The 58,660-nt window shown below is 53.0% G+C and overlaps 4 protein-coding genes across 11 annotated transcripts; 2 read left to right on the top strand and 2 right to left on the bottom strand.

Annotated features, from left to right (window-relative positions):
- The first annotated feature begins 1,125 nt into the window (after window positions 1-1,125).
- Window positions 1,126-6,466, top strand: PARD6A (par-6 family cell polarity regulator alpha). The gene is made up of 3 exons (XM_087739721.1): window positions 1,126-1,211; window positions 2,509-2,731; window positions 5,406-6,466. The coding sequence occupies exons 1-3, from the start codon at window positions 1,149-1,151 to the stop codon at window positions 6,191-6,193; spliced, it is 1,074 nt and encodes a 357-aa protein (XP_087595847.1). The 5' UTR covers window positions 1,126-1,148; the 3' UTR covers window positions 6,194-6,466.
- Window positions 6,467-8,295: 1,829 nt separating this feature from the next.
- Window positions 8,296-23,859, bottom strand: ENKD1 (enkurin domain containing 1). 3 transcript variants are annotated; one of them, XM_087740692.1, is made up of 10 exons: window positions 23,595-23,859; window positions 22,976-23,107; window positions 19,030-19,137; window positions 18,794-18,918; window positions 17,688-17,912; window positions 16,244-16,416; window positions 12,594-12,755; window positions 11,222-11,391; window positions 10,183-10,319; window positions 8,296-9,672 (listed from the first exon to the last, which is right to left on the bottom strand). In XM_087740692.1, exons 4-10 carry the CDS (start codon window positions 18,876-18,878, stop codon window positions 9,512-9,514), a joined length of 1,113 nt encoding a protein of 370 aa, XP_087596818.1. In that variant the 5' UTR covers window positions 18,879-18,918; window positions 19,030-19,137; window positions 22,976-23,107; window positions 23,595-23,859; the 3' UTR covers window positions 8,296-9,511. The 3 variants fall into 3 exon arrangements, with proteins under 3 accessions (XP_087596818.1, XP_087596820.1, XP_087596819.1); XM_087740694.1 differs by having other exon boundaries at window positions 22,976-23,102; XM_087740693.1 differs by lacking the exon at window positions 19,030-19,137.
- Window positions 23,860-30,533: 6,674 nt separating this feature from the next.
- Window positions 30,534-46,966, bottom strand: GFOD2 (Gfo/Idh/MocA-like oxidoreductase domain containing 2). Of its 4 annotated transcripts, XM_087740526.1 has the most exons (4): window positions 46,818-46,917; window positions 46,209-46,349; window positions 40,755-41,098; window positions 30,534-32,856 (listed from the first exon to the last, which is right to left on the bottom strand). In XM_087740526.1, exons 3-4 carry the CDS (start codon window positions 41,011-41,013, stop codon window positions 31,958-31,960), a joined length of 1,158 nt encoding a protein of 385 aa, XP_087596652.1. In that variant the 5' UTR covers window positions 41,014-41,098; window positions 46,209-46,349; window positions 46,818-46,917; the 3' UTR covers window positions 30,534-31,957. The 4 variants fall into 4 exon arrangements, with proteins under 4 accessions (XP_087596652.1, XP_087596651.1, XP_087596653.1 ...); XM_087740525.1 differs by lacking the exon at window positions 46,209-46,349 and having other exon boundaries at window positions 46,818-46,966; XM_087740527.1 differs by lacking the exons at window positions 46,209-46,349; window positions 46,818-46,917 and adding an exon at window positions 43,769-44,094.
- Window positions 46,967-47,036: 70 nt separating this feature from the next.
- Window positions 47,037-55,945, top strand: LOC148050962 (uncharacterized). 3 transcript variants are annotated; one of them, XM_087740538.1, is made up of 9 exons: window positions 47,037-47,340; window positions 47,641-47,877; window positions 48,066-48,492; window positions 51,462-51,781; window positions 52,178-52,393; window positions 53,736-53,789; window positions 54,180-54,284; window positions 54,789-54,835; window positions 55,134-55,945. In XM_087740538.1, the coding sequence occupies exons 4-9, from the start codon at window positions 51,721-51,723 to the stop codon at window positions 55,320-55,322; spliced, it is 672 nt and encodes a 223-aa protein (XP_087596664.1). In that variant the 5' UTR covers window positions 47,037-47,340; window positions 47,641-47,877; window positions 48,066-48,492; window positions 51,462-51,720; the 3' UTR covers window positions 55,323-55,945. The 3 variants fall into 3 exon arrangements, with proteins under 3 accessions (XP_087596664.1, XP_087596663.1, XP_087596665.1); XM_087740537.1 differs by having other exon boundaries at window positions 47,037-47,877; window positions 48,066-48,212; window positions 48,352-48,492; XM_087740539.1 differs by lacking the exons at window positions 47,641-47,877; window positions 48,066-48,492.
- The last annotated feature ends 2,715 nt before the right edge of the window (window positions 55,946-58,660 follow it).

Genomic DNA, 58,660 nt, shown 5'->3' with positions numbered 1-58,660 from the left:
TTTGGCTGGTGTGGCAGCTTCCTTGGAGCCCATGGACAAGACTTTAGCCTTGTTTAGGCGCCGGGGTTGGTGACCCTGGTGCCGGCAGCCCGGGAGCAGGCAGGGAGCCCGCAGCGTGCTCCGGCATCAGGCAGGCAGAGCTGCACCGCGGCGGGGTCCGTGGGGAAGGGGCAGCCTGCGTGCCTCTGTGCGTTTCTGTGCCTGAACAGAGCCAGTTCTGCCCGAGACGCACCGAGGGCATCGCCTGCGGACACAGCCCGGCAGCACCCGAGGGGATGTGCTCTGGCAGCACGTCCTGGCAGCCTGCTGCCGCGACGGGCACGGTGACGCCAGCGCTTCGCCAGTGAACGCGAGCAGCTCCCCTCCTTGCGCTTGGTTCTTCCTCTGCTTGGTACAGCGATTCATCCCCGAAATGACTGACCCTCCCTGGCCCGCGCCGCTCCCGAGCGGTAACGAAACTTTCCTACCGGACAGGGGAGAAAACCCGGGGGGAACCAAGCGGCGCGGCAGCGCGTGGCGTGGCCAGGCTGAAAATCGCCCCCCGCTGCCCCGGGCGCCCGGCGGCCTGCCAGCCGCTGCCAACAGGCCCGGACCGCGGGCGGCGCGGAGCAGGCAGCCCCGGGCCGGCGGGAGGGACAGGACCCTCTGCCAGCGTGGGGTCGAGCCACGCTGACATATCCCGCGCGTGACGCGGGGCTCCCACCGGTGACACGCGTGGGGCTGCCAGCCCCGCGTCAGAGCCCGGCGTCCCCGAAGAGGCGCAGGCGCCCGCCCCTGTGGGTTTTAATTGTGCCGCTAATGAGGTTCCTGACAGCGACGGGATGGCCGGGGCCGCCGGCGCGGGGCGGGCGGTGCCCGGTCAGGCCGCGCCCGGTGCCGGCCCCTCCAGGCCGCCCCGCCGGGGGAGCGGGGCCGACCCCGGCCCGGGCGGGGGGAGCGGCGGGGGCGGGTCCCTCCTGGGCCCGGCCCCGCCCCCGTTGCCACGGCGACGTTGTCAGCAACCCTCCGGCAACGCCCCCTCGCCCCGCCTGGGCCAATGGCGCGGCGGCGCCCGGCCTGCTCGCCGGTGACGTCATGGCCGGTGAAAATCCCCCGTGGCCGCGGGAGCGGCGGTGGCGGCGGCGCGGCCCCGTGGCCCGGCCCGCAGCATGGCCAAGCACCACCGCACGCCGGCGCGCTCCGCCGAGCCCGTCATCGAGGTCAAGAGCAAGGTAAGCGCCCGCCGGGGCCGGGGCGGGGGCCGGGGCCGGTGATGCCGGTGCCGGTTCCGCCGGGTCACGGCCGGGCGCGCCGCCGCCGCCGCGCCGGGCAGCACACGTGGGGCGGCACCGCGCACCGGGGAGCGGCGCGGGAGCCAGGCCGTGCGGGCGCTCCGCTCCGCTCCCCCGCGCTGCGGCGGCGCTGCCCGGGGCCTCCCCGAGCCCGGCCCGGCCCGGCGGCCGCGGCGTCCCGCCAGCCTGGGCTCTGCCGGGCCGCGGGCCCGCTCGGCGCGGCCGGCACCGGCCATGGGAGCGTCGCCGGGGAGCGCTCGACAAACGCGTGCCCGCCCCGGTGCGCGGTGCTGGCAGCCCCGGTGTGCGGCGTGGCCCCGCCGCTGCGGGCGCGCTGGGTGCGCGGTCACCCCGGGCGCACGCCTCGCCCAGATGTGCTCTCGCCCAGATGTGCCCGCTAAGCAGGGCACGCACGTCCCCGGCTATGCCATCACCCGGCCGGGCACCCCCACCAAGGGATGAGCCCCCTGCTGTGCACCCAGATGCGTGCACTCGCACGGCTGTGTGGGCTGTGTGCTCACCCAGACGTGGTCTCCCCCAGATGTGTGTGCTCATCCAGATGTGTGCTTACCCGGCGCACTCTTGCCCAGATGTGTGCCCTCACCCAGCTGTGCCCACCCGCCCAGCCCTGTGCTCGCCCGTACGTGTGTGCTCCCCCGCTGCACCCTTGTCCAGCTGTGCGTTCACCCAGCTGTGCCCTTGCCTGCCTGGGGCCCCTGGTGGGGTGCACAGTGCCCTCCTTCCCGGGGTGCGCCGGCTGCCACCTGCCCCAGGAACAGACCGATCCCCCTTGGGCAGCATGATCCTTGCAGCGTTCCTCAGCCTGTTCTTAATTGGCTTCCCCTTTGTCGTGACTGAAGGAGGCAATAATTAATGCTGTTGCTCATCAGGTGCTACAGCAGCACCCGTGTCGCAGGGAAGGGCCTCCCAGCAGCATGGTGCCCACCGTGGCTGGCGGTACGGCCAGAAGGGCCTTCCTCCGCCACAAGGGCACCTCTCTGCCTCGTCACTTTGGTGTTGGGGCAGGAAAATGGCTCTGCTCCTTTTATTTTGCGTTTGGGACAGGTGCTGCCTGGGTTTTTGCCTTGGTGCTGCCGGGGCTCTGGAGCCGGCGGTGCCCGGCTCTGCCTGCCCCGGGGCAGCTCTGCGCAGCACCCTGCCTGCATCAGTCCTGCCGGCCAGAGCCAGCCCTGCCCAGCCTCACCCTCTTCCTCCTCCTCCTCCTCCTCCTCTGCAGTTTGACGCCGAATTTCGCCGGTTCGCCATGAAGCGCTCTGGTGCGGGCAGCTTCCAGGACTTCTACCGCCTGCTGCAGACGGTGCACCAGATCCCACGGGTGGATGTGCTCCTGGGCTACACGGACGTCCACGGCGACCTCCTGCCCATCAACAATGATGACAACTACCACAAAGCCCTGTCCTCTGCCAACCCCCTCCTCAGGGTCATCATCCAGAAGAAGGGTAAGCGGAGCTGGAGAAGTGCACTGGATCCAGAGAAGGGCACCGGATAAGTCCTCCCCATCAAGGGAAATGAGCCACGTCCCGCGGTACCACTGGTTCCACGTTTGGGCTGTGCCGGTAGTGGTGGCGGCCAGTCACACACGTGCCAGCCACCACTATAGTGGACCGATCCAGAGGTGGCGGCACCAGGAGGCTCCCAGAGCCCCGCTGGGGCTGTGGCACCCACGTGGGCTCTCCCTGGCAGCCCTTCCCCATGGCAAAGACACCCACGCCAGCCCAGCCCCGCGTACCCTGGCGAGCAAAGGCAAATCCTTGCGATTCACCCCTTTGAAGTCGCATTTTCCAGCAGGGCTTGTGTGGGCTCCCGGAAAACACTGTGTTACTCGCGTGAGCATTGTGCAGGGAGCCCCGTCTGGCTCCCTGCCCCAAGGCAGCAACAGCCATCATTTTGGCAGAGCTCTCGGGGTGCCATGGAGTTTTTGGTGGTGGGAAGAGGCTCATCTCCTCCCTGGCTGCCTGGGGCTCACCCTGACCTTAGTGGTGCATTCCCAGAGTGCAGCTTCCTCACACAGGAGCGTGAAATCAGTGTGATAGCAGCATCCCAACAAGGATGAAAGCCTCCTGGTGACAAACAGTCTGGGTATGTCTCCTCTTCACCGGGGAGACGAGCCCATCCCCGTTTAGTAGCACCGAGGCTTTCTCTTTAGTAGCACCATAAAGCAACAGTGCGCAAAGCTGGAGCCTGATCTAAAAGCCTCACTTTCCCCAGCATGGTGCCCAGAGCGACTCCCTATTTCCAGCTCATGTTAGTGGTACAAAGTCCCTGGGCGAGGGGTGATGCCAGTGGCCGGCCCCAGCTGCTGTGCCGGTTTTCCTGGGCCAGTTTTCCTGTGGCAGGATGGCGCCAGCGCCTGTGGTGTGCTCTGGGCCTGTGGCTGCCAGCGCTGAACGGCTGGACCCAGGCTGCGGCACGGAGAGCCGGCGTGGGGCTGGTTGTGCTGGGGCTTCCACAGGAGCATCGCTCCTGCTCCCAGAGCCACCTTGTCTGCTGCTGGGAAAAGCCTGTGAGGGCCTGTGGGTGACTGTGCTCAGCTGGCAGGGTGCAGAGAGTGGGCAGCTGTGGCCCCAGCACCGTGGGCAGCGCGATAAGGAGCATGAGGAGGCAGAGCCAGCACCCAGCTGTGCCTGTGGGAGAGGGGCCGTGGGGCCGGCAGCGCTGCAGGAGGCATGCGGAGAGGCCAGGAGCGAGCCTGGGGTGAGTCACAGCTGATTTAAAATGGATCCAGGTCATCCTGGGGCTGGGCTGTGGTCAAACCAGTCCAGGTCGGCGAGGAATGCGGCTGCAGTGCCTCTCTCACACACCAGGTGTGGGGAGCCACACACGCACGTGTGTACCTAGGTGTGCACCCATCGGTGGGCTCTGCGGCAGCTGGTCCTGATGCAGGGGGTCAAAAAGCAAAGGCCACAGCTTGGTTCCTCTCTGTGCCGTCACCCCATCGGGTGAAGCCATCCCCACAGGGCAGCCTGGCTGGGGACAGTGGCACTGGCCATCCTTAGCTGGGCTTGGCTCATGGGAAGGGCAGGGGAAAGCCCATCACATTGCCTGGGCCACCGGTGGGCTCGTCCACGGGGTGCTGGACCTGCCTGGCCCAGCTGCTCCATGCCCCTTTGAGAGGAGCTGTGCACTGAAATAGCTGTGGGAAAGCCTCTGCCGCCCTTCCCCGAGCTAAAAATACGCCAGGCTGTGTGTGCAGGGAGATATTTATAAGCCACAAGCCCTGGCAGGCTAGCTTAGCTAGGGAGAAACCCTGCATCCCCCAGGCTTGGGGGCATCCCCCATGCCCCTGCGGCTGGAGCAGGGTCTGGGTGCTGGTGGGGGACACCGTGGGGAATGCACCAGCAATGCAGCATCCAGATCTGGGCTCTCCTGTGGGAAGGGATGGGGAGAAACCAGAGAGGGTCCAGGGGATGCTCTCCAGCACCTGGTGGATGCGATCTGGAGAGGACTTGGCAGAGCTGGGCCCCAGGGAGCAGCCCCAGGGCAGGGTCAAGGAGGATGGAGTCAAACCCTGTGCAGTGGTGCCAGGTGGTGGAATAAGAGATAGTGGCACAAATCATGGTTTGGGATGTTCAAGGCCCCAGGGACGCTGCAGCCCTGGGATGGGTCTCCAGGAGGTGGGGAGTCTCTGTCCTTGGGGATGGCAGGGCTCTGCAGGACACTGCTGCAGCCACCCCCATCCCATGCCAGCGATGGCCCCGCTCCAGCAGGGCCAAGGGACTCTGGTGCTGTCTCACGGGGCTGGCCTCACCCTCGTGCAGAGGGGGGGTCCCTCTCCCCAAACCCAAACTGGGGCACAGCCGCTGTGGCTCCTGGGCCATCAGGGCTGGCAGCTGTAGTGTTAAGCTGCAGAGTTTGGCTTAAAGTGTGATTAAGGCTGAATCACTGCCTCGATCCCACTAATCCTGGCCTCGTGTACACTGGGTAATCCCAGGAGATGGGCCTGGTGGAGACAGGCTGCAGGAAAAGCTGGGGTGTGCTCTGGGGAGGAAAAGCTGGTGAGACCCATGAGCAGGGCACTTCTGCTGGCTCCCCTAACACCTGGGGCCAAGGGCATGTGGTTGCATCCCCAGGCAGCTGCGGTGCCTGACCCGTGTCCTTCCTTGCTCCCTACAGCAGAGTCTGATGCCAGCGTCTTCGCCTCGAACTCCTTGCAGCGGAAGAAGAAGGGTCTGTTGCGCCCCACGCACTACCGGGCCAAGCCTCACCTCCTCATCGGCATGCCCCAGGACTTCCGCCAGATCTCCTCCATCATTGACGTGGACATCCTGCCCGAGACCCACCGCCGTGTGCGGCTTCACAAGCACGGCTCCGATAAGCCACTGGGCTTCTACATCCGTGACGGCGTCAGTGTGCGCGTGGCCCCGCAGGGTGTCGAGAAGGTGCCCGGCATCTTCATCTCCCGCCTGGTGAAGGGCGGCTTGGCTGAGAGCACGGGGCTGCTGGCGGTGAGCGACGAGATCCTGGAGGTCAACGGCATTGACGTGGCTGGCAAGTCCCTGGACCAGGTGACGGACATGATGGTGGCCAATAGCCACAACCTCATCATCACCGTTAAACCAGCCAACCAGCGCAACAACGTCATCCGCAGCAGCAAGGCCTCGGGCAGCTCAGGCATGTCCACAGACAGCACTCCCAGCCAGCAGACCCCCAGCCCGGCCTCGCAGTACCTGAGCAACTACAGCACAGCTGAGAGCGACGAGGAGGGCGACCTCGTCATCGAGAGCGACAGCACACCCCACTACATCCCCGGGGGCTGCCCCAATGGGGGCCCCACGGACGGACCCCTCCAGCAGAGCCTGTCCCCACACAGCTCGCGGGGCTCCCTGCAGTCCTTTGGCAGCCACGACGGCAGCCCCGGCCGGGGCAGTGGGCGGGAGGACGGCACCCTCCTCACCCTATAGCCGCGGGTTCCCGTGCCACCCTTGGTGGCCGGCTGGGTTTCTGTGCAGCCAGGCTGGTCGTGGGCGCCGGGGCGATGACGGGGCCACCGGGCAGGGGCAGAGTGGGGCTGCCTGCTGCCCTCTCCCGCCACCCACATCCCCGGGAGCCCTGCTGCAGCACCTGCTCCCGCCAGGCACTGCCCCTCCGAGCCCCCTTTCCTCCCACCCCCCTCCTTCCAAGCAAGTGGGGTTTTTTATTGTTTTGTCAAAATATGCATCATCAATTAATATATTGCAATGGACAGTAAAACCTTTTCTAGAAAGCACCCCGCTTGTCCCTGGTTCACATAACTGCAGAGGCCAGACCCCAACAGCTGCGGGGTACAGCCCCCTCCAGGACAGCAAACAGCCCGGGTGCCATAGGACAGGGTAGGCATGTCCCCCACCAGCCCCACTGCCCTGTCCCACGTGCTGTGGCCCGTCCCATTGTGGGCCAGCATGAACCCCGCAACCAGCTCTGCAGGTGCCCCAGGAGGAGGGGGACAGCGGGTGGGGACCCCAGCCCTGCGCATGCAAGGCAGCGCCTGGCAGCGGCACCTTTGACCACGGGATGCTGGGGCACATCCCTCCCCCTGCACATCCCTGTCCCACGGCACATGTCCAGGCTGTTTTGGGCAGCGAGCCTGGCATGGTGGCCTGACACAATGAGCCTTGCCTGGCCCCCCCAGTTCACACCTTGTCCCTGCTGTGGTGCCCTCGCTACACACAGGACGCTCCAGTGACATCTGCAGGGAGCTGGGTGGCACCCGGGCTGGCAGCAACACCCTGGCTGTCACTCAGCCCCAGTAAATGCTGCTGGGGGTGGTGCAGCTCCATCCTTCTCCTCCTCCAGCCCGGAGCTCAGGGGGGCCGTACCCACCCTTCCTGCTCACCTGGGACTCCCAGCACCAAAGTGGTGGGCTGATGGTGGCTTTGGCCTTTTCTTTTTTGCTGGCCTGGCCCAGCCCCGGACCAGCACCTTCCTGCCCGCAGGGACAGAGCAACGCCCCAGCGGGAAGGTGCTGCTGGGCCCTGTTGGACCCACAGTGGTGACAGCTCCGCCTCATGTCCTCCTGTCCTGGCTGGGAACAGGCTGGGCTAGATAGTGGCTGGCTGTCCCCGGGGGCCTTCGCCCCCTCTCACCACACCTCCTGCAGCATCAACCTTCGGAACCAGCACCAACACCTCTGCCCCAACCGCTGCGGCCACTGGCGATGTTTGCTGGCGGAGCAGCCCAGGCACAAGGTCCGGCAGGTAGGGTGCACCTGAGGGCAGTGCTTTTCCAGCTCGTTCGCCCAAGCTGGACGCGGGTGCTCAGGGGGAGCGAGGGCACTGGCGCAGTGCCAGACCCTTCATGGCACAAGGGCTCTCCTGTGGTCCTTGGATTAAACTCCGTGGGAAGCGAGAGCAGATGGTGCTGGGTGCCCTGGCCTGGCTCCCACGGGGCAATGCTGGGCGCCCTGGGCTGGGTGCAGGCACAAGGGTGCACCCTGGCTGGCAGCAGAGCCAGTGCCCCCCCCCCCCGGGAAGCGGGGGGGCTGTGTCCCAGCCCTGCTGGGTGCAGGCAGGGAGAGCAGCAAGGGCTGAGGCTGGCAGCCCTGGGGCTCCTGAGCGGGGCAACACTCATGACACACAGCCGGAGCCCAGACAGGCAAGAGAGCAAAGCAGACAGCAAGGCTGGTTAGTCCAGACTTGTTTAGGGCAGGGAGGTACACGGGGGCTGGTGCCCACGGTCCCCAGGTGCTCTCAGCGCCGTTCTCATCCAGCCGGCTCAGCCTGGCTGCAGCATTTGCCCCGAGGGCGGCCCCAGGGGAGCGTAGGGTGATCTTCCAGTTGGCATCTCACCTTCTCCAGCCCTCAAGTGCTAAAAGCTTCCCCGGCCCTTGGCAGCAGCGTTGGCCCCTGACGTCCGAGGGCACCGCAGAGTGCCAGGTGCTGCAGGCAGGGCTGGACCGCTCTGCAACATCCCCACCCCACAAAATCCTGCCTGGGATGGAGTAACCCCGTGCAAGAAGGCACCTGCTTCGGGCAGCTGTGCACAGCATTCCCACCCTGTGCAGCAAAAGGAGATCGGGCAACAGGCACAAGCTGCAACAACAGAAATTTTGATGGGACTTCAGGGGAGAAAGTGTTCCCCCAAGGGTGGCACAGCCTGGGGACAGAGCCCCAGCAAGGTGGTGGTGGCAACCCCATCCTTGGAGATTTTCCTAATTCAGCTGGACAAGCGACCACTTCTAGCTTAAATCTTTCTATGCTTCACGCAGCAGGATCCCTGCAAAGGTCCCTGTGTGGCATCTGAAGGTAAGGAGGCAGCGAGCTCACCTCCATGGTGGCATCCGCCCAGCCTTGTCCTGCTGGCCTGTGGACTGAGATCTGGCAGGACTTCGTACATTCTCCACTCCAGGTCCACCACCATGTCCCAGCACCCCAGCACTGTGAAACCCAACCTCCCTGGCCACTTTGGGCTTCTGCAGAAAGTGGGATCAGGACCCACAGCTCTCCCCCTGCCTGCACTACATCAGTGCTGCTGGTTTCTGCACTCCTCAGGCCCTGCTGAGCCCACCGGGAGCTGGATGCACACTGAAAGAGGGAAACGATGTTTTATGGGACAGTCCTGCCCACAGAAAACAAACACTTCTCCAGACATCTGCCAGATCCCCCTGCAGCCAGCCCAGCTCTTCCCTGGGCAGGAAGGACTGAAGCTCTGCGCCTCTTCGTTGTCCCCAAGCTGTCCTTGAGCTGCTGAGCCCAGCCAGCAGGTCAGAGGGCGCAGAGGCATTGGCTGCGTGAGCAGGATGGGTCAGTGCTCAGGTCCAGGGCACACATGGCAGACGTACAGCACGAGGTTTTTGTGCAGACAAGTCTGCAGGTGCCCAGAATGAGCCATGACCATGGCCCAGCTCAGGAGAAAGAGGGGAACAAGGAACACCACAGACAGCAGCACAGGAGACCTCCTACCAGTTTCTAGAAGTGGGAAAAAATGGGAAAATAAGAGGTGATGCCATGGATCCAGAGCAGAGAGCTGATCTCTGGGAAGTCAAGCAGCACAAAGACAACTGTTCTCCAGACCACAGAGTGTAGAGTATATTAGGGCATCTCCCTCCCTTTTCCATGGGCAAGAGACAGCACTGGAGGGTGAGCAAGAGATGCCGGCTGCACATTGGACACTGTATTGGCACCTGCACGGGCCCAGGGTCCTGAACTTGCCTTCCTCTCCTTCCTTCCCGAAGTGACGATCGTCCCTTTCCAGCAATGAAAGATATTCACGCAGAGCAGCACAACACACCCAGCCCCACTGGCTCAGGAGTCCAGCTTGATGAAGACCTTGGGCCTCGAGAAAATTTTGATGGCCTCTTCTATCTGGGAGAGCTTCCTCTCTAGCTCTACCCGCCTCTTCTGCATGCTGAGGGTGTCTGCACGCACTGGCAGCATCACCACATCCTTTATCAGCTGTTCCTGGCCTGTAAAAAAAAAAAAAAAAAAAAAAAAAAGTTGTGGAAGAGCAAAGAAATCCCTCCTTTTCCTAACTCTGTGACCTTATCCTCAGTCGTGAAAATGATGGCAGCACTGGAACAAGGACTTGTAATACCCATCCTTCTATTCAGAGCTCAGCTGGATGAGGACTTGAGTGACCTGCTCCAGCTTTGAAGAACCAAGGGTTGGACTAGAGACCTCTGAAGGTCCCTTCCAACCAAAATCTTTCTATCATTTTAAGACCAATAGTAACCCTAACATCAGGTCCACTGGACAAGCCTGCTCCAGAGAGCCAGTCCTGTAACCTGCAGGTCCTACCAACCTGAAGGAGATTGCTGGCACACAGCTCACATCCCAGCTACATGCCTTATTCCAGGCAACTCTCCAAGTGGCAGGAATCTGTGCCCCAGAACTCTCTTCTCGAACTCTCTTCTCCCTAATCCTGGCTAGGATTGCCTGTTTTTCTGAGCTGGAATCCTTGTTTCTTTTCCTCTTACTTTGCTTCAGATTGCTGAGGGTCTCCAGCCGCTGGCCCTCTGGCATCATGGTATGACCAGGTGGCGTGTCAGGATCTGGCAGGTTTTGCAGCCGCTCCTCCATCTGTCTGCGCCACAGCTCCTTCCTCTCCAGCAGGCTGGCAAGGCAAACGAAGGCACGTGTCAGCACATCTGGCAGGAGGGGTCACCCAGGGATGCAAGCAGAAGCCAGGAATCGAGCCCTTCAAACCCCACTAGTCTCCATGTCACTGCCTGAGGACCACAGAGACCCACGCTGCCGGCACATGCCCTTGCCGTGGAGGGATACGCCAGGGTTTAGCCCACATGCACTGAAGGGCTGCTGGAAGAGACGCACTGAGGCTGACATGAGCTCCTCGGAGACAAGGGCTTCCGCTCCTTGCTTCTGGCCCAGGCCGCTGAGTCCTCTCAAAACCATGTGTAGGCTAGTGATGGAATGAGGTTGGACAAAGTGGCTCACAGCCAGGAATGCTGGCAGAGAACAGCAGGCACAGCAGAGAGCCAAAGGACTGACACCATGGTCAGTCCTAGGACAGGGTCACCCAGGAACTGTTTTCCACTCAGAACCCCCAAATACAAGTCACTAGTTGGTTGTTCCTCAGACTTCAGGTCCAAGGCAGGATGTACGCTTGCGAGGCAGTGCAAGCTATCTGCCCCTCCAACACCAGACCTTTTAATACTGAAGCTACGTCATGTGGAGCAAGGCTTATGAAAGGGCAGGAGCACATTTCTCAGACTACCCGGTGCAACCCCATGTCAGCATCATTGTACGACAGCAGGCAAGGGAGGAGGAGACAAAATTCTTTCTGACCCCAGTCACACTGGCCATGGGATGCTCAATAAGTCAAGAAACCAGGAGGGACTGCATTTATTCTCCGGGCCACAGTAAATTGCACTGCTTGCATATGGCAAGAGTGCCTCTGTCCCCAGCCCCCTGTCTTTCTACGCAGAAGCTGGGGGACGTGGTGAAGGGAAGGGGGCTTGTTACAGAAAGTCTTGTGGACCAGACGGGCATACGTACTACTGGGGGACGTGGCCCTTTTGCTTGGCGTTATACTCCTCCTGCTCCCGGTGCTTCTGTTCCAGCAGCTCGGCCAGTGCCTGCAGGGACTGGGAGCGCCGCAGTGGGGCCCGCTTGGCATTGCAGGCATTGTGCTTAACGAAGTCAATGCTCTTGCCCTCCACCTGGATCTGGAAGAAGAGAGAGGAAGGCAGCAGGGGCTTTCTCAGCACACGCACACAGGCAGCTGCCCTTATCCCCACAAGGGACAAAGCAAAGAGGCACCCACACAAGATGCAGAATTGCAGGTGTACAACAACAGGACGGGCATACTGTCAGCCCATCCCATCTCAGGAGCCAGAGAGACAGGCAGGAACTATGGCCATGTTTTGAGAAGAAACCAGTGTCAGAGTAAGTGCCAGAAACCCCTGGGGTGCCATGGTTTGCCTGGCACCAAAAGCCAGGCAAAACCTAAACCCCATCTTTTTGAGGTCCCCAAGCTGACCCCACGCCCTCAAAGCCAGAAAGACAGGAAGAACCAGACTTGACATAGTCCACATGGCTCCTACTGCTGTGTTTTGAGCCCACCAGAGCAGGTAGAAGGTTGGGGGAAATACTGGTCAGGCCCTCGCCAGACCAGTAAATGCAGCAGAGACCCTGGCAGACCAGGAACTTAGCTAGTCCTTGGGGTCATTCCCCCAGAGACAGCGCTCTCTATCACAGCTCCTCTGATGGTCAATACAGGGGAGAAGGTTGTTGGGTTTGAGTTTAAAGTTTTCTGTTCTTGGTTTTCCTCCTTAGGAGTTTATGTCCTGTTTAAGTTAAGTCACTCCATGGCATTTGGGAACCGACAAACCAACAGCCACACGCTAGCCAAGGAAAGAAGACATGAGTCACCTAGCAGTTTAGGACCTCCCAGACAAGACTACCTGAAAGGTTTAATTGTTAATACAGATTTAACTCTCCTTACTAAAAAGCACACCCATTTCTCAAATTTTTATCTAACATCCAGAAGTGACAGTTCCGTTGATTAAGGTGGGAGCAGTCTCCAAATCCCCTAGACCTCCTGCAAAGCCCTAGGAAGAGCAGATTTGAGATCCCTGGCACTTCTACAGCAAGGATGTGGGATTTTCAAAGGGAACTTCACAATCTCTTTAACTATGAGCAAGGATGAAGCCAGAGGGTAGTATTAGCAATCCTTGAATGCCCATCTCACCACCCCAGTGACCAAGGCCCTGTTCCTTCCCTTCAGCCAGGAATAGTATTTACAGATCTCCCTGTTCACGTAGCACATCTGACCCAATGCTTTAGAAAAACACATGAAGAGTTCAAAGCAGGAGCAACGGTTAAGTGCCAGAAACCCCTGGGAGCATGCAGTTAGTGTGCAACTTACCTTGGTTTCAGCACCCAGTGCCTCTGGAGCCTCTGTGTCTGCCCCTGCTTTCATCCTGGCAGGCCTTGGGGAGAGTGGTCTGCATGGCTTGATTCCAGGGCCACAGCGAGAATATGCCCTCAGGAATTTCAGAGCCTCTGGATTTGGAGGTGGGGAGCTCTCCTGGGAAAGGTGAGAAAACACACACTAGCAGAGGGAAGCTGGAACAAAGAGAAATCCACCCAACAAAGTCTGGGTGGTCAACCACAAGCTCAACCACAAGTTTCCAGCAGGCAGATGACAGCATGCTCTTTCTGCCATGACTTGGGAGAAGTTCTTGGGGGAAGGCAATCTGTACACAGCCAGCAAAGGCCAAACACTGCCTATGGCAACAAATCCAGACCTGGCAACTGAACTTTGTAAAGAAACACTAAAACCAGGGGGAAAAATCTGCAGAAACATGCATTTGGATCAAATGCATGCGTAGCATTGACTGGAGAGTCCCTCTTTACTGACTAATCTGGCAGGCATGAAAGGAGAGCAACACCAGATAACCCAGCAGATACCTACCAGACCTAGGGACAATTTAAATGGATGGACAGTTCAAACTTACAATGATCATGACTCCTTAAAAAGCAGAAATCTTCCTGTGAAAAGGGCAAATGACAGCATGGAGTAAGCATGCCGGAAGTCGAGAGACACGTGCCAGTCTCCCTTGTTGGCAACACTAGAGAACATTAACTCCCAGAAGAAGCCATCCCACCTCCATAAATCCAGAGCATGCTGCAGAGGCCTGCTACAGAAAGCTTTAATTAAATGGCACAGGTAGGCAAGAAGCTGACATAAATTAGATGCTATTCCCAAGTGCTGTTCTGTTCAGCACCCCAAATCTGTGGTTATCCTATTCTAGACAGAAAGAAGAGCAGAGTGTGAGGGAGTCTGGTAGTTTTGGGAGGGTGGAATTGCATCCGGGAGGCATCTTCAAAGGCTGTGGTTAGTGTTGGCATAAGGCAACATTGCTTGATGTCTAACAGGCAGTCTGCAACAGACTGTCTGAGGCAGTCCCCAAACAAACCCTGAAAATTGGAAGGACGCTGTGGCAAGCAGGTGACCTTACAACAAATACAACCAGTGCAATGCTCTGCTCTTGGAAGTAACAGGAACTGTAGAGCGGAGCCTCCAGATCTTTACAGGTACCCAAGGTCTCAGCCGCTCTCTCAACTGAAGTGTAGTCCCCTTCAGGCAGATTCCTCGTTGCCTGGCCCATTTAGCTTGGCAGACCTGAAGACTGAAGGTAGGATAGGACAGTAACACCAGTAATTTTGGTCTAAGGACCAGGGTATGCGATGCCCTCCACACTGCCTAGATTGATCATGCTCCAAAGATATCAGTCTTTTTTCAACAGGAGCCAGGAGACACAGATCTCTCCGGTAGGTTAATGAGAAGTGCCTTTACCTAGTGCAGTTGGTTAGAAGTCAATTGAGTCTGTGATCTTAGGAACATGCTAGCAGAGTGCAGCACCTCCCATCTTCCTCCATAGGAGCACTGAGACTGTCAGAGCCCTTTTCAAGGCAGCTGCTACAATTAACAGCCTTGGGGACATACAAGAGAAAAAAAACTCCGCGTTAGATATCAAGACCTAACAGAATCAACTTGAACTCTGAGCAGCAGCTCCATAGAAGACGGAGATCCTTCATAGGGAACACCCCAGCTCTAGGAGAGCCACAGCAACAGTTAAAGCAATGTGAGTTAGCACCAGGGCCTCCTGCCACCTCTCTCTGGAGGAATCCACAGAGCACAAGTAACGCACCACGCAGAAACTGCCTGCACAGAGACCACCCCCTTTCCCCAAAACAAAAGAAGAAATTATCTCAATCTTCCTCTAACCCAGAGGATTTGTCAAATAAGAGCGTAGGCTTGTGTTCCTAAAGCACATGTGGGTTTGTTCCCATGTGTGGAAGGGTCACGGATGTCAGAGAGGTTGGTGGCACACTGGGAAGAAGGGACACAGCATTTGGAACCACTGGCTTGGAAATCATCTTGCCAATTTTTGCAGTTGTTATCTACACACATAGTTTTAGTGTCAAAAGTTGGCCCGAGGGCCACAGACCAGGGGGAAGCAATGTAGAGATGAGGAGGAACTTGAAGGCTCCAACTCAGGAAGGGAGCACCAAGAGAAGGCTTGTGTAAGTGGCAGTGCTCGAGGTGTCACCCAGCTTGCACCCACCGTCTGCACAAGCAGCAGCTTGCTGCATCGCTCCTGTCCACATAGCCTGGTTGGCTGCAAAGACAGAAGAGACAGAGACCATGAAGGCTACCAGGGACTCACAGAAGGACAAAGCCCTTTCCTGGCAGCCAACAATCCTGAGGCCAATGGGAATGCAGGATCCAACATTTCAAGGCTACCCCGGAGAGCCAGCGGCTTACCAGCCAAGGCAGCAGCCCTGCACTTCCTCTCCCTCGGGGAGCTTCTCCCATGCGAGGCTGAGCTGGAAGGGAGCCCCAAGGCCTCTCCTCCAGGAGGTCACTATGATGAGGGTAAGCACAACCCACCATGTGGTGGGAACCACATAGGAGCTGCAGCGCCTACTTCTGGATGAAGGAAGAGGCCAACCAAACACAGAGGTCACCTGGGTGACAGGGGTCTTCCAGATCCAAACTGATGACAGTGGATCCACCCAAAGATAGTGATGGAGCTCTCCTTCCCTCTCCCGGTGGGCCTTAACTTTACTTTCTGCACAAACAAGTACACTTACACCAAGGCAACTGCTTTGGTGCATTTTGCAAAGCCCTCCAACCGAGGCACCATTTAAACACAAGGAACCCACCAGAGGAGAAAAAATTATCCAGAGAAAGAAAAAGAAAGTAGCCAAAAGCAAACCAAAACCTTCACAAAGCCAGACACCTGCTCATTTCAGCAGTGAAGAAAGCCTGAGGAAACAAGGCACGGCCCCGCATTCCTTCTCCCACAAGCATGTGTACAGAGGACAGGAGGTACATACACCCTTGCAGGTTGTGCTGGAGCTACAAGGCCTCCATCTTGATTGCCTGGAGATGTCTGTGTGCCCCCAATGTGCAGTGGTTATTCACCAGGACAATCACTCAGAGAAGAATCTGGAGATATATGGCCCACCGTGGGTCCACAGGGTGGTAAGTGTTGGACCAAGGTCTGATGCAGCCTGAAGACCTACCTCTGAGGACCATGATCCATGGCACAGAATACCACAGCCTTTTGGCACAAACCTCAGACTAGCATTGCCCCAAACACTGGGAAGCTGCAAAGCCAGCTGGATGCTCCTCTAGACAGGCAATACAGCTGCGAGGGCTGCTCTGCAACCCCCAGGAACCACCTTTAGATCCCTAATGACCAAAGGGCCAAGTAGGAGCCTCCAGGCAGAGGATGTGATGAGATTTTCCTCTTAGCTTCCCCTGCATGAGGGGTCTACATGGCCAGACAGGATGGAGATTACTACAGCAACACTCTCCAGACCCAAGCCAAACGTTCTCGCTCAGCATACAGCCCCACTGTCACATCTGTCCACTGTGTTGCAGCATTGAGTTGCCCCCAGACCTGTAGGTTCTGGGACTCCGTCATCTCCACCGTCCCACAGAGCTTCATGGCTGAACTGCATCCCAGGCCAGGAGAGTTCAAGAGCTCAGTGGGTACCAACCTGCAGTTTGGCCTTCACCTTTGACTCCACGTTTTCATATTTCTGGGATTTCCACAGAGCTTTCACAGGCTTGGGCTGGCTGTGCTCTTGGGCTCGCTCCTTCTCTTTGCACTTCTTCTGAATCTCCTTTATTCGCCTCACATTTTCCTTCTCGTGGTCCTTGGACTCCTTCCCTGCACAGCAAGGGGAGACACAGCCTTCACCCCTTAGACACTGACAACAGATGCAGGCTCTTGGAGCACTGGCACGAGAGCCCACAGCTCCGTCTCCGAAGCTGGTCCAACTGCCCATAGAAATATCAAGCTCTCCCCTCTCCTGCAGACTAGGCAATCTGTGCATTTTTCCCATGCTAGATGTACACTCCTGGACTGACCCTTTTCTGCCAGAGGATCCCACAATGCCCAGATGACCGTCAGCACAGGTCTGTGCACGTTACTGGTGTTCACAGACTCCCTTGCTTTGAGAGAGTGTGGCTTACTTGTCCCATTTTGGGCTATGCTAGACAAGCCATGCCTGCATCCTCTCGAGAGCAAGGTCAATTCCCAGTTCAGCATCCCATGGTGTTTCTGAAGTGAAGAGTGGGCTGGTTAACGGCAGCTGCAGAGCCTTCAACCTGTGCTGTTCCTGGTTTCAGGCTCAGCGTCAGCCATTGTCCCACATTCAAGTGGACATAATCAAGACTATGGAGCGTATTCTTTGGTTTTGAATCAAAAATTATCCTTCCTTGGGCTCCCCAAGACAGGGAAGATCTCAGCTGAAGCAACCAGACCCTCTTCCATTCCTCTCCTGCTTTGGCACAGCAGTTGTAGCAGTCACCATGCTGGCACTAGGCAGGGCTAGGGGCAATGCCAGCACATGAAGTGACACCCAGTGCTCAGCCTTATCTCCTTCCGGGACCTCTGAATGTACTCTGGGTGACATCCCTGGAGAAGGGAACATCTTCGGCAAAGATGTTCTCAGTATCTACATCTACAGATAGCCTTCCCAAATCCTGCCTGGCTTCTGTAACAAGGATTTCCCCAGGTTAAACAACCTTTATACATTAAGATTTCACTGGATCCTATTTAAGTTCGACTATAAAGATACTGATTATATTCAGAGGCAGCAAACTAGAAGGGCTTGATTTATTTCCAGCATCTCTCAATAGTCTCTCACCCACAACAAGTTCCTCAAGTCCAAATTAAACAGCATTTTTTTTACAGTCTCTCTTCCCACTGCAGACCTGGGCCGGAGTGGAGTTAGGGAGGCCGCAGCAGCTCCGACTCCAGCACGGGTGATGGCCCAGGGACACCACTGCCAGGCCAAACAGACAAGATGGGGCAAACAGCCCTGCAAAGCTCCAGCTCTCCCCAGGCAGCAGAGCTGAGGAATCCACCCAAATCCCTGATGTTTCATCCCTGGCCCCAAATGCAACTCAGGCCAGCAGCGACTCAGCTGTACTTACTCTTGACTGGTAGCCCCCCGTCAAGGGAGATCCCTTCGAGCTGCAGTAAGAGACTGAGCGTCCCCTTCTGTCCCTTCTCCAAAAAGTCCTTTCCACTGGGGCGAATGCGAGGGGCTGGCTGGACCTGGCGGGCACTGCCCAAAGCGGGGTATGGGATGGGAACTGGGTCCAGGGGAGCAGAGGTAAAATCCAGCTTCTGAGCATTCCCTTCCAGCCTCCCTCGAGCTACAGAGGAAGAAAGAAGGAGATTATCAGGAAGCGATCTCACCTCGTGGTTTTCTTCACCCACAGCCTACAGACAACGCTGAAGACCCCCCCTCCACCTCTACCTTAGGCTTTCCCATCTTTCCACCAGCAGTACTGTCCTGGTTTCAGCTGGGATAGAGTTAGTTTTCTTCTTAGTAGCTGGTAGAGCGCTGTGTTTTGGATTTAGGATGAGAATAATGTTGATAACGCACTGATGTTTTGGTTCTTGCTGAGCAGAGTTTACACTAGTCAAGGACTTTTCAGCTTCTTGTGCTCTGCCAGGTGCACAAGAAGCTGGGAGAGAGGATAACTAGGACAGCTGACCCAGACTGGCCAAAGGGCTATTCCATACCATATGACATCATGCTCAGTATATAAGCTGGGGGAAGAAGGAGGAAGGGGGGGATGTTCGGCGTGATGGCGTTTGTCTTCCCAAGTAACCGTTACGCGTGATGGAGCCCTGCTTTCCTGAGGATGGCTGAACACCTGCCTGCCGATGGGAAGTAGTGAATGAATTCCTTGCTTTGCTTTGCTTTGCTTGCGCGCGCGGCTTTTGCTTTACCCATTAAACTGTCTTTATCTCAACCCATGAGTTTTCTCACTTTTACTCTTCCGATTCTCTCCCCCATCCCACCGGGGGGGAGTGAGCGAGCGGCTGTGTGGTGCTTAGTTGCTGGCTGGGGTTAAACTACGACAAGTACACACCACCTTTAGGATCACCATCCATGAGGCAGCAGAAGCATCTGCACCAGCGTGAGTGGAGACTGTTGAGGACGCCAAAGAATAAGGACATCAAATGGACAAGTGGCATCATGCCAAAGTACAAAACCGCACATCTGTAACAAGCATCAAGGACTCACCTGAGAAGGGGCGCTTGTAATAGTTTGGAAAGAGCGTAGGGTCTGGAGGAATGGGTCCAGAAATCCTGGATGGTCCTTCACACATCCTGTCGTCACTCTGCCTCCACCACAGAAACCAGCCACCACTGAGAACAGAAAAGAACAGGGCTCACTGAGCCACTGAAAAGGTACATTTTTATTTATTTATTTATTTATTTAGACAGACAGACAGACAGACAGACAGATGAACTACTGACCTTCATTAGAGAGATCACACACAGTTACAGAGATGACTTGCAGGTAGGGAATCACCCCAAATTGGACTCCATGCAGGTCAGGCAAGAGATTAAGCAGCACTGTCCCTACTGTGGAGATAATCAGCATTTTTACCAGCGTTGGATCCAAAATGCCCACGGTTGCTGTAATACCGGTATCTTCAGTACAGAAAATCCTTCCTGGCTTTGCTCTCCCATATGAGAACACTTAATGCAGACACGCAAGCAGGAGCTGAGCTGCTATAACCGCCCTGCATGCCTTTAGTGAATAGGAAACACAAGGTAGCTGGACATCATCTGACACATTTTAGCCTTAGATTTGAATTATCTTGCACTTTGGCCTCTTTCTAAATAGTTCCTGTGGTTCAAACACAACCTACGCAAAGCAAGCTGAAGCCCCTGCCCCACACAGGTAAATCCTTCTGCTGTATCCTCCGCAAGAGACACACCAGTGCCATCACCACCCTTGAGCAGGCTGGGACTGAACCTCAAAAGGACCCGAGACAGAAAACTTCACTCCAGGACCATGTAGGGCCAAGACGTTGAACTTCTGGGGAAGAGTTCTGAGATGAAAAGAGCCCAGCTGGTCTCCCAGGTCTCAGGGAAAACAGAGTTACCTGTTTAGAAAAACATCTTTTTCATTTCTAAATAAATTTTCAATGCAGATCAACAGGGACCAGCGCAGATCCACAAATCCCTGCCCTGGCCCACACCAGTCCCTGCTGCCTCTCTCCTCCCCATCACAGGAGGAGCACAGATCCTGCCAGCACAGGAGCAGCCAGCATCTATTTCCCCATGATGCTCACCAAGATCTTGTGGACAGCATTTTATTGCCTAGAAGAAACTGGAGGGACTTGCTCCCCACTCAGAAAATGAGGATGCAGGATGTCACACCAACAGGCACAGACTCCTGGTGAGCTTTTGACAGATGACAGCCTTGATACCTCATCAGAGTCACACCATGATTCTGACAGGCGCCAGGGCAGCTTGGCTGGCGGCATTGCTGTAAGAGCTGGGGCTACAACCTGCATGCCCTGGCTCCCAAGGCAGTAATTTAAAGATTTCTGAGACCACTCTACCGGAAGAACCCCTTTCAGGATCTTCGGCATGCCAGCACTGATGGGACGCAGCATCTGCAGTTTAATTTATAAACCAATAAACGATCAGTACAAGGCTGAGTGAGTCTGAGTCATAGCAACTAATGCACTGCAGTCTTCCTTGCTAAATCACCCCTGTTGACATGAGACCCATTAGCAAAAAGCTGTTATTCGTCTCCCAGACACAACTGCAGAGGCAATGTAAGCAATGCTGACTATTGCACACCAGCATGCATGTACAGTCTGTACCCAGCTACTCTGGAAAAGCTATTTCTGAAGAGCAGACACAGACTCTCAGCTTGAAATAAAAGGACACTGTCTTGGTATTATTTAATCTCCTTGATAATGGATCCAACTAAGCCAGAACAGGCTCTCTTATTCTAGAAAAAAAAGTGTTCACCATGAGATCACTCCAGAACAGCTACTGGCCTTGAAATTCACATCTGATCTTGATCTGAACTCGCCTTCAAACCCAGTAATTTACACGCAAAATGGCAGGCTGAAATCAAGACCTGTAACTGAGCAGACAATTAGTGTGGGGGATTGAAGGAGGAAAGGCAAGTTGATGGGAGGCGGGGGATGGAAGGCTCATTTTATACCTTCACACAAGTCACATTTCAGGTCCCAACAGCACCCTGCCCTGCTGCAGGGAATTTGCAAATGACACCCACTCCCTGATTTGCAAGTCACATCGCCTCTGGATTGGGATCTTGCAAGATCAGACAACCTTATTACAATAGTAAGCGTCTTGCCTATCTAGGTACCTCCAGCAAACTCACCTACGTGGGACACAAGCCCCTAGCATCCATCTCCCAGCCCTGAGAAGAAGCAGCCAAGCCTCAGTTACCACTGATCAGTACAGATTTCCCAAGCTGCTGCTCTGCTCCTGCTGACTGTGAGTGTATTTGGGGGACAGAAGCGAGAGAACCTCATGGCTCACTTCTGCCAAAAGGGACCTTCTCCACTGCCACTCCCATCCTTCTGCTTCATCTCTTGTGACAGCTCTGTAGCACAAATGGTCCTGTGCTGAGCCAATTCAACTCGCTATCCCTGCACGAAACAAGTCACTTCTTTTGCTGGGTTAGTTTTCTGCCCGTTTAACCTTCTGTCCAAAAGCAACCTGGCTGTTACCTCCACAGGGGGATCAGAGAAGCACTGGAGCAAGCGCAAGGGAAACACAGCAGGAGCACATGCTTATGAATGCAGAGAAGGGAGGAAGAGGGAACAGGGCCAGCCCTTTTCAGCAGTGACCCGATCGCTGGCTCAGCCACACCGTCTAATTTGCACCCAGGAAAGCATCTTCTCTATCACCATGTTAGAAACCTAAACGTCAAGAATACAATGTCTGACCTGTTGCCACCAGAAAGACACTATTTAGAGTATTCTCAGGCTATGAGATGCAGGCACTCTGCAAACACGGTCTGGTTAAGTCCAGGTTAACAGATATATATGTGTGTAACTCCTCTCTCTTCTTAATCCCCCCTGCCGAACTGCAGAACTCACTAGGGAAGCATCTACGCTGCTCCTAGCCACAGGGCTGCACCAACCCTGTTCCCTGCTCACCTGAAATCAGCACAGCTACAAAGAGGAGCAAGGCAGTTGCCAGAGTAACCCAACAACTTTAGCATTGCTTATTCACCCAGTCTGAGCCTGGCTGGCTGCTCACTTCCTCGCCAGGACCACAGCTTAATCCTGGCCCGGCACTCCAGCAATGCAGGCTCCAGCCCTACCTCTCCCAGAAGAGCGTCCCTGCAATTTTAAGAAGCATTAATTCAACTCTTTCTGCCCTTTGCCCCAGCTTACCAAATGGTAAAAATGCTACTTATGCCCCTGGTAAACCGAGATCTTTCAGAGCCCATATGAACCACAGCTTCCTTTCGTGGCTTGTTTTTGGCATTGTAGTTAAGGAAACTACAAAACATGAGAACGGACAAGGCTTTGGCAGGTGTTTTTCACAGCCCTGAACCTGTTGAATCTGACTCTGAAGCACTCCCTCTTCTTCACAGATCGCATTTTCACTGTGCCTGGGTCCCTGGCCAGGAAACCGCTACCACACACAGAGATGAAGCCAGACCAGCTTCATGCCTTTATGAGTCAAGCTCTGCAAAAAGCTTGGGAAAAAAAAAAATCCCACAGCTGTGATAAGCTGTGATAAGCAGAGCAAGTCATCTGCAGCAAATCAAAGGGCTAATCTCTGTTCAGCTAGTCTTGGCTGTTTGCTTCCTCCCTCAGCAGTTTTAGCTGAAATGGAAAGTAGCACCAGGATAACATCCGTGCCCCAGGACTGCACCAAAACAGGGGGGCACACATATCTGGGGCCATATCTCCTGCAGAATGGGGGGTCAGAAAATGAGGTCGATGTGCTGTGAAACCACCCAGTGATGTTAGTTCATGCCTATGTTTTCCCCTTCCTACCCTCTGCAGACTGCAATGGAAGAGATTAATATTCTCCTTTTAATACTATTCCCCATGCAGATTCTCTCAGGTACCACCAGCTCTTCCCCCCCCTGCCAGTCTCCAAGACCCATTTTCTCTTTTGTCTCTCTAAAAACAAAGATGGCCAGGTACGGTGGTACTGTTGTTTGTACGTGGGACATCTGTTCTCTAGGATCTGGGCACATGTCCACCAACAGCCCTTCAGCAACAAGGCCAGCTTGCACAGTCTGCTCAGGGAGTCAAACGCCTGTCCTGCAGCAGCAGCCTCGAGCAGGAGGCGAATGAGGGCCGTGCTCGGCACTGGAAGGTGGGCAGAGACTGATGTGGGTATTGCAGAGCTGCAGTCAAGTCCTCCCTCAGGAGAGCAAGGAAGGGCGACACAAGAGAGGCCCCACCTTAATGTGTGGGATTCCTCTCCGATGCAAGGACGAGCCACGTGCCGAGTTCACAGGACCTGAAGTGCAACACTGGGTCCAACGATGGAGACTGGAGCTGTGCGTCGCCGTCTACAGTCTCCCCTGGCTGTCCTGTCGTGGGAAATCAATGCAAAGCCTGTTCTGGGGCATGTGCTGAGACCCAAGACCCCACTGAACAACACCGGATACCCCTGAAAAACCCTTCTTGGCTCCTTTTGTTCCCCGTCTGCCTGGGGAGGGGCGGGAGGCGCAGCCAGGAAGGCAGAGCCGGGGGTGTCGGAGCCGGTCTGCCCGCCAAGCCTGAGGCCGCCGGCAGCGGCTGGGCAGGAGCCCCGCAACGCTTCACCCAGCGGGGTCAGCGGCCCTTCCCGGGGGCTGCCGGCTGGCGCCAGGCCTGCGCTTCGTCCCTGCCGCCCTCGGGAGGGGCATGGCGGGCCCCCGGGCCCCTGTTCCGGCGTTTCCCAGCCCCGCTCCCCCCCAGTCCCCGGCCTCTGCCGTCCCGGTGCCCCGCTGCCCGGCGGACAGCCCAGGGACAACCCCCGGGCCGGGGCACTGGGGCCCGTGAGGGATCTCTCCGGCTGCCCCCGAGAGGACTCACCCAGGGAGGCCGCAGAGAAGCTCTCCCGACTGCGGCCCGGGCGAGGGGCTAGGGACGGGCGGGCCGGGCCGAGGAGGCCGCGGCCCAGGCCTGGACTGGGTCCGCCCGCCGGGAGGCGAAGGCCCGGCCCGGCCCCGCCGCGCTCCCCGGCAACCGCCGCTTCCGTCGGGAGGGGCGGGGGGTCCGGTCGGGGAGCGGGGCCGGGGCGGTCGCGGTCCCGGGGCGGTCGCGGTCCCGCGGCTCAGCCCCGGCCTGGGCTGGTTCTCCCCGCTGGCAGCTGCGGCCCGGAGGGCGGCAGAAGAGGGCGATCCCCAGGGCGGGACGGCCCTGTCTCGGGCTCGCTCTACAGCGAAGGTTCATCTTCCCCGGTGCCCTCGGCCTCCTCTTTCCCCGAGGTGCTTGGGGAGGACCCTGCCCGGGCATCCCTGCCCGGCTTACAGCCCCGGCCGCTGAACCGCTCCAGCGTTCGGAGCCTGGGGAGGGAAGGAGCTGGGGGCCAGAGGACTCCCAAATGTGTCCCAGCTTTCGTAGGACCGAGGAAATCTGTCTCTAGAGCATGTCTCTCTTTATGTGCTTACCCTACATCTTAGAACAAGGCTGGTACAGTGGGATCAAAGCACCTATACCAAGCAAAAAATGTGGGGATGGGGTCCCCAGTATACACCATATACTGTACCCAGTATATGCCATAACCTGGTGTATGTCTTGGAAGAAAACCCTGACAGGCAGTTACAGAACAAGTCTTGAAATATATTTTGCTGAAATATTTTCTTATTTCTCCTTTCTGTTATTTTCTTTCCAAGTCAAGCAGCTGAACTTTTTATTTCCCAGGATAAATCTGACTTAGAGCATGCACGCCATCAAGCTGAAACGCCATTGTTTACTGGGTGAGTGCAGAAGACTCCCTTGGCTTGGTCAAACCAAAAGCAGCAGAATGACCACACTACCCAGGTTTGCTGCACCGGGAGACCACAATGTGCGCAGATGCATTTGCCCATTTGTTTAACCAACCACGCTTTTCCCTCATAACAGTGCCATTGCTCTGGACGTGGGTGGTTAAACAAATTTCAGAACATTTATTGCCAAGCAGAGGAGACATGGGTGCTGATGTCAGCCTTCACCTGCTGAAGCACCCCTTTGATTGCCACATCACTCTCTCCAGGCTATAAAATGCCATCGTGTTTGTAAAAGAGCTGTGCAAGAGCACGTTTCTCCTGCCATTGTACAATGAAGACAGAGACCACTTCTCTGCTCACAGTCAGCCTCTCCTGAACACTCGAGGGTGCAAAAGTCAAACAAAATCCTGGCGTTTTCCAGGCTGGTGTCTTGAGGGATGGGACTTGATGCTGGTCTTCCTAGACCCCTCAGCAACCTTCATGGGGAGGGGACCACCAGGGTCCCTCATCCCCATCAGAGCAGGGCTGTCACCAGTGCCAGATCAGGATGGTCGCAGCCATGTCCCGCAGAGCCCTGCTGTCCCTGAGGGTGGAGACTCTCCACCTCCTGGTGACCCCTCCCACGGCTGCAGCATCCCCAGGACCCCTGAACCTCTGTCACCACCGTGGCCAGCCCCATCGGCCCAGCTCCACTGCGTCCCCCCAGGTGCCAGGGAGCATCCCCTGGGCCCTCTCCAGTTTCTCCACCTCCATTCTCACACAGGAGCCCAGATCTGCAGGGCCTATTGCTGGCACGTCCCCTGCGGGGGGTTAACGGTCTTCTGGAATCTCCTGCCCAACTGGCGCCTTCAAACCATTCCCAGAGCCTAGCCTGGGGCATGGGGGAGGCTTGAAGGGGAGAGATGGGGAGGACAGCCTCGAAGTGACACCGCTCATCCTGTTACCGTGGCTTCAAACACTCGTGGTTGGCTTTTGTGGCTTCCAGTGGCCTGTGCCAGACCTCCCCGTGCTGCCTTTTGGGCACGGGGCCACTTCACTGGAGGTTTTGTGGGTGGACAGGGAAGCCGCCTGCGCGGAGACCGGCGGTGAGATGCTCAGGGTGGGTAATTGGTGCCTGCAGCCTCTCAGAGTTGCGGTTGGTCAGTGGAAATGCTGAAATTGTGTTTGGATGTCCGTTTAACAGGCAAACAGAATGAATTCAAGAAGGAGATTAGATCAGAAAGGGGTAGTCCTTAATATATCAGAATATAATGTTCCTTATTAGATACTAAACCTGCGTAGGGGCTGCCCCGCCTCATTCCCAGTGGAAGGGGAGGCAACGCCAAGGCTTTGGCCAGGGGCCGTTTGCCGATGGTTGGCCTGAAGGAGGTACAAGGCAGAGGTGCAAGGTGTGCTGGGGCAGTTGGGGTCTTCTGGCAGCTCAGGGTGGGGAAGGGGTCGGGTACAGGTTTACTGAATAAGCTGTGTGGTAGAGGTGGGGGGCTAATGGCTGAGCTTCAGCGCTGGGAGGTTTTCACCCCTCTGCATCCCTGGGTGTGTCGGGAGAGCTCCTAGGGACGGCTGCTTTGGAGAAGCTCACGGGGGTCTTGTGCTGGGCAGAGCTGAGCCTCCTCAAAGCCGCTACCCAGACCCAGGGCCGGGAGGGGGAACTGCTGCAGTTCAGCAGGGAGAGGTGGCCAGTGCCCGCATCCTTGCAGAGGGGACTCACCGCAGCCTGGCAGAGCACCACGCGTTGGGGTGAGCCCCCATGCCAAACCACTCATGGAGATGTTGGTCTGCACACAGATCCCACCGGTGGCCTAGAGCATCTGCCATGTCAGCCCCGGTGCCGGAGCCTCCGGCCCTGGTGAGGAGCCCTGAGGAGGGGCAGCGTGGCGGCCACGAGCCTGGGCACATCCTTGCTCAGCTGTCTGCAGCCCTGGAGAACCCAGACGTCAAAGCTTTGGAGGTGAAGGGCGATGCCGCGTTGGACGTGGAAGCTGTGATGAGCACAACCTTTGTTCCTGGGTGCAGCACTTGGCCCTGCGTGAGCCTTGTGCGCAAACATGGGATCCCGATGTGTGCCAAAATTTGGGGAGAGGGAAGGAATGGGAAAAGCTCCTTTCTGCAGAGGGTGGATGTCCCTGGGCTGCATCTGCTCCCCAGACACAAAACGCATGATGTTACTCCCAAGTCTTTCTCAAACTGAGAATAAATGACCCCAGGTAGTTATCTGCAAGCTTCTAGTTAAGCTGCATGAAATGGCAGCTGAATAATTTCCAGCCAGCTCCTTGTAGAGTGGTTTTCTGCCCTGGTGGCATGCTTGAGGGTGTCCCCAGCTGATGCTTGGGGCGTGGCAGTGCCATGGGGGGGACGGGACAGAGACGACCAGGTGGCAACCTGAGCCCTGGGAGGGCCAGTGGGACTCATGGGGCCACCGGGCCCTGCGGTCCCACCCACCATAGACAGCCACTGCAGCAACACAGGTTGCTCCCACTCAGCAGCCGGCCAGGCTCGCCTCCAAGACCTTGAGGCTACATTGGGTGTAAAACCCTAAATCCAGGTGGTTATTAATGGCCAGCAAAGGATCCAAGCCACAGCGGCAGGGTCATCCACACCAGTGCCTGAGGAAAGCAGGTGCAGGGACTGGCAGGATGGGAGCATCGCTTGTCAGTGCTGTCCCCCATGTCTGCCACAGTGGTCCAAGAATGGGCGAGGTGTCCTTGTCCACACTGAGCTGTACGAGGAGGAGATGGGGAAGAACAAAGAGCTCTTCCCGGAGCTGGCGGATCTCGGCTGTGTCGCAACGCTGCAGGCCTGGCTGCTAGCCTACGGTTTCAAGCTCAAAGGGACAAAGTAAGTCACCATGTCTCCTTCACAAGCCAACTTCATGCTGCAACGCAGCCAGAATCACTGTGCGAGGAGCAGCCACCAGCAAGGCCTGGGTCTGCCCCAGGTGGGCTGCATTGCGCAAGGGTGAAACAAGGTTGAGAGGAAGGGTTGAGCATGGGATGGAAAATATTAGTATCCAGGATTTGTGGCTGGACATCATTCAGCCCTAGCTGGCTGTGCCTCGCTGCTGGCTTCTGTCCCACAGGGTCAACTCGCAAGTGCTCCTGTTGCAGCACCCTGATTTCTGGAGGGTGCATCCCACCACTGAGGAGCTCAGTGCCCTGGGAGGCGATGCTGGTCTCTTTGCCAAGCAGCAGAAAAGGAAGAAAAGGAGACGTGCGAGCAGCCTGCGCCCCCCGAGAGGGGCCACGTCCCAGGACACGCTGGGTGAGTAAAACTGGTGGCTGCAGCCACACAAGCTGAGCTGGGCTGGCACGGCATGTGCTGTAACCAAGTTGTCTCAGGAATGATGCTGGTCTAAGGCCGGATCCATAGTACAACAGGGTGGCCCCCAGCCCTTCTGCTTCTCCCAGACCTGGCAGCAGCCCCGTGGGTCAGGTGATGACGGGGGCTCTGCCAGTGGTGAGTTTTCAGCTGGGCACCGTGATTCTCAGCAGGCTTGCCATGGCTTTTCTCTCCAGCTGCTGTTTTTTCTCAGATGTGGCCATGTATCCCTGGCTTTTATCCCACCAGGCAGCCTCAGCTCAAGGACATCTGCTTCCTCCTTCATCACCTGGTTCCTTTCCTGGCAGGAATAATATTCTTCCTCTCCTCCCAGGGCTGCTGCCTGTAAGCTACAGCACAGTCCTGGCAGGGAAGGGGTTGTCAGCGTTGGGCTCTTCTTGTACCTCTCCAGGACAACTGCCACGCCTGCGACCCTTGTACCAGTACATCAACTTCGACATGCCAGAGCTGATGCACCCATCAACAGAAGAAGATGAAGCCCCAGGGCTGGCACAGCCAAACAAAGTCCCTGCAGTCCCCAGGAGGGCAACTGCTCCAGAGCAGAAGGGTGAGCTCCAACAAGGTTTACCCAGCTCCTGTATTCCCCAGGGAGCTGGCCTTGTCCTGCCAGTGACCAAAAAGAGACCTGCTGTTCCCTGTATCTCATCCCCCCAGAAACAGAGGCTTTGCCCTTGCCTGTGCAGGTTTTGTCACCTTATCCTGTTTCTTCCGCCCTTGCCCCTAGCTTTTAGAGAAGTGGCTTGGATGTCTCTGGGTCACTATTTGTAGCAGCTCTGCCCTTAGGTTTTCTCTCAAAGCTCTGAGGTGGCCCAGCCAAACAGAGCAGGACCCTTTCCGCTAGGACAGCACTCTTCAGTTGTCTTCCAAGACTTGGTGGGACAAAGCCATGGCCAGCCCGAGCAGGTGACAGGCTAGCTCCAAGCAGGAGGTCAGGCTGGAGACCCACAGTGGCCGTCCTATCCATGCTGCTGGGACCTGGCATCCTGCTGGTGCAAATACTCAGCCTGTCTCCAAGGAGGTTGCTGGGCTGTTGATGCACTCACTCCTCTTGCAGATACTTGGGCCAGCAGTGCTCCAGAGATCCCAGCCCCAGGAACGGGTGACAAATCCATGCAGATTGATATTGATAGGATGCTCAGATACGCAGCTCACCTGGTGCCACCGCTCTTTCCTCAGTATAAATAACCACACAGCTTTCTGCCTCCCGTTTGGCTACTACAGCCTGACCTGCAGGGTGGTGATCATCACCTGGCCCATACAAACAGCTGTGGGTTTATTGTTTTGTTTTTTTTTTTTTTTTCCTGGTTGCAGAGAACCTGATTTGCCTGAAAAAAAAAAGCCATTTTTCATTATAAAATATACCTGCACATCCCGTGGCCTTAGGATGCATGTGCTGTCATTCCTTCATGTGTGAAAACCAGGAGTCTGGGGACGAGCCTTGAGCCTCGCTGATAGAGATCACCCCACGCAGGGGACACAGGAGGGGACAGCATGGTGCTGCCTTTCTGTGGCAGACAGCAGAGTGTGGCCTGGTTCCCCTCTGCGAGCAGCACTAACCAGCCGGTGCTTCCGCTACATCTGCGTTAGATGAACAGGGATTGCAGGGGGGAATCTAGACTTCACAACAGGGATCCGCCTCACCCAAAGGAGTGCTCCTTTGGCCACCATCCCACTCTGCCTGTGCAGGGCAGCTGGAGGCTCCAGCCAGCCTACAAGAAGCCCGTTTCACCTCTCTGTAGGCTTCTGCAGTCAGGTCTCCTGCTCACCCAGGAGTCTTGGCACCCTCCTTCCTCCACTGGCATCACTTGGGTCTATCTGGCGATGTTTTGCGCTTCCTTCTACTCCTGTAGAAGGAGCTGTACTTTAGGATTTTCTGCCCAGTACAAACGTATTGACAAAGGCAGGTTCTCAGTTCAAGGAAGACAGCTTCAAAACATACAAAACTGGCATGAAATAAGCCAGAGCTGTTCTGTCTGAATGGAGGTGGCAACTTCCAGGTGAGGAGACAGTTATCTCACCTGCTTTACACAGCACATAGACATTACAGACATTAGATGCTCAGAGATATGGCAGGAACACCACCTGTAAAGGAAGGTTTGCAGCGACGCAGTTTTCACTGCTCCACCTGCTATAGCTGGGAACAGTGAATAAATTTCAACCATTTGCTGTCTTCATCCAGCTCACAGTAGAAATGAGATTGCACAGAGCACAGGAGCAGCCACGCTCCTACCCTTTAAAACAGCATGTCAGTAGACTTGTTTCTGTCAGAGTTTTAATGTGTTGAAAGTAAATAAATACCCAAAGGTAATGTAAACACCTGATTTACACACTGAGCAAAGAAAGTGGTCCCATCAATACTATGGGGATTTTGCGTCTTAGTTGGTGTCTTCCAGCAAGTTCTATGATGAGTCAGGCAGAAAAAGAAAGATCCTGTTAATCACAAAAGTTGACATGGTAAGTCCAAAATAGGCAAGAGGATCTCCAAAACCAGCTACTCAACAGCTGTAGTCCAAAGGAAACAGCAAAGAGGTGGGAAATAGATCTTCTGGTGGGACTTAGTTTCCCTTGGTGACAAATGGATGACACTTGCTAGGATAGCAGAGCTGTCTCCTACTTTTTCCACACCCAAGCTGCCCAACTAGCAGCAAAAGAGCACAGAAGTAGGGAACGACTCAACAGGTACCGAGCCCCAGCTGTAAGTCTCATGTTCACATTTATTAGGATGGTTTCAGCTTGACCAAATCAAACACAGCTGCATAAAGAATGCCCTCAACAAACACAACTTTTTATTTCTGTAGAAAACAAGATACTTTTCAGGAAGGACCAGCTTATGAAACAGCAGTTTGCATATTAATGTACATAAATACACAGGGTTACAATTTAGTGGGAAATACATTAAAAAAAAAAGCTTTCAAGTACACAAAATAAATGTAGTAAAATTGGACTATCCCTTCCACATACCTGCCTCAGAGAGAAACGTTTCTCAGATGGAATGAACTTCCACCCATGATCTGCCAACACATGTCTCCACTGGACACAAGCTGCAGGAGGGCATGAGGATGGGCAGGGCCAGAGGGTTAATATCCAGTGTTTGAGATTAAGAGCAGACTTACCCATGACGGTTCAGCCCTCATTCTCTCAACTATCAGGATGTGCATAGTGTGACAATTACCCAGCCAGCATGTTAAGAGAGCTGCAAGAGGTAGGAAATACCTCCTTACTTCCACCTTCAGGTCCCTGGAAGGTTAATGCTGTATGTCATTACCCATGGCACCATGGAAATCCTGTGACCCTGGGAGGCATTTATTAACAGTCACAGAAATGAGAACGTGGCCCCAGAGCCACAGCACTGGTGCTGCCAGGCAGTAAACGCAACCGATGGACACAGAGCTTATGCAAAAAAGCTGCTGGATGCAGGCAGCCTCTTGAGTAGAAGGAATAATATCTACACATATGGAAGAATAGCACAAATCATCACAGACTTCCTGAAGATCTTCCTGCCAAGACACTGTCAACAGAGAATTCATAGCATCATTTAAATAAAATACCAGTTCAAATTAATTTGAAAGACATTTGCCACATGCAGGAAGCCAAAAGGCTGATCCTTATGTTACAAACTTTAATCTGTTCCTTCTACTTTTTGTCTTATAGGAGTTTAGAGACCTGTTATATCCCTAAACTCTTTTATAAAATTTTACAAACTGAGGAGTAAAACTTCATCAGTCTCCAAGAGAGAAGGAAAAGGCATCTGAACAACAGATACTCCCTGATCTTGCTCTACGTGCTCTCATGTTAAAATTGTTAAAACAAGCAACCTGTGCAACATGGGTTGTGTCCCATTTCCAAGCCATGCAATGGCAGAGATCCCATGCTTCACTTCAGCTACTACAAGTGCAAAGGGAAATTCAAGTTTTCCTACCAGTCTCCAAGACAAAAATTAAATGTTTGCAAAACCAGAAACATTTAAAACTCTTTTAAACAATTTAAATCAGAACATGACGTATTTTACATGTTTTAAAAAAAACAAGGAACTCAGGTTATTAAATAAGAATCTACATATCTTAAAAATGGAGAGTTTTTTTACATTACAGCCAGAAGTGTTAATCGTCCTATCTTCCAAAGCAGAAATGTTCATAAGTTATTTCTTTGAAGCGCCTCGCAGAGGTTTTGATTGGCATCTGGTTCCTCGGTCATCACCTCCACAGCTTCCCACTCCCCTGACCTGCTGGATTTCTTGATGGCCTCTACTACACTCTGCATGTACAGACCATCTTCAAAAGAGGCTGCCATAGAGACAGGTTTATGATCCCATGTCCGACGGTCTTCCTGGTCTTGGAAAGACTGCCGCAGTGCTTGCACCATGTACACCATTCCTTTTAGGTAAAGCAGCGGGATGTCTTTAAACCCCTTATCCAAAAGGCCCTTGTTGACAGTCAGAGAGTCTGTAAACAGTAGTTCTTCTTGGAGTGCGGTGTTTTTCTGCCCATACAATTCCGTCCCGCGAGCTATGAGGCGACCAGTAGACCCAACAATCATGACTTCATGGACAAATGATCCAGGCATGTTGAAGTTGAGAGTCACAGTGCAACAGACACCCTCGCTCATTACCATCTGGAAAAAGCAGAAGTCATCGCTAGTGACGTGGCGGATCCCGCTTATAGCTGTGTTCTGCTTCACGAAAGTCTTGAGCAAACCATGGACCTTCTCTGCTCTCCTGCTGATGAGGTGAGTTAGGAGGTCGATAATGTAGGTTCCCATTGTATGCAGACCACCTCCTCCCATCAGCTCATCACAGATCCAGTTGTACTTGTGGCTGAGCAGGCTTCCCCCGTAAACTCGTACATCGCAGATCATCACGTTGCCCACGTAGTGTTCTTCTATCAACTGCTTCATCTTCACAAAGGCGGGCAAGAAACGGAGAACATTGCCAACAATGCTCATCAGCTTGGGGTAATACCTGGCAGCTGTGACCATCCTGAAGGCATCCACAGAGGTAGCAGCTTTCTCACAGATCACGTTCTTCCCTATTCCTGCAGCACAAATGGAAAAAAAAAAATAGCGCACACACACAAGCGAAACATGCTCAGATGTCCCAAAGGTTGTCAAGAAATGGTGTTTTTAAGAGTCAGGCTTTCCTGCTGCAATTTCAAAGGCAAAGGTCTGGGAACTAAAATGGGAATACCAAGTGCAGCAAGCCTCAGAGCTGCTTCCAAGACACTCCTGTTGCAGAGCTGACAAACTCCCACAGAGAGAGGCTCCAAATAAAGACAGGATTTCTACATCATGAAAGATAAATGGCCAAACGGCATCACATGGCATCAAAACAAGACACAATTTGCATATTGTAGCTATAAAATTATTTGAATGCCTGTACAGCCAGAGGAAAAAAAACATCAGGTACCCTGCAGGGAAGAGGTGAGTGAAGGGGAGATTTGATTTTCACTTTGTATTTCACCATCACTATGAATTTATTATTTTAACTAGATTAATAGAAATAGGACATACAAGATACTTAGTGGCCTGTGTATAGAATTAATGTTTTTGTAGGTGGATTGTTTTAAAAGCATCGCTAATTGGAAAGCAAAACAGTTCTGCCTGCACGTACAGCCTACTCGTACAATTAGACTGCAAGGGTGACTGTGAGTTACACAAATGAGAGCTGTACTTGCAAGCTGACCCACCGCATTTTTATTCCTACTGATGCACTTTACCTTGTGCTCAGCCTGAATCAACGTGAGCAGTTGATAATTCTCTTTTTTTTTTTTTTTTTTAATTTTAAAGCTGAAATAAAGTAATACAAAAGAGCATCCCAGTGCAAGCTTCAACCAAATTCCTATATGTGGGGCTTTGCTGGTATTCCCTCTTCCTCCCCCATCTTCACCCTTTTCTCATGTCAGGGCTTAACTTTTCCATATACATCTGTTCTGATAAAATGCTTATATAAACATTTTTCAATATAACAACCAGGGGGATACCTACAGGTCTCCATACATTAACTGGTGATGTCAGACCTGAAGGTCAGTCACATCATACCACAGTTTCTGCCTAAGAATTGCAGGAATTGCCGCACATGGTGGTAGGCACCTCTCTGAAAGCTTCTCCTTACCCAGGAGCAGACTGCACTCCCTGCTCAGAAGAGCTTTTAATCGACTCCCCGATGAGAAGATACCAGCACAAGTGCTTCAGTCGCTCTCTCGCACAGGAGGGGAAGCCAGATCCCAATATGGCAGCTCCTGCTCTCAGCACTCCACCTCCTGGCTGCGCTGAGCAAGCCTTTCAGGAACCGTTCGAGCGGTTCAGAGGCCATCGTGAGGTCCTGTGACACATCACCGTCCCCAACTCAGCCAGAGAAAACTCAGAACCATTATTTCTAATAGACACAAGCAAAATCCAGACAGAAAACGACAAGACTACAATTTTTAGTAGTCTCGTCCAAAGAAATCCCCTAATTACATATGAGTCAACAGAAGCTTTAATGAACAAAGGGTAAGCTCAAACTCCCTGGAGACACCCTGGCTGCTTGCTGGTAACCCCCTATTTCAGGAGCAATTTCCGACTCTCCTGACCCCAATCCCGCTGCTGAGACAAGGCACAATGCTCTGTTCAATATTCTGCAGGGCTATTCTGCATCTCAAGGTGCTTCAGCACCTGGTTTACCTGCCTTCTTGTTTGAATGGCACTTATCTCAAGCCAGATTACAGTAAAATACAAGCAAAAACAAAAAGTAAAAGGATCTTCACAGCATCCTAAGCAGAACACAGTTCTCAAAGTTCGCAGAAAATAAAAGCAACTCTTGATCCGCATATACACAGGGTACAGCTCTGCAGTCAGTGCTCTGCTGGTGCGGCTCTCCCCCTTGCACAACCCCACTGCCCTCCACCATGTATTTGGCGTTACAGGAGCCAGCTCAGAGTACAAACCCAGCATGGAAATATTCACTCCTCTTGGCCCTTTTCCCGGCAGATTATTGCCCCAAGTTGGCTCTTCAAGGAGCCTGAGAATGTCCACACAAAAGGGGCTGAGTCCCTGCAGTGGGGAATCGAGAACAGAGAGGGCCGAGCCAAAGGAGTCCACCGCTGCCGCCCAGGGACAGCCATTTCACACTGGGCGGTTTATCACACTGGGCTGCCTCTGTCCTGACACCCACCCGCCCGCTCTCATCTTTGCGTCAGCGCTGTGCTCTTTTTGCCAGCGTAGGCTGAGCCACTTGAGCAGCTAAAACTGACTGATGCCTTTTTTTGGGATGGCAGTCAGCACAGCGCACTGACAGCGCAGCACAGCCCATGGAGCACTGCCAGAGCGCCAGAATGGAGACCTGGGTACACCACAACATCTCCGGGATAATCCTGCGGTTGCCCTCAGTGGGACATCCCTCCAGGGGTCCCCAAGTGCACAGAGATGGCCATGGAGCAAGGACAAGGGCCAAGCTGGAGACAGCTACAATGTCCCTGACCAACGTAACATCCATGCCTTCTGTTTTCTGAGGCAGAGCAACTTAAAACCCTCGTCCTGTTACTATTATTTTTATAACGAATAACCTGAACTTTGTACCGTATTGTTTTCTTAACTCACCACTGCAAAATTTTCTGTTGAGATCCCCACCAGGTAGGAGACATGAGAGCCACCACGGGGCTCTGGTGCTCCTTGGAGCCCTCTGTGAGCCAGTTCAGCTCACCAACTGAGCCCAGTTTAGAAAAGGAAGCTTCCTCTTTCTAAGCAGGTGGGTTAAGTCAGCTCAGAGGCAGGTCTAAGCCTACAGAATGGGTTGCGTGCCTGGAAGGATGTGGAGCTGTGGAGTTGGGTTTCCCCGCCTCAGAAGCAGCGAGCAAGGACAGCAACAGCAAGGACAGCAACAGTTCGCTGCTTGCAATCGCAGGCTGTCCTAGCAACATGCCTCGGGGTCTTCTCTGCGCATACCTCGGAGCAAAGCCTGTATGCGGGGAACACATCAGCTTCTGATGTGCTCCACTGAAATCCTCCTAGGATGCTAGAGAGAAAAAGAGTCAATCTTCCTCCCTAGAACTTACTTCATTTTGTCCTTATCCAAGAAACAGGCTGTCCACCCTACCTCATGACAGCCAGTGCTGCTTTATGTCCTGGAAGATAGATATTTCCCTGCCAGACCACCCCACAGCTAGCAGCTCTGAGCCCCCGTGGGCTCTGTAAGCTGCAATGATAGTTCCTTGGGAAGCGCTTCGTGCTCTCAATGCTGCATTCATTATTGCTGAATGTGAAACAACATACCTAATGCAACCAGCTAAGCAGTGCGAAGGTATGTAGCTCTCTACCAGCTCTTACACTGCTCATGACTGTACTTAACCCTGAATGGCTTCAGGCTTCAACATCCCCCAGAAAGGCAGGGCTGAGCACTGCCCTGGAGAGGGTGTAAGGAGAGGCCGAACAATCCCGTGTGCAGAGCAGACGCACAGGCTGGCTTACACACCCCCAGCCAAAGCACCCGACAAGCAATCAGACCTGACCCTGGACAAACTGCTACTCTGCTCCCGGCGCACAAGAAACCACCTCTCCCCAAGTGCATTTCCAGGCAGGTGCACACTTCACAACAGTCATTACTAGCTCTGCACACAGGCAAAAATGTTCCTATTTATGGCTTTTTAACTGGTTGTTGTAGTAAGAGGGAGGGAAAAGAGAATAAAAGATCACCATTGCCAAGAGTCCTTAAACAAACCATTTACACCTGTGTTCAGGGGCAAAAGCACCTGCTAGATTCCAAGAATCTTCAAACCAATTCCTGATTCAGTAAATAAACTAAACATTTGAAAAGAGGTCTCTTAACTCTCATGAATGTAATATAGCCAAATCACGGCTTCACTCAATGAAATACTGGATTTAAAGTGTGTTCACATCCTATGGAAGCAATCAACAGGTGAGCCAAGACTTACTGGACAGCAGAATAAACTAGGCTGTTTTCTCCTAAAGGAATCTTACACCTCTAGTCAGATCCACACTGTCCATCAGCAACGAGACCTCAGCTTCTCTGGCAGCTCCTTAGCCACGTCACATCCAAAACTTGCCATATGTGAAGTATTTTACAGTCCTGGTTAAGAAAATGCAAGCACAGAAAACTCGCTGTTTTCTCATGCTCATGGTGAATGCTACCCAGAGCCATGACGAGAGCTGGGGATGGAAACGGGTCCCAGCAATTGCCAGAACCCCCAGCCCACTCCTTCCTCCTAGTAGGGAGGGTGCCAGCATGGGCAGGAGGAAGAGAAAGGGACCCCGCAGCCTGGTGGGGCCTTGGGAGGGGGAGCATTCATGAAAAGATGGGAGAAGTGCAGCCCAAACGTTAAAGAGTTGGTTCTCTCCTCAATCAACACGCATGTGAGCAGGGGTCTCCTCTCTGCCTCAAGCCAGGTGCATACCAGCAGGCCACGAGAAGGACACTGAGACACACCTGGCCCACTGCTCCATCAAGGAGGTCCTTCATGTCCTGGGGGAGCCCACTGACTTGCCTGGAATAGGAGGTAGCCCACCAGGGCTCCTGATGGCAGGAAGTCCTGCCATCCTGTGTCTGGGTGGGACAAGCAGGGGCACCCACACACAGAGGTGTCCCTGCAGCGCAGTCAGGAGGGGACCAGCCGTGTGCCACGCAGGCTGCCCAGGCAGTGAGAGGAGAGGACTGGGCTGGGACAACCTTCTCACCATGGCAGCTACCACTTCAGCTCTTTGGCTGTCTATTTGCCCAGCTATCATAGCCACAGCTGCCCATCCAATAATTTCCATAAACAGCTAGTCCCCAGCTATGCCCCTCTCTGCACGAGTTATAATGTTGACTCAAACTACTAAATCTATTTATCCCATGTAAATACGTCCATTGAACTGAAGCCCCAGTTCTTTACTGCCCTGAATAACATCAGATACCTGCCGTTGCACCTAGGAAGACGTACAACTGGCCACTGTTGAAGCACACCAGACCATTGCTTTGTCCACCATAAGAACTTGGGAGTGTCTGAGGAGCCTTCCCAAATAACCAGCTGTTTCAGATGTACTTGCTTTGGGAGCCTCCCAATGAATGAATGCTCGTTCCAAAACACACTCCTTCATTTCATTTCTTGTTTGCCTACGGTTTGAAAAGACCTCCATGCTACTTGTAACAGGGACAGGAAGCACAATATGCAAAGAGCTCTCATAGCATGCTTGTTCATCCTGTTTCAAGAACAGGAAATCTGGATTTGTCACAAGCAGTGATAGAGCCCTTTCTGTCTCCTTCCTTCATAATTAACATATACGTGCTATAATTTGTAGGGACTCCGCAAAATCAGGGGGTCAAACAATCTGTTGCAAAGATGTCTTAAATGATGTAGTCAACCAGTATAAACCAAAAGAGACAAGTAAAAGGTTCCTCTGTAGCCACTCCACAAACCATCCGTTTGACGGCTGGGGTCAGTACATGCAGCAGCATTATCTTCAGCATCCTAAAGAAATTTTACTCTGAGGACTTCTCATGTTCTGCCTCCCTGAACTTTGCCTCACACACAAACATCCCTTGTTTTACATTCCACTCCAGCCAGTAACTCCACTCTGTGCTCACCTAATGCAAAGGCAGATGCATTTTAACCGTGGGACGTGAACCAGAACACAGACATTTTGTGAAATTAATATAGTTCCTCTGAGATCAAAAGAAACACAAATTTTAGGATAGCTTCTTGCTTTGCCTGTTGTGGAGATAAACCATAAGATTACACTGATCTTAATTTGAATTATCGTCTGGGCTTTGATCTGCTCTGCCTGGTTCATGAACTCAATCCAGCGTTACTGCTTTGTCCCCGTCATGCCAAAATTGTACCTAGGTTTGTTTATGGATGTCTGTCAGCAAGAAACTTATGCAAGCAAATCGCACTGCATAGAAAAACTGTCTCTCTCTCCCCTCTCTTCCAGAAATAAAAATGTAAGCAAATTAAAAAAAAAAAAAGAAAAAAAAAGTATTAAAAAAGTATACAAATAAGTAATAAAAGTGTAAGCACTTTAAAAACAAACAAACCCCAACAAAACAAAACACACAAGACCATTAGCACATCTGGTCTTTCCTAAAGCGCAGACTCTCAGCTAGTAAACACCAATCTATTATATACAATTCACAGCCAATAATTCTCCAATTATAAACGTCACTGTATCAATCTGAACTTTCAGAGAAAATGCACTTGCCATCTTTGGCCCTACCCTGATTTTGTGTTCCTTCAGAATGCTCAATCATAGCAAGCCATCCAACACTGGCTTAAAATATGTCACAACATACTTGGTAGCAGATCTAGAAATACCATTGCAATGAACCTAGAAAGCTGAAAGACAAGGTCAGTATCATATTGGGTCTGAGATGCCTGCATCAGTTTGCAGATCAGAACGTTTCAAGACAGACAGAAGAATAAACCACCCTTTACTACTTCATCCATTGATTTCCCTAGCTTTTTCAGCTTTCCACTTATCTGTACTTGCAGTCAAGCATACATACCACCTCTGTACTTCTGCACCAGCTTTATCCCCCTTTCCTCCTCTGGATAACATCATTTTACGGGTTCCCAGCCTTCGAAGAAAGAATCTCAATTCATTTTAATTAATAATTCACCAGAGAAGCTTCAATCCTCTCCTTTTAGCCCACTTGACCATCAAGAGCCATGAGAACTAGTGAAACACTTACTACCTAACAAGTGTTTAAAAGAACTTTTAGCATATTTAAAGACATAAATTCTAAGTCACAGTTAAAATATTCAAAAATCAGAATACCTTAAATTCAAAGGACAGTATTCTAACAAGGTAAACAAACAAATCTAACAATGTAAAAAAAGAGAAAAAAACAAAAGCCTGAAATCTCTCTCTGCATATCTAAGTGGCATTGCAAATGTTTATGGAGGGAGGTGTTTACTTCCAAAACAAATTACTGTAGAGCAAAGAGGCTAAAAACAACGAACCACCCTGGCTCACACAGTTTGAGACATTACCCATCCTAAAATTAATTCCTGTGGATCTCCTGTAAACACAGTAAAAATATCACACTTGTTATTTACAGAATTACACAGAAACTCACACCCACGCTGTACTATGTGAGAGGACATTAACACTACAAAGTCACACACTGGAAAATTAAGAAATGTCAGGAGGCCCGGGCAGTTGGCTCCCACCTCCCTGCCCAACCAGTTCGGGGCGTCGTCCCTCCTCGCTCATCTTGCCGAATTCCTCCTGCTGTCCCCAACATCTCCTCCTCCCCCAGCATCTGCCCTCCTGCGTCCGGTGGAAGGATTCCTCCAGCAAGTCTGCACCCGGGACCATACCAGCCTGCTACGGACATGGGTGTCCAAAGAGAGCTCCAGGTGGTGGCCAGGGTCGCAGCAAGCTGGCTGAAAGCAACATCTGCAGAGAACTCAGGTCCTAACTCACAAGACTCTTGAGTGCATGCAAACATTTTTTCAAAGGCTTTTAACTTTCAAGTTTGGTTTTATTTGTGGGGAAAACAGAAAGCAGAGCTGAACAATCCCCCCACCCCAGGCAAATCTCAGTTTCCTATTGCGGAATGTGCGAAGATTTGGAATGAATTAAGCAACTTAAATTGTTTGGGGTTTTTTTTGTTTTTTTGTTTTTAATGGACATAAAAACATTTTACCCCCTCATCATCATCTCTGAAACAGCTCATTTTTATTAAAACCTCCCCACCATAAGTTCAGTCTGAAGAAGACGTGGGATATTTTAGCCCAATTGGTTCAAGATTTGCAAAGCTATTAGCAATTATAAATAGTATTTTTACAAAAAATTCTACGTAACCTTTCTTGCAGATTGCGCTACCAACTCCACACAAAACCTTTAGCACTGCATTTGCACATTGGTGCAACCAGAATCATGCTGGTGTAACAGCTTCAAATTTCAATCTGCCAACGAGCTATGGATTTTTGGTCCAACTCCAAAGATAAAAAGGTACCTAGAGCCTTCACAGCAATTTGCCGAGTTAGAGGTGGAGGGATATTGATGCAAACCAAATCCACATCCTGGTGCAGCAAGACATCATCAGTCCGACTCGTGTAGAAGGAGATGTTCATTTCCTCTGCCAGCTGTTTGGCTTCCTCTTCGGTCTTGCCCCAAAACGCTTCAATGGAGAAGCCTTCTGCTCTCAGCAAGGGTACCAGTACCCGAGCGGTGCTGCCAGTTCCAAACACACCCACTCCAGGAAGCATTTTCATTCTGCATTCATTCAAGCATCAGGGTCTACACATAGGCCTTCGATAAAATGTTCAGCTCCTCAGGTTTCCATTCCATCCGCAGTTTCTAAAACATGAAAAGTTACAAGTCAGTATCAACAAAAGGCATATTTTGACATCAAATGTACCTAGCCTGAGTGCTAGCTTCTATCCTTCATGTGGCATTCAAAATTTTCAAAGAGCCTCATGGGAAAAAACAAAAAAAAAACCCAAAAGAACAAAAACCAAAACCCACAAACAAACTTGCAGTCCTTAGAGAAATAGTATTATGGGACAAGTCAAACAATCCATTGCAGAAGAATGGTAAGAAAGCAGCTTGACAAGTCATGAGCATCTCCTGAGCTTCAAAACTCAGGATGCATATACAGAAACACAGATGCACATGCCAGGACAAACCAGAGATGGCAAGGCACAAACTGGGAGCGACAGGAAGCATCAAGGGGACCAGGACATAGAATCTATTGCACCAGCAGTAAAAGCAGTGCTGCTGTAGTTGTGAGTGTAAGTCTCTAAATGAGATAAAGGTTTGTGAGATGAGGTAATACCTTTTACTAGACCAACTGAGATAGCTGGAAATAATAGGCAAGCTTTTGGGCACATAAATCTTTCTTCCAAATTAAATACATAAATTGAAAACAACTACTTGGAGCTTAACAATTTTATGGTGATTAGCTAAGCCACTCCAGAGAACATCTAGAAAATATGTCCTGTGGGGAAAGGCTGGATTCACTGAGCTTGTTTAGCCTCGGGAGGAAAAGGCTGCAAGGAGAGATCATGCCAGTGTTAAAATACATAGAAAACCACTTTCAGAAAGGAAAAGGGCGCTCCTCTATGTCCACTGTGGGTAGTTAAAAGTTTACTTAACTCAGGATAGTTAAAAATATCTCTTTCTGCCCATGACATTTAATCTCCAGGAATGCAGGGTTTTGCACACAATTATTATATTCCCTACACACAAACACTTGGTTAAGTCACACTTCTTTTGTTCTTTTAAGTATTTCCTTGTAAATTAAGCCCTTCGGATCCCTACTTGCCAGTTTGTCTTCGAACTGCTTCTGGCCACAACTGGCTGAATTGCCTTTAGCATTCACCTGAGCACTAACTTCAAGGAGAGATGTCAGAAGTCTCCTCAATCTGTGACACCGCAGCAACCTACGATCTGGCTTTTGTTCTGTGCCCTTTTGAATTCTTACCTATTACACCTGCTGTTGGCCTTTTCTGAATGATTTTTTTGTTTTAGAAAGAAGTTTTCTTAATTTTATAAACATGACAAATTCCGTTTTCTTTAGAAGTTTATTATGAACAAGCAAAGACCATGTTGCAAAGAGAACCAGTACGAACACCAGCTCAACATCTTTGGAAAAAATCCCCACAAGCAACAAGAATCACGATCTGTTTCGGAAAGTCACACATCTCCCCATCCTAAAATAACTGCGCTAAGTTACAACGTGTGAAAGCAAATCCTGACACAGCACTGGGAAGTACCAGCATGCAAGTCAAACTACCCACAGTGCAAGCACTTCGTATGCTATTGGCATTTTGTTAGTCTGGGGGTGCCTACACTGACCAGCGTAACAAAACTGCAACTCTGACTGAATTTCTAGGTATTTTTGTGGTATAGACACTAAACTAGGAAAGAGAAACAGCAGCACTTGTGAATATTTATTTTGCAAAACACAAATAAATATTTACAGGTGTGATAAAACACCTTATGAAATGCTTATTGAATTAATTCAGTATGTTTTTTGCTTGTTCTGTGTGATATTAGGTTTGCAGTAATACAGTCATGGTCTGTCTTTATAAACAAGAACAAACTTCATTTGAATTTTATTAATTCCTTTTTATCTGACATTTAGCAGAACACTCAAATAAGGATGGTTTGTACCAAAATGATCTTGAAAATATTTACTATTCTAAGTAAAAGGTTAATTTACTGGCAGGAAGGATGGCTTGTATTCAGGCTTGTTTTCTATAGTGACGCAAACAAAAATAAAGTCTTACACTGGATGGACAGTAAGTATACCCATTGAAGTAGTCCCCACACATATTTATTTAGCAGTTTACAAGCTGGAAGAAGAAAAACTGCTTGCCATATAAAGAGCATCATCTTCTTTTGAACAGACAGAAACTAAGCAAGGTGGAATAGAGACAAGGTGAGCGTGGGCCTGCTTGCACCAGATCGCACAGACGTGCTCAACAACGTCAAAATTACACAACATGACAAAAATTTAGAAAAGGTTGAATTCTTTGAAAATGCTATTAAGAGCACACTGTAGCACTTAACATGTGCAATAGGGGACTCCTGCTATTCAGATAAGCTGCTCATTTTAAGTTTTACTTTTTTCTGTTTCCCATCCAACTGCCTCTCAAAAATCTCAGTCAGATGGAATTCATTTTAAACTCACTTATTCCCAAAACATAACGTGCTGCTGCATTGGTGTCACTAGGGGCTATCGGCACAAACCCACAACAGCTAGTGGTTTACTACCATGGAGACCAACTCCTGATGATACAAGAACTTAAGGACACCAGCTCACCACCAGTACCACAACAAATCAATTGTCGAACCCAGCCTCAGCAATGACTTCTAGCAAGGCAGCCACGCTCTCAGGGTATGAAGACATGGCTTGCACAGTTACAGGGCCCAGCAGGGCTTGAGACCCCCCCAAATACTGCAGCCAGGGGGCTCTGCAGAGAGAAGTGGCACTGACCAGAGGGCATGATTGCCTTCCCTCACCTGAGAGCCACCCGCAGCCTCTTATTCCCTCTTCAGTCTTTCACCAACTGGGAAGTCCTGGTTTGTCGGGACAGTGGGATGGACATGGATGCTGAAGGTCAGCGAAAACACAATCCTCGCACAGGGCAAGTCACAGAGCGTATGTGGTGCAGGCAGAACTAACAGTTATAGAACTGTAACGGAAGGTTCAGCAAAAGCTTTTGAAAAGGGGTAGATATTGGTACCCCACCTCCTGGCCCACACCCTGCAGACACACTCAAGTGCTGGTGGATGAGGCATTCCAGCCTAGGCCACCCTGGGGAAGCAACCTAAAAACCCACTGTATCGAAATGAGGCCACAGCTGAGGAGAGAGGCAGCTGTAATTAACAGTCTACTAAGATTGAACAGAGACCCCAAAAGAACAGCACTGTGCCACTGCAAAAGTCCCCAGGGCACCTTTCTCTGGAGCTCTATTTGCATTTCTAATGCTTCTGCTCTAAGGGGGGGGGGGGGGGGGGGGGGGGGGGGGCAGAACTGGAAATGAAGCAGACAAAGGTAATCAAAAGCATGCAACATCTTCTACATAACTATGACCTAAGCAAGCAAGCAAATTTTCCTCAGTTTGGAAAAGACGTGACTGCGAAGGATGTCATAGAAGGTAATAAAGTCATGAGCGGCTCAGGGTGGAGAAAGACCAATTTTTCACTGTTTCTCCTTATGCAAGAACAAATCAAATGGAGCTCAGAGAAAGGAAGTTCAAAACAATCTAAAGGACGTGGTTCCTCGCATCAAACTTTGCTAAGCTGTGAAATGCCTTGCCGCAGGATATTGCGGATGTTAGCCATTTACAAGGAGTCAAGGGAGACTAGACAAGTTTAAGGAATCCACTGAGGGTCACTAAATACACAGAAGTCCCATCTAGCACAACAAGTAGCCGAGTTGAAAACTAGTGAAAACTAGACTCGGCAGAGCGTGGAAACAGCTCTGAGAAAGAAATGCCTGAAACTGTGACCAACACCAGCTTAGAATTAGGTACAACTTCTACATATTTACTCTAGGACGCAGCAAGCCCCAAACCTTCAAACAAGCCTCACCAAATCAGTTACATTAACCATGAAAAGCCTTTTATAAACCGATCTTTCAGAAATGAAAATCCTCATGCATTGATATCTCTGGTGATCAAACACTGGAATAAACACTTTTCTGAGGACCCTCCCACAGAAACACCAAAAGGCAGGGCTTTGATCTGGAAGTGAAAACCGGATTGAAACACGTATCTTGCACATCAGGAGATACAAATCAATCTCCTTTTTAGAGAGATGAAATAATCAATGGCCGCAACATCACCCTTAACTTAAATTTTCAAATAGAGGCACTTAAAGCTTCTTAATCTTGTTGCTAGCTGCAATTCCTTTTTATGGCCACAAAAGGTTTCCATTATTTGCTGAATTTCATGGTATGTTTGAAGTCCCATCCTACAGTCACAGAAAGGAGCTGTTTGACTCTTTTGGGATATAGAGCAACAAGCATTTATGTGACCCAATGCAATGAAAAACCTGACAAATCCTACAGGATCCAATTCAGTTCCACGTTGAAGCAGTCAGGGAGTTCAGAAGGCAGAAGTCTCAAAACCTAAATATTACAGTCAAGGACTACGGTGCCCAGAAACTGTTGTGGACCATTACAGATGGCCAAAGGTAGTAAAAGAATAACAGCCTGTGCCCAAAAAGGTGCTCCTCAGTGTAACACTGGCTCTGCAGAAGGAGAAAACAATTCACACTTCTCCAACTCATCCTAAAAAGTTCCATTTGGGTTCCAAGGAAGGTGAGGCATGTGGTGGAGGAACACATCAGCAACAGGGGCACTGTTTTCATGCAGCTGGTCATTGCTGTTGAGTTTGCAAAGAAAGCAAAGACAAGTAACAAGGGCTGTACAAGTTACAAAGTTGCTACTGGTTGTGACATCCTCATGAGTCTTAAGGTTGCTTGAGAATCTTTGACAAAATCTACACTGGAACTACTCAGATTTTCACTTTGCATTAGGAGTCTTGCACCAGTGATGTTAATGCACTGCAGAGACCTCCTGCAAAAACAGATGCTACCGCAGAACTGTCAGTTCTGCAAGGACCCCAGCAGAGGTGACCGCAATGCTGGTAGAGACTGCGGGCATCACTCTGGAAGCCAGCAAGGTCTCTGCAGGAATAGAGCTGGGGGAACTTCACTGGTCAACCCTGAGAAGCTAAAGATCACCTCATAAATGAAGCCATTTTTTCCTGTCAAACTGTTCATCCAGCCTTCTAGCACACATATACCTGAAGCTCTGTATGTAACAGTTGACATGCACGTGGTTCATGTGTCGATCTCAAAGAGATCAACATGCTTCCTTTACTAAACTAATTCAGTGCAAATAGGATCTGCAATAACCCACGAGTCCAAAGCCTGGAGCAACTTCCCACCACACCTCAAGACAAGGCTGGCGCAGCGCTCTGTCCTTCCTTGTCCAGATCTGCAACAGCGAAGTCCCGTTTCTGGCACACCACTTCCCGCAGGCGCTGCCCGAGGTCGAAGGCAGCGGTGAGGACTGTCCCAGAGACAGCAGCAGCTGGAAAATCGCGGAAACCAAAACGGCCCTCGCGCTATCACTGCGCTGTAGAGCTCGGGGCAGGGCCACGGCAGCCCCGGGGATGCCTCTGGCACGGCCTACGGTGCTCTCTGCTGACTGGGGGTGCAGGGCTTGGGCAGCTGCTCTTTGTGTGGGGGTCCCTCACGGGACCGGACGGGGCAGGCCCTCACCTCACGGGACCGGACCGGGCAAGGCCTCCTCCCTCACCTCACCCAAGGGGCCGGACCGGGCAGGGCCCCACCTCACCTCACGGGGCCGGACCGGGCAGGCCCCCCTCACCTCAGCCCAGGGCACCGGCCCACACGGAGGAAGTCCCGCCAAGAGCCCCTGGCGCCCTCCGCGGCCGCGCCCGGCCCAGCGCCCTCGGACAGCGCCGCGCCCCCCTCCCCACCCAGCGGGTCCGGGCCGGGGGACAGGATTCCGGGGAGCGCCCCGAGCCCCCCTTACCTGCCGCCGACCGGCGGAGGGAGCCGCCGCCGCCCCGCCTCGCCCCCCGCGCATCCTCCCGCCGGGCGCGCTCCCGCGGCGGCCGCTCGCTCCCGGAGCGGCGACGCCCGGCCCAGCCCGCGCAGACGCAGGCGCGGCGGCCCCGCCCTTTCGCCGGGCAGCGGCTCCGAAAATGGCGGCGCCCGGGACGGCTTCCCCTGTGGTGTGGAGGGCAGCCTATCCCTCGGCCGGACAGGGGCGGGGGGGGCAGGCCTTCGCCCGACGGACAGCGCCAGCAGCCAGTAGGAGGTCGGCGCGGCGTCATATCATTGATGCGCTCCCGCCGAGTCTCTCCTAGGAGGGAGGCTGTGGTCCCTTCTGCGTCTCTCCGCGCTGGCCTCCCCAGTACAAGGGAGGCGGGGACGTACCGGGGAGCCCAGCACCGGACCCAGCGCTCCAGGGGCGGCCCCGGCAGTAGCAGGACCCCTCCCTCCAGCTGCGGGCAATGCGCTGCCTCAGGCAGCCCAGGACACCACGAGTCTTGGTAGCTCACGTTCAGCTCCGTGGCCACCAGCAGCCCCAGGGCCTTTCCCGCTCGTGCTTCTGCTGTTGGCTTCACCGAGCTATGCCGCAGGCTGGTGCTTGCCCGTCCCGGCTCAGTGAGGGCTCTGGGTGGGACGTCCTGGGACCAGGGTTTTAGATCAGTGTGCCTCTGAGCCCTGTCAGCTCCTCCATCCGCCCAGGGAACTCCTGCAGTGAGATTTTCTGGGTGCAGTCTTCGGCTCAGGGGATCCATATCTCATTGCAAGTCTCCGTTGCCCAAAGAAGTTCCTTGTGCCTACAGGCAGGCTGAGGGCAGGATTCTGCTTGGCAACTGAAGCCGTACTTTCGGAGACCCTGGGGAGGGCAGAGCAGCGTGACACCCAAAGAAGAGCCCCTGTACAGCCACCATGCTCCATCTGGGGACAGCCCTGCTCCTCGTCCTCTCCCAGCACTGCACAGGAGGCTCCTCGCCTGCTCCCAACAGGCTGCACAGTGCTGTAGAGGTCAGGAGAGGAAGACCTCGGTGGCAGGATGTCAGGCAAGTGCTCCTGAGCACCTTTTCAATTTCCCTGGTTCACTGCAAGGGAGCAGGGAGCTGCTGAGAAACTCTGCAGTCTCTGTCTTGCTTTATATATTGTGTAATGCGTGGTGTAGCTGCCTGACAATACACGGCACCCTGTGTTATTAACAGCACTGTAATTTCCTGCTCTCCTTTCTCCTTTGCAGACAGTGTCACGAAATGTTGTTGTGGAGCTGGAAAGGGGCTCTGGTAGGAGCGGAGCTCTGTGGAGTCGGCAGTAGGCAAGATGTTAACCTTCAGTTCCATCGGCACCGCAGTTGGGAAGATTGGGAAGGCACTGCCCACTGGAGAAGGTCTTGCTGAGCCCCAGTCCCTGGGGAGATGCATGCAGGCCCATGAGGGAGGAGGAGGTTGTGCATAGAAAGGGAAGGGCTCACAGTTCTTGTTATCACTGACTTGTTCTTACTGAGCTCTTGTACCTTCTCACTGCAGATCTGTGACTGTTCGGGGTGCTGAGGTCTGCACTGGCCCGGCAAGGCTCTGGGTGAAGAGGGCAATGAATATACCTAGAAGAATGAGCTGAAACCTTTGGTCTGCCATCTACAGATAGCCCCCCATGGCTGATGTGCTCAGGTTACAGTTAAAATTGACTCATTCTTGTGTCCTCAGGCCAGGAAACCCAACCTGGGCCCTGGGAGTTAGATGAGGCTTGTGTTAACAATCTTCCCATTTTTCCTGCTCTCCTAATTGGGATGTACAAAATTATCCTAATTGAGTGGAGAATCCAACTTGCTAAGGGCAATCTAGGTAAGGTTTGTACTTATGTGCAGTACTTGTGGAGCAGGATGGACAGTCACGCTCGGGGCCTTGGTGTTTGCACTTGGGTCGCAGCATCTTGGTAATAGCTTTTGCAGCAGGTCTTGGACAGGAGAATGTGGGCACCCACCTCTTCTGCTGCTTTTCTGCTGTGGTTTCCAGCTGGTGTCCATGCCTGGAGGTGGGGCAGGGCAAGGCTGGGGACACGTAGCATCCCTACCCTCTATGCTGATCATCCATGGCTCAGTGGTCCTGCCATCTCACCCGTGGCAAGAGATAATGCTGCCAGCTTTGCCCACTCCAGGATCCTTGGTGCTGACATCTCTGAGATGGGGGGAAAGCATGAAGGAGTTCACCTTTTGTCTGATCCGCTTTGTCAGTGCTAGTGAATGTGAGAACTAGAATAGAAACAAAAGGGAAGGAAGCAACAAGTATGTGTTGTTGCTCGGTCATGAGGCGAGAGGAGAGGAAGACTCAAGTGCAGAGAGGAACTGAACATCAAAAAAAGCATGGGAAGAGATAAAGAAGTCAAGAGGGGAGAGCAAGAGAGACACAGAGCCTCTTGCTTGTCATTCTTGTGGATTTTGTACCACAAGAATTTTGTTTTATGACCCTCCCATCAGCAAATATCCTGCTGATGTTGCTGTTTCTCTGTGACGCTCGGTTCCCAGATGAAACCTCAGCTGTGCTTCAGCCAGGCGGTTCCACTGACTGGTGGAGAAAAGCTCCAGCAAAGACCCTTTCCTCCAGGAGACGCATGTGGCTAGGCTGTTCGTGCTTGGCACGGGAAGTCCAGGGGAGACCCGGGGTGCAGAGAGGTACAGCCAAAGCCAAGTGTCTAGGACTCTGCTCTCTCCCTGGCAGAGACACCCATGGGGCTTTGGGAGCACACCCGCCACATGGAGAGGTGCAGGATCAGCCCAGGGGCACACCAGCGTTCCCACATTCTCAGCATTGCTTGCTTTCTGCAACCCTCCTTTGGTCTTTGACCCAGGAGCATCCCTGCGGGACAGGCTCTGCCGTCCTCTTTGCCCCCCGTGCTGCGGTAAAGGTGGTGTTGGGACTGTGACAGGTACACTGCCCCCCTCCCCCCATGAAGATCGGGGCCGTTACCATGGCGATCACTGTCTTTTCGCACCTCACTTTCGCACCCTTTGCGCTCTGCCGTGCCCCCGGCTTGGCAGGGGCAGCAGGAGGAGTGGGGCCCTCGTTCACCAGGAAGGGCCCGCAGCCAGTGAGGTGCCGGGGCTCGGAGAAGCTTCTGAATCGTGGCCAGTGATGGCCACAGCTCAGATCCCACCCAAGGCATAAATGAGGCGCCACCGGGGACTCGCTTGGAGCGGCCTTCTCAGAGCAGTGGGTCTGTGTACGAAACTTCTCCCCTTGGGTTGGGGCGCCACCGCCTAAGGAAACTTCCCGGGACTGAGTGCCCTCACCTCCTTCGGGCTAGTGATTTCTTCTGGATACCCTTGAGTGAGCCCTCACCCCCCTGGGGCGAGCGATCACACCCTCTGGGTACCCATGGGAGAGAGAGAGTTTCCCCCCTTGTGAGTGGGTGAGTGCGCACTTTGGATCATCATTGCCGTGCGTATTGCCATGCAGTAACAACACCCTGCTTGACTGACACCTCGAACCTGTTACGTGTTAAATGTTACCGGAGTGTTGATTGATTTGGGTTTACCCCTGTTTCTCATTGGTTTCTGTTGTGCGGTTTTGGTTGTTTTGTGCAATAAAGTTGTTTGAGTTGGTCCTTCGTTTCGGTTAGTCTTAGTGTACCTCCGTGACAGGGACCATGCTCACTGGTGATAGAAGATGGTCCCAGTAGGATACTGCTCCCCAGAGTCTGTTTTGGGGAGGGCTGTGATGGTGGGCCCCCATCTCACACGCTCAATTTGGGCTCCATCGTCTCATAAAATGGCGACAAAACGGGGATGGGAGGAAGGGGGCAGTGAAAATGGGAGGAGGTGGGTGGTGAGGGGGGGTCATGTAACTCGAGGGCGTGGGGGTGCTGCCTTTGGAGAAGGGAGGATGTCAGGTTTGGCTTCAAAATGGGGCATGGGGGTGACTACTGAAAATGTTGACAGAAAACTAAAGGGAAGGAAACGGCAGGTCGGAGCAGGTTTTGCTCTGAGCACAAAAGAGGAAGAGCAGTGGTGGGCAGCAGAAAGCCTGTGGGGAGCGGTAGAGATCGCATCCATGGAGGGACACAGAGGGGCCTGTGCCCGCTGCCTGTGCTGCCCATGTCCCTTAGGTGTCTGGCCTGGTCGATGCAGCTCTGGGGAGAAAAGGACATCCCTTCAGCTGGAGGTGGCAAGGGGATGTGGAAGGCTGCCTGGAGCACCCCATCCCCACAGACCTGGGTGCTCACAGCCAGAGCCGGGTCGGGGACCCTGGTCTCTGCCTGGCTGGGGCTTGTACATCCCTCGTGTGAGCAACCAGAAAGCTCTGACCAAGCCCATCTCCACGTCAAACCACAGCAGTCCCCAGTGTTTGGGGGCTGGCAGGGTGTGTAGATCCCAACCCAGCCCCAGCTAGCACACCAGATGGGGCAGACGTCACCCCATCACCCCGCCATGACAGCAGCATCACTTTCTCCAAGGGGTCTGTTCTCTGGTGTAAAACAAAAAGGATTTGGGTGGCGCAGGGAGGTGGCACTGTAGGAAACTGGGGAAGCCCTTTCCCCTGCGCCTGCCCGTGCCAGGGGTGGGGAGCTACTGGGGTGCAACCTAAAATACTGGGAAATGGCTATCAGCGGTGCTCAGCTGTGTTATTCGGATCCATTTCAGGGCCAAGAGCACGTGGCTGGGATGAAACAGCAAAGAGAGGAGTTAAGAATCAGGCTGAAGCAAGAGAAGAGGAAGAGAAGGGAAGCCTGCAAGTGCAGAGGGAACTGCCTGGCCAAGTGTCGAGGAGGCGAGCTCCCAGCAGGGCTGCAGCTTGCCCCAGCTGAGCAGTGACCCTCACACTGCGGGGAGAGACAGGAACGTCCCAGCTGATCTCGCCGGGTGCCCAGCATCATTGCCGCAAGGCTGTCAGGAAGACAGCATGGAGGTCTGGCTGGGCTGCAGCTTTCTGCCACTGCTGCTCCTCGCCTGGCTGCGCGTCGGTGAGTCCCCCTGTGCCCTCATCTCTGCTCTGAACTCTTCTCTTTGCATACACCTGCAGGAGGTTTGGGACGTGGCTGCTGCTGCTTTTTCCTCTCGTCTTGCAGCATTTAAGCCCCGCTTCCACACCAGCACCTTGCCATGTGCCTTGCAGAGGGGTCCCCCCCTGCAATTGCCTGTGCCCAGGCTGCGGGCTCTGCACACAGGGACCCAATTTCAGGCTCTGGGGCTTTGAACTGGCATTGTCTTCAGCAGCAGGGAGAGAAAACAGGAGGGGGGAAGGAAACAGAGATGCTTATAAGCCTGATGACTGCAAAGGGAGTCAGCTTCTTGTGGAGGATGCAGATATTCGTTAACACAAACCCAACTCTCCACGGTTGGTTTTTTTTTTTCGGCAGGACTCGCTCACCAGATTTCAGCCATGATCGATGTGTCAGTAGGGTTAGATCTTGTCTTGCAGTGTCTGGTCCAGACAGGTTCAAACAGCACTGCTGGTGAAGCAAACTGGTGTAAAACCATCCAAAACAATACAGAAGATTCAAACAAAGGTGGCATGGAGATGCAAAAGTGTTCTGCCCTGTTCGTCTTCACCATTGTGAACACCACATGTACAGGTACGTACACATGCAGGATGGAGAACACGAGGAGCATGTCCAAGAACGGACATTCCATGCATGGTAAGAGACACAAGCCCACCAACACCCATGGAAGTGGAGAGAAAGGACTGAGAAAGGGAGAGGAGAGAGGGAAGAGAGGGAGGACTCTGCTGAGAAGGTGTGAAGTGACTTCAGCTCAGAGGTTCAGGAGCAATTCTGAAGTACTCCAGAGTGAGCATTAGGGGATGGGATGAAGCCAGAGAGGCTGCGGGGGGTCTACTACATTTTCTTTATTTCTCTAGGGCTGACCATTTCCCCACAGCTAGCCCCCCAGTCCCACCTCACACTCCATGAAATGGTGGAGCCTGAGCCTGTGGCCTTGGTGGCACATCCTGCTTGGGTGCCACAAGACCCTTCTGCCTAGGTTGCAGGAGGAGGAGGCGGTATCTTCCCCCTGATCTTCCCATTTTCAGTCCTTTCTGAGACAGAGAAATGCTTGTGCACTGCACAGCATTGGGTGGCACTAAACAATGTACAACATTTCAATGTTCAGTGTTGAGGAACATTTAGCAGCCGGATTTGGCAAAGAGCATCAGCTGCTGAAGGAAAGGACAGTTACTTCACCATGTCTTTCATGAACGACACATGCCAGTGGGATATGACCCCTGCAAGGTATATGACTTATATTTCCATTATCACTTATATTTTTGTTTCCTCTGGGGGCAGTCAGCCAGCCAGAAGAGCCAGTCATCACTGTGGAGTGCAGCTTCCAGATTTGGTTGGAGAATCTCATGGTACATGTGAGGTGGTACAAATCTGCAGGTTTGGAGGTGGAGAATCAAACTAACACCGAGGCTCTGCAAGAAAACTGTACCAATCTCACTAGCCCCAGTGTGTGTGCAGCCAACACAGGAATCTGTGGGTGTAGGGTGTTAGGAAGAAGAACAAACTTGACAGACACTGGAAACAGCACACAAAGGACAGTTCCCAATAAGTGGCACTACTTCTGTTTACATGGGGGTGATGAGCGGGCAGAGAAGGATGCTACAACGAATGCTCCCCCGGGTACCCCCGTGCACCATTTCCCCTGAAAGCATGCTGGGCACTGGAGGAGCCAACCCAGCATGGCCCTTTTGGCAGATGCATCCCACCACAGAGCTGCTTGGCCATTCAGTCCTTGAAATAGGACCTGCCACATCCTCCAACTGTGGCACGTCAGCCGAACGCTGGGGTCGCTGGAGCTGTGGTGGCAGGAGTGGGACAGCCGGGGCTGTAGGGTCCAGGTTCCTGCCCCAAAGCAGAGCGGGGAGCAGGGTGTCCTCTGTCTCTGGGCAGTCTCGCTTGTGTTTCTGTCTTCCAGCCTGTGCCCCTGAGGCACTTCAGACCAAAGACACCAAGAAGGAGACCTGGACAGGTGAGTCCCCACAGCCCTGTGCCTGCAAGGGTGGAGGGCAGGAGGGGTCCTCAAGGAGAAAGAGGAGCAGCAAGGGGGGAAACACATCCTGATGTTTTCCCATGAGTAGGTGGGGGCTGCTGGCAAACTGGGGTAGGCACCAGTGGATCAGAGGCTGTGATACTGGGAAGGTGCTCTGATGCTCCAGCCACCCGCCTGGCTGAGTTTTTGGAGACTGTTCCCCGCAGGATTTTGTCAGCACCCCGGGGCTGTGGGCGCTGTGGGTGGTTCACGGTCTGCAAGCCCAAGTTTGGAAAAGAACCCGCACCCCTGAAAGAGGCAATGGCAGCATGCAGCCCTGCATGGTGAGATGGTGGCTCACAGGTGCCTCTGTGATGGTTGTGTGTGCAGGACTCAAGTTCCTCCTGTGTATCATCTTCGGCTTTGCGGTCGGGATGCTTCTTTATGTGCCAATAATTGGCCTTCTGCTGTGGCGGTGCAGAAGGAAGGGAAAAGGTAAGGCTGAGCCCGCACCGAGCCTCCATCTCCTGTAGGAGCCAGTTGGCATCTCCTCCTCACCTGCTGGTCTGGACAAGCCCAGGCTTGGGAGATGTCCATCTTCGATATCCTACTGCTCCTGCTCAGTTGGTGTTCCCTGCACAAGTCTGTCCTCCTGGACAAGCTGTCCTAGGATGGGGAGAAGGTTCACCCCCTCCCTTCCCTCTGGCCAGTTGCTGGTGAGAACCCAGTTATGGCACAAGCCATGGTGCAAGCGAAACATGTCTTGCACATCACCACATTTCCAGAAATGTCCAGCTCAGAGTTCTTCTCCAGCCCCTCCAAGGGCTTTTAAATCCTTGTCAACCCCTCCTGCCCCTTGGCCATCTTCAGAACCAGCCAGCCGCAGAGCCCCATCCTCTCCTGCAACAAAAGCAGGACCAATGCAGATGTTTTCTTCATTTAAAATAATTATAGTTATAATTATTTTAACTACTATTTACACTATGTTTCCTTTTTCAGGAAAGCTCACAAGCAGGCAAGTGGCAGAGGGGAATCAGCTCAGCACGGTAAGCCAGGGAGAGCTTCGCACGTATCATTTCCTTCTCCCTGTAAAAAAAAGCACTGGTTGTTGAATACCCATTTAAAGGATTTCAGAGTAATATCAGCTTTGCTTTCTGAAAATATGGTCCTAAACACTTATTAATTCCTATTAAATAGGGGCTTATGAGCTTCTGAATAGGCGGCACTTCTGAGCAAGCTGGATAATGCTTGGGCAGTGCAAATAGTTGTGCCAGTGGAAAAATATTAGCAGGGGGGATGCAGATGGGAAAGCCAGGGCTCTACTCCTTGCTCTCTTCCCTTCAGGCAGCCCCAGTGACAGGGACCGAGGACCTGACCTATGCCAGCCTGAAGTTTGAAAAGAAGGGGACAAAACCCTCCTCCTCCAATGTTGTTTACACCGAGATCAAACCATTGCAACAAAAGCAGAGTGACGGGGATGCCGGTGCTGCCAACGCAGGCATGGATGTCTCCTCTGAGGGAGAGAGCAAATGACAGAGAAGGGAGGAATGAGCAGCTTGTATGCCTGTCGGGGTCATCATCCCCAAAAACTAGGCGTTAGCTCATACGGAAGTGCAATCTTGGTGACCAAAGCCACCTATTTACCCCCAAATGGCTGCACCACTGTGCTTTATGTTCCCCTGGAAGAAACCATCTCTTGCAGTGAGGACAGGGCTCTTCCAGCTGGTTTTTCCCTTGCCTTCCTGCAGCCCCAAGCACCGCCAAGCCTCGGCAATTCCTTTTATGGTCTCCAGTCACCAAGGGGCTCTTCTAGCAACTTGCTCCGTGTTTCAGCGATGTCACCATGCACCACGTGGCCACCATGGTCCAGGAAGCACTTGATGTCCCTTTGGTGCTGGACATGCTGAGTGGGGTGGCCATGAGAAGCTCCTCTCGGCGCTGGAAAAGTCCTGGAGCAGTTTTCTGGATTTTCTCCGGAGGAGGCACCTGCTGTAATGTGGGTTGACTTTGCTCTGGTTCACTCACTCGAAACACAAGGAGCAAGGATGGAAAGGCATCGTTTGCTTCACAGAGGTGCAATGTGTGTGCTGCTGCAGTGATCTATGTAGATCTGCTTAATACTGAGAGTGGACAGGTGTCTTCATGCATGTAGAGCTTTCCTGTAATTTGGAAAAAAAAAAAAAAAAAAGGTGATGGTTTTGCTCTTAGTGTTTCCAGTTCTGTACTACTGATGGAGACGCAGCTGAAGTCCGGCAGGAATAGTCACCAAGCCCTGGAGACTGTCTGGTTTCCCCACTTAGTCCAGTTTCAGAGCAGCTACCTGTGAGAGAAATACCCAAAGCAGTGGCGGTGGAGCTCCTGGTGTCCTAGGGGCAGAGCTCAGGTCACACATGGCCAGGAAGACACAGGCAAGGGCTACAGAAAGGGAAAAATTTGGGGAAAAAATCCCAAATATTTGAGGGGAGCAACCAGTAGAAAAGGGGGTGGGATGTGAGGGTCAAAGTGTTGAACTGGGGAGGCTCATAGAGGCATCAGGGTTGCTGGGGGATGCTCCCCAGGGATGCAGAGCAGAACCAGGGTCCACCAAACTGCAGGACATCCTTGCCAGCCTCCTCCTGGGTACCTGCAACCATGGAAAAGGAGGAGCAGGCGGAGGAGGATCCCTAGGGGTGCCCCAGCTTGGAAAGGGAAGGCCTAAGTTAAACAGGCAGGTACAAAATGCAGGTACAAAACCTCAGCAGCAGCTCCTGAAGGAGCTGGACAAGGAACTGGGCCTTGAAGGAGATGTGCCAGGTCTCCTCCTGGCTGCAGAAAGGAAGGAAGATGGAAGATCTCCAGAACATCTCTCTGCCCATAGCTCCTTGGGGGCTGTTTCCAACCTATGTGCCCAGAGGTCCATGGGATTTGGCTTAGAACAGACACGGCTCAGCCACAGCTTCCACCCTATCCTCGTGGCAAGGAGACCCATTGCTTGCGCTTGGGTGGGACGCAAGGGCGGCCATCCCACACCCTCCTGACGTGGTGCTGGGGCAGCCAGGGAAGCTGGGGTGGGGCAGAAGTCCAACAAGGGATCAGTGGGGGGTCTGCTGGCCACTTTATGGTCCACAGCTGGCTGAATATGAGCTGGCAGTGTGCCCAAGTGGCCAAGAAGGCCAAAAGCATCCTGGCTTGCATCAGAAATAGTGCGGCCAGCAGGACTAGGGAAGTGATCGTCCCCCCATACTTGGCACTGGTGAGGCCACACCTCGAATACTGTGTTCAGTTTTGGGCCCCTCACTACAAGAAGGACATCGAGGTGCTGGAGCATGTCCAGAGAAGGGCAACGAAGCTGGTGAAGGGTCTAGAGCACGAGTCTGATGAGGAGTGGCTGAGGGAGCTGGGGTTGTTTAGCCTGGAGAAGAGGAGGCTCGGGGGAGATCTCATCGCTCTCTACAGCTACCTGAAAGGAGAGTGTAGCGAGGTGGGGGTCAGTCTCTTCTGCCAAGTAACAAGTGATAGGACGAGAGGAAATGGCCTCAAGTTGCACCAGGGGAGGTTTAGATTGGATATTGGGAAAAATGTCTTCATCAAAAGGGTTGTCAAGCACTGGAACAGGCTTCCCAGGGAAGTCACCATCCTGTGGTGCTTAGGGACATGGTTTAGTGGTGGACTTGGTATTGTTACATTAATGGTTGGACTTGATGATCTTAAGGGTCTTTTCCAATCTAAATGACTCTCTGATTCTATATAGCCAGGCTGGGTGGCCCTTGGGCTGACCCAGCACAGCTTTTCTCATGTTCCTACAGAGTGAAATGACCAATGTTGTTATTTTAAGGAGAAAAGGGTTTAAAAAAAGCCAACTTCAACTAAGAGGGACTGCTCATGACTCCAAAAAAGGCTGAGCGGGACACCTGAGACTTGTATTAAAAGCCTTGGCAACCGGTTATCCTTTGCAGAGTCAGGAGGAGAAGCTTCAGAGGAGGCAAATACAGCTGCAGAGAAGTTCTCCAGCATCCCACTGGTCAAAAAAGAAGGCCACGAGGAAAGGAAAAACACAAAGGACATGAGCAGAATGAGATGATCAATAAATTGCAGAGGCAAAATCAGAAAGCTAAGGTACAAAATGAGTTAAGACTAACAAGGGCTGCAAAAGGCTCTGCATTTGCTTAACTGCCTTAAAAAGAAGAGGAAGGAAAAGGAAAAGTTTGGCCCATTGCATCACGAAGAAAGTGTCATTAACCCTTGAGGTGGAGAAAGCTGGGACGTTCGTAGTGCTGCTTTTGCATCCTCCCTTACGCCCAAGGTTAGTGGGAATCAGATCCGGGACAGCGTTTTTAACAAGGAACCAGGAAAGAAGCCATGAAATAGCCTTGGAGCAGTTACACGAGTGAGCAAGAGGTGAAGAAACGCAGCCAGGGCTGCTTAAGGAACTAGCTGAGACAATCTCTCGAGATCTCAGGGGCTTTTGTAAGTGCAGGCAGGAAAGGTGGGGATGTTTTTGTCCATCAGCTATTTTTAAAAAAGGTGAAGCGGCTACAGCTAGAGCTGAGCCTCTGATGGATTTCAGTTCTCAGAAAGATGCTATCACAAGCAGTTAAGCAAGCATGTGAAGATAAAGCAATAATAAACACAATGCCTTCCTTGCCCCGAACACGTATGTTGCCAGTTCCGTATAGAGATCCCTGTTGTCCCTGTGTGCACTTAAGGCAGGTGGGCGAGACATCTGTGATGGGTTTCTGTTCCAGGAGCATGGAGGGTGTCCTTGCCACCCTGCAAGCTCTGCTCACCACACAGAGGAAGCCTGACTCAGGCGGAGAAACAGAAGTAAAAGCGCTGCTTCTCCCAGTTTGTTTTTTTAGGGAAGAATCGTAGCAGCAGAGGAGAGTGCAGAG

The sequence above is a fragment of the Nipponia nippon genome, unplaced genomic scaffold (assembly GCF_047370975.1).
Source record: "Nipponia nippon isolate SJK-2023a ecotype South Korea unplaced genomic scaffold, ASM4737097v1 scaffold_7, whole genome shotgun sequence".
In the NCBI taxonomy this organism is placed as follows: domain Eukaryota; kingdom Metazoa; phylum Chordata; class Aves; order Pelecaniformes; family Threskiornithidae; genus Nipponia; species Nipponia nippon.
Note: the sequence above shows the minus strand (reverse complement) of the source record. Positions and strands in the feature narration are given on the sequence as shown.

Coding starts and splice junctions, on each gene's coding strand:
- LOC148050962 (XM_087740539.1), top strand. CDS start 51,721: ATGGAGGTCTGGCTGGGCTGCAGCTTTCTGCCACTGCTGCTCCTCGCC. Junction 53,790..54,179: donor CAAGAAGGAGACCTGGACAG/GTGAGTCCCCAC, acceptor TTGTGTGTGCAG/GACTCAAGTTCCTCCTGTGT. Junction 54,836..55,133: donor AGGGGAATCAGCTCAGCACG/GTAAGCCAGGGA, acceptor TCTTCCCTTCAG/GCAGCCCCAGTGACAGGGAC.
- PARD6A (XM_087739721.1), top strand. CDS start 1,149: ATGGCCAAGCACCACCGCACGCCGGCGCGCTCCGCCGAGCCCGTCATC. Junction 1,212..2,508: donor TCATCGAGGTCAAGAGCAAG/GTAAGCGCCCGC, acceptor CCTCCTCTGCAG/TTTGACGCCGAATTTCGCCG. Junction 2,732..5,405: donor GGTCATCATCCAGAAGAAGG/GTAAGCGGAGCT, acceptor TGCTCCCTACAG/CAGAGTCTGATGCCAGCGTC.
- GFOD2 (XM_087740525.1), bottom strand. CDS start 41,013: ATGAAAATGCTTCCTGGAGTGGGTGTGTTTGGAACTGGCAGCACCGCT. Junction 32,857..40,754: donor AATTGCTGTGAAGGCTCTAG/GTACCTTTTTAT, acceptor TTTGTGCTGCAG/GAATAGGGAAGAACGTGATC.
- ENKD1 (XM_087740692.1), bottom strand. CDS start 18,878: ATGTGTGAAGGACCATCCAGGATTTCTGGACCCATTCCTCCAGACCCT. Junction 11,392..12,593: donor CACTGGGTGCTGAAACCAAG/GTAAGTTGCACA, acceptor CTCTTCTTCCAG/ATCCAGGTGGAGGGCAAGAG. Junction 10,320..11,221: donor AAGGGCCACGTCCCCCAGTA/GTACGTATGCCC, acceptor TTGCCTTGCCAG/CCTGCTGGAGAGGAAGGAGC.